The sequence below is a fragment of the Camellia sinensis genome, chromosome 4, assembly GCF_055761805.1.
Source record: "Camellia sinensis isolate YWXY chromosome 4, ASM5576180v1, whole genome shotgun sequence".
NCBI lineage: Eukaryota > Viridiplantae > Streptophyta > Magnoliopsida > Ericales > Theaceae > Camellia > Camellia sinensis.
In genome coordinates, this window is record NC_138964.1 from 182,770,509 (window position 1) to 182,842,597 (window position 72,089).

At 39.4% G+C, this 72,089-nt stretch overlaps 2 protein-coding genes across 3 annotated transcripts; one reads left to right on the forward strand and one right to left on the reverse strand.

The window, feature by feature from the left end:
• The first annotated feature begins 15,556 nt into the window (after positions 1-15,556).
• FBS4 (F-box family protein) lies at positions 15,557-19,403 on the forward strand. Its single transcript, XM_028255129.2, has 5 exons — positions 15,557-15,816; positions 16,112-16,629; positions 18,483-18,557; positions 18,680-18,789; positions 18,876-19,403. Exons 2-5 carry the CDS (start codon positions 16,243-16,245, stop codon positions 19,135-19,137), a joined length of 834 nt encoding a protein of 277 aa, XP_028110930.2. The 5' UTR covers positions 15,557-15,816; positions 16,112-16,242; the 3' UTR covers positions 19,138-19,403.
• Positions 19,404-20,019: 616 nt separating this feature from the next.
• On the reverse strand, positions 20,020-32,108 carry LOC114309403 (protein FREE1). Of its 2 annotated transcripts, XM_028255127.2 has the most exons (11): positions 30,949-32,108; positions 30,537-30,623; positions 30,319-30,450; positions 25,673-25,804; positions 25,459-25,524; positions 25,240-25,350; positions 23,933-24,025; positions 23,773-23,793; positions 21,682-21,715; positions 20,774-20,844; positions 20,020-20,397 (listed from the first exon to the last, which is right to left on the reverse strand). In XM_028255127.2, the coding sequence occupies exons 1-11, from the start codon at positions 31,735-31,737 to the stop codon at positions 20,320-20,322; spliced, it is 1,614 nt and encodes a 537-aa protein (XP_028110928.2). In that variant the 5' UTR covers positions 31,738-32,108; the 3' UTR covers positions 20,020-20,319. The 2 variants fall into 2 exon arrangements, with proteins under 2 accessions (XP_028110928.2, XP_028110929.2); XM_028255128.2 differs by lacking the exon at positions 23,773-23,793.
• Between the last annotated feature and the right edge of the window lie 39,981 nt (positions 32,109-72,089).

Below are 72,089 nucleotides of genomic sequence, written 5' to 3' on the forward strand. Positions count from 1 at the left end.
AAGTCCCCCAAAATATGGGGCCCTCATACACTTAGTACTGGGTGGGATAGCCCTGTTAGGTAGAAACCTGGTGGCAGCCATGAAAAAGAATAAAGAAAGAGAAGAAAACTTTAAAAGGTAAGGACCAGAGAGAGAAAGAGACAAGAAAGTGTATTGTGGCGGAAGTGGGGGACCAGTGGACCTAAGAGGCATTATTTATAGAGAAAACGGCAAAAAGGCGCCAACACCTCTAGGCCATCATGACTATTAGTCAAAAGACACATTTTCAGAGTCATTATGACTCTGCAAAAAATCGACGCAACTTTTGACCCAACTGACACAACCCCTGGGTTATTTGCTGACGTCATGTACGTGTGAAAAACAAGGAGCGTGTCCCCCACGCGCTCAGGGGGTAAATATAGAAGGTCAAAAATTAAACCCCAAATTAAGTATGGGCTTAAGTGCTGAGGTCGCCCTTCTGAGATGACTAGGAATGAAAAAAGTGCATAGGCTAAAGCCCAAGAAAAGTGGGCCAATAGTGGGCCGAAGCAGGACCGACCCGCCAAGGGTCCAAACAGACTTCACGAAGGAAAATGCCTAAGTCAAGTTGCAAAGGCAACACATACGACGGTCAAGTTGCAAAGGGAACACTTGCAGTGGTCAAGTTGCAAAGGGAACACTTGCGACGGTCAAGTTGTTGAGGCACTTTGCCTTAGCGCCGCCATTCCCCAATAATGTAGGTTCAGCCGCCACCTAAAGTTGTTGAGGGAAAAAGAAAGCCAAAGCAACTAAGTTGCAGAGGCGACGCTTGTAACGACCAAGTTGAGGAGGTACTTTGTCTCAACGTCGCCATTGCAAGTATTGTCGGTTCCACAACCATCTAGAGTTGCTGAGGAAATGAGAGACCCGAAGCAACTAAGTTGCAGAGGCATTACTTGCAGCGCCCAAGTTGCAGAGGTACTTTGTCGGCGGCGCCATCTCTAATATTGTCAGTTTTGTCATTTAAACTTGCCGCGGGAAATGATTGCCGTAGCAACTATAGTCACAACAACTAACTCGCGGAGGGAACACCCTGCCAAGGTAATAGCAGCCTTTGGGAGAAGCTTCCCCTCCACAAGCAGAGGCTAATATTTGGCGCTGATAGTAGGCCCCAAGGCATTACTAGCCTAGGGCTAATAGCAGGCTCCCAAAAGTCAATTTTAGCTCGGCATTAATAGCAGGCTCCCAAAAGTCACTAGTTTGGCGCTGATAGCAAGGCTCAAGGCTTATTGGTTGGAGTTGATAGCAGGCCCAGAGACACCAGTATACCACGGTGACCCCACGAAGATAGGAGCAGGGTAGCCCGAGTGTAAGGGACTCCCTTTCCATTACCTAGGTCATAAACCTATCTTAGTCTCACAGGCAGGACTAAGAAAACCCCATTGGACTTGGTACTAAGGCACAACAATGCTGATAGCAGGCTTGGCTGTGGCCTTCACCCTAGGAAGCTAGGGAGTTTGTGGTTAGGTAGCTAAGGGTGGAGGCTTCGCTGAGGTAAGCATGAACATAGTCGATAGCAGACTAATGGAGTCTTGAGAATGCATGTACTAGCCAAGTAGAACTGAGAAGACAAGTGCAGCAGCAAGGTTTACCGTTATAAATGCACTTGCTGAGGTTCAAGCTGAGAAGGCAAATACAGCGGCAAACACTCACGCTGCAACAACACTTGTTGAAGCTTAAAAAAAGGTAGTTATGGAGGCAAACAGATAGCACACAGTACATGTAAAGGGACACCTGGCACCTTTAGCCTGGTGGCTCAAGGAAGAATATTCTATGTGATCCTCTAGGACACATGTCCTCTCTGTATTTGGCCACTTGGTATCCTCTTGGTACCAAGAAAAAACTTGTAAATGGGACCCATTTCCCAAGGTTCAAAGAGAATGATTTTTGGGATTTGGGGAGATGTTGCCCATTTGTGCACTGCCATACATTTCTTCTTGAGCTACTCGCTTCACCCTCACCCAGATGGTCACTCTCCAACTTCCTAGACAGTTGTTATTGCTCATCCTCCAGCCATTCCACCATTGTTGAACTATTAGCATAGTTTTGCCTCTCTAATCAACTTCTTAACCTTGAACCCCCTACAGTATCTCCCATTATCCTATAATTTATTCAATCTTTTATCTCATATAATATCGTGGCGTAGGGAAGTATTTTGTGAGTGACATCACGTGGCTACGGTGGCGCCGAAATGTCAGCCAAGGTGCCATGTGGCCTGGTCATGCTTACCGAGATGATCTCAGCTAGACCGAGGTTATCTACAGAGATGTCGGAATCCCGAGGTATTCGGATAAGGAACAAGAGTCCTAGAATAAGAAAGGATCTCAGTTCGAATATGGGGCAAGTGCAGCGGCAAACACTCACACCGCAACTGCACTTACTAAGGCTTAAAAAAGGTAGTTGCGGAGGCAAACAGATGTAGAGGTACACCTGGCAGCTTCAGCCTAGTGGCTTAAAGCAGAATATTCCATGGGATCCTCTAGGACACATGTCCTCTCTATATTTGGCCACTTGGTATCCTCTTAGTACCAAGAAAAAGCTTATAAATACGACCTATTTCCCAAGGTTCAAAGAAAAGGATTTTTGGGATTTGGGGAGATACTGCCCATTTGTGCACTACCATACATTTCTTCTTGAGCTACCTGCTTCACCCTCACCCAGCTGGTCACTCTTCAACTTCCCAAACAGTTGCTACTGCTCATCCTCCAGCCATTCTACCATTGTTGGACCATTAGCATAGTTTTGCCTCTCTAATCAACTTCTTAACCTTGAACCCTCCTACAGTATCTCCCATAATCCTATAATGTATTCAATCTTTTATCTCATATAATATCGTAGCGTGGGGAAGTATTTTGTGAGTGACAACACGTGGCTAAGGTGGTGCTGAAATGTTAGCTGAGGTGCCACGTGGCCTGGTCATGCTTACCAAGATGATCTCGGCTAGGCCAAGGTTATCTGCGGAGATGCCGGAATCCCGAGGTATTCGGATAAGGGACAAGAGTCCTAGAACAAGAAAGGATCTCAGTCCGGATAAAGATAAGGCTCGTGAAAAGTTTATTCCTATCTAACTGAGAGTCTAGGATAAGCATTGAGCCTAAGTCCACTGAAGTGAGGCTTCTAAAGATATCAGGTCACTTCTGGTTATAAAAGCAAAGCATCTTCGTCGGTCTGAGATAAGTTCTTTCTTGTGAATTTAACTGCTATTTGCTATCTGTGAGAGATAAAATTTTACTGACTTAATCGTTGGAGTACCCCTAGGTGGACGAACCACCGTGGAACTTTCATTTTCTTGTTACAGGTTGTTGGGCTTAATCTATTCTGTTGGTGCTCTCCAGCTGAGTTTCCCTTCTTGGTTGTGTGATCAAAAATCAACACCCACACATGGTATAATTTATCCCTCAGAATCCTAATAATTCCGTCACATTTAATTTCATCAAAAATAATTTAACAATCAAACGTGACAATCAATACCACTTTCCTCACAACCTGACCTAGCTATGAGTCATAACAACACCTTTCTCATAACTTAAGCCACATTCCTGAAAGCATCTGTAGTGATGGAGTTAAATAGGAAAATAGTGTCATACATTAACTGCAAAAGTCAATTAATACAGATTTTTTGGTAAAATTGTTCTCCAATGGGTTAGAACATTTTTTACGGTGCATCAATTTTTTCATCAAATTTGAATAAAAGCTTCTTTTGATATCAAGTGCTTCAACAGAGGATTTTGAAGTTTCATCAGAACACTGGTCAACCGGGCGATGTTCGGCCAGTCGACCAGCTAGTGTAATTTATTTATTTTTTTGCCTTGAGGTGGTCAACCAAGCAGTCGACCAACCAGTGCAATTTTTTCACAACTTTTTGCTTTGAAGTGATCATTCGGGTGGACATTTGGCAATGACAATGAACAGTGATTTGATGAAAGACACATTTGTCCTCAATTTGATTAAAAAAAAAAAGTGAAATCCTTAATTTGATATTTATTTGATGTAACCGTTGGAGTAGGAAAAAAATATATATTTTTCATTAAATTTAAATTTAATGAAAGGTTTGAATAACCACTGGAGATAGTCTTACTTAAGGCCCCGTTTGTTTTCAGAGATAGGATGGAGGGGATTATTAGTGAGGGGACTGCTAGTGAAGGGATTAAGAAAAATTGTGTTTGTTTGATAACCAATGGACTAGTAAAAAATTGTGTTTGTTTTGAGAGATAGAGATGAGATTAACCATGTGAAATTTCACAAATACCCTTTGCATTATTATCAAATTTGGACTTGTACGAACTAAAGAATAAATAAATTTTTACTCATCAATGTTATTCTTCTACTTTTTTTTAAAATTTTCTTTTTTAAATATTAAAGAATCTAACTATCAAATTTTTTTTGTCAATGTTATTCTTTTTTATAATATTGTTGAATCTGACTACCAATAAATTTTTATTCAATGTTATTCTCTCTCTCTTTTTTTTCTTTTTTTTTTTGTAAATATTAAATAATCTAACTATCAATAAAATTTTACTCAATTATTTATGTTTAATATTACATCATCCATATTCATCCATTCTCACTGCTTGTGCATAATGTATATCTTGCCAAATTTGTTTTTGCAAGTCCAATGCGTCAAAACCAAAATAGTATTCATCTGATATCTTTAGACTAATTTTAAGATCTTGAATGTGATGACTTTGACATCATGAAATAAAAAAAAAAAAATCGATAAACTAATTATTGCAATTAGAAATCATATCACCAAACCAAAATACTGTCATTTTTTAACTTGTTCGTTTCTCAAATTCTAATCCTAATCCTGTCATTTTTTTAACTTGTTTGTTTCTCAAATTCAGTTCTCAAATTAGAAATCATGTCACCAAACCAAAATACCCAACTTGAAACTAAAAATCCCCAATCTAAGTATGAATCATAATTTCCTTTCATGCATCTAATTCATCAAAATCGCATCAACCCGAACACAGTACCAGCAAATGAATCCCAAAATGCCAAGGAAAATTGAAAGCAAAGGTGCCCAAGTTCACATTTGTAGTCACCAAGTTAATTTACATTTCATCAACAACAATTGAAAGTAGGCAATCTGTGAGTGACAATGAGCCAAACAAGACCATACCCAATAAAATTCTGAACAACACCAATGGAAAAAATAGCCCAAATGGTTTAACCATATATTCATACATGAAAAAAAAGTTCAACCATGAAAACATACTATGGAAATCCACCATGAAAGGGCAAGTCTACATATCCATGATTTCCATCCAAAATTATGCACCATGTGCATCCACGATAATACCTAAGCTATAATATTTATGTATCACATAATATATTACCGAAGTCATGTGGCAAACAAAAATACCATCATAAAATAGATATCATATTCAAATATGACCTTCCAATAACAAAGAAACCCACTCCATCTTGTCATTCTCATCTAAACTGAAGAGCAAGTCAACTTTGTCTCCATCTTTCACTATCATAGATGCTACCATCAACCTTTGGGTAGTACTCATTGGTAACTTCAGAAGTTCTTCATTAACCAATCTTCTTTGTTGGGATAGGTCATGTGAATATCCTATTCTATGAGCAATCTCCACCATCGTAGTATTAGTATTCTCAATAAATGATCCAAGATTTTTTGCCATCTCAGATAGTTCAGTGGGAATCCCCTCAGCAGGTCGAGCCCCTTTTTTTCCAGTTTTAGTAGAGTCAGCACGGTTGGAAATATTACCTGAAATAGACATTGAGTAGTCCATATCACCCATGTTCATAGTAAACTGTTCAACTGGAGACTGTTCTCCTTATTCTGTAGTTGCATTCGCATCTTCCTTATTCTGTAGTTGCATTCGCATCAGCAGGATCCTCAGTTAGTTCACCAGTCGCCTTATCCTTCCCAAATAGAATAAGCTAATCTTCATAGAACGAGAATGGCCTATTTCACATCGCTTTTGCATCTGGCACCCTCTACACAAGTGATTATCCAATTACTAAAAATAACATATTGATTTATAAGTAAAGAATAATGCAAACAACAATAAAAAAAAAAATGAAATATACCCTGACATAGTTCAGCAATACGTCGTCACTATCAACTGGCACCATCTTCTGTTCATCATCCCAACCAAAACCACTTATCTTTAACATATCTTGAAGAGTGTTATATTGTTTCCTCCACAACTTAATCTTTGAGTTGATGTGAGGAGTGGCTTGAAGATCAGTTCCAGGAAATGCACTTAAGATCTTCTTTTCACATTCATTGTAGATGCCTGCCCTAAACTGATTATTATCAAGCTTCCACCTAGGATTACTTGCGGTTACATCCTTCATGGTTGTAATCAGGAAGACTTCCTCACGGTTATTCCAAAACCTTCGAGGTTTCCCCTTTTTACGAGAACTAGTGGTACTTGTGTCATCCATACATATATTTATATATATATATATATATATGTATATCATGAGGTTAAATCAAAACACACATGTCAATCATAAATAACAAATGAACTTACACAATATTTGTTACAAATGCCACACAAAAACTAAACAAATATGGTTTGAATTACATGTCATTATAAACTCTCACTATTAAATAAAAATCGTCATACAGCACAAATTTATTAACATCTACTTGCTTGCCATTCATTAAACATTTGGGTTGCCAAGGCTGTTGTCCATTCACTCCATTGATCAGATGCTTCAATAACATCAATCATTTCATCTCCTAATTCAGTAGTTGGATGAGGAGGATTCATTTCCTCATTCTCATCATCAACGAGATCCATAGGCATTTCACATTGAATGAGATTGTGGAGAAGGCAACATGCAGTGATAATACGAAATTCAGTCTTGATTGGAAAGTAAGAATAGTTCCTCAATATTGCCCATCTCATTTTAAGTAGGCCAAAACACCTCTCAATGACATTATGAGTAGAAGAGTGCCTCATGTTAAAAACTCTTGTGGAGTTGTTGGGGCACCCCCTTCTCTCTATGTCGAAAGATGGTAACACTATCCTCTATATGGTGCAAGAAAACCCTCCCCATTTGTGTAACCCGCATCTACGAGATAGTAGTGGCCTGTAATTATGTAAGATGGTTTCACTATGTATGCACAAAAATAACTGTTTAATATAGATATAGTGTACTTATATATATAACAACATATATAATTATCATACCAATAGGCACTTTCAACCCATTGGGTCTACTGACAGCATCTCTAAGTACCCTAGAGTCAGAAGCAGATCCTTTCCATCCAGGTAAGACATATATGAATTGCATGTCTTGTGAGCACACACCCAATACATTTGTGGCAATTTCTCCCTTTCTCGTTCTATACCTTGGTTTGTCTATTACAGGGGCAAGAACCATAACATAGGTTCCATCTAAAGCACCAAGACAATTCTAAAAATAAAACAATATTATAAAATTAATATAGGCAATACAAAAATATAATTCGCTAATAAAGACAAGTTGTAAATATATTGTACCTGAAAACAATTCCACCTATCATCTGTACAATTAGCAGTTATTGGTTCAGGCTTCTTAAGGACGAGACAATAGAGGCGCAACACAGCCTTGAGAACATTATTGAAGTGCTTACTAACTGTTTGACCACTCCGCATGAAATTTAATTTAATTTTGCGGTTCTTAGTATGATGTGCAAGCACATTCAAAAACATTGCTACTTGCTCCACTATGACAACATATTTTGAATTAGATAATCCAACACATCGCACCAACCCACATAAAAGCATGAAAGTACGCCTATTCATCTGAAGTTGGTCATGATAATTTATGTCACTATCGTTGGCCAATCTATTCAAATGGTCAATTTGTTTTCTATAGGGGTGAGGTGATCTAGGTAGTTGCAACCTAATTTCTTTCTTATTGAATGCAGCATGTAAAATCACTATATACATAACACATGCACAATTAATGGATGAAACATGATGTTGGAGGGCTACAAATTCCTCTATAAGGTCATTTCTCCTTTTCTTAGTGGCATAATTATTACCCATCTACAAAAAATGAATAAACAATAAGCGGCTAAAGTTAGCACAAAAAGTAGAACAAATAATAGATAATAGAATGTATTTAATATGACAGAACAGATTGTAACGGCCAAAAAGCCATAGTAGAGTGAGTTTGAATTTATCATATTAAAGATGTACAGAAAAGTAAAAAAAATTATGTGATAATTTATAGTGACTTTTTTAACTTTTTAGCTAAGCTGTATAATTGACAAACTAAACTTACTATTTCATAAATTGGATGGGACCAGGTGTGTGGGTCGGAACATTTGGCAGTGTTTGGTGTGAAAATCTCTCTGCCTCAAATTCTTTTACTACATTGGAAATGATGCATCCAGCAAATAGAGATGGCAAGGCTAATAAAATCTCTGAAATGCTATGAGAGAGAAACTGCCCTTTTATTAGGTTCAGTGGAAAAGAGTGGACCATATCAAAAAATGGTAGAAATCCCCCTACCTTTTTTCACAAGTTTAGTTGCCTAACATAAGGTAGTGAAAGAATAGCAAAGCCAGAAACCAGAGTTGCCTTTCCCTTTTGATGGTTACGTATAAACATCAGACTGGAGTTCTAAAATCAGTATCATCAGGCCTTCTAGTTTAGTAAATCTGTTTTATGGGTATTTCAGTTGTTAGAAAATGTAAGCCCCAATTTTCCAAGCTTGACTATACATACAACACATCATATTCATTTCAAAATACAATCCCAAAAAAAAAAAATCTCTGAAAACTACAATCAACATATATGCAAAAATAAAAACAAAAAACATGGTCTGATTAGACCATTTTAATAGCATTAAAAAAGAAAGAAATTTCTAACACAGATCAAGTTGTTAGATTCTTGACATAATGGATTTTATCCCTACGTTCATCTATCACTTTACTTTATTTTATGAACCTTTACCGTTTATAATGTTTAAAAACAAAGAAATCCAGGACAAATTTGATGAATTGATTTCCATTATAGCATCTAAACTTGTAGGAAACCCGAAACTTGGAAATGAGAAACACCAAAACCCAAATGGATTTTTAAAAGTATAGCTTCAAATAAGATCCCAATCATGAATGAATTTCTAATACATATCTATCAACAAACAGAACAAGTGCATTTGATATTGACCAATGAAAGGGAGTCATTAACAACTAAAAACCCATAAATAATTTGACCCAAATTAATGGGTGAACTAGAAGAGATTCCAAACTTTTAGTGGGTATTTTGCAGATACAAAAGTTATATATACAGAGAATATATTAAATGAAACAGAAAGAATGAGGGCAAGTTCATAATTACAAGGATTAAGAAGCAGCCAATATATTTCTACCGGAAACATACATCTTCAGAGAGGCCATAAACTATTACAAGGATTATTTGATCATATACATGAAAGACCCAAAGAAACTCAAGACATCATCCATTACTGGCATATAAAAATTCTACATTTTAAACTTAAATAGAGTCTTGTTTCGACATAGGAAATAAACATTTAAAACTAAAGTTTCACATGGTTTCCAAAAAAAAAAAAAGAAGGGAATTTGGTGTTCCATACTCCCATTGACTTTGCTAGTAAAAACAGAACTTACAAACATCAAGTAGAATTAAGTAGGGGTGAGCATGGTCCGGATTGGACTGGATTGGGGTAAAACCAGGACCAATCCGTTATCTACGGTTCCTGAAAAATTGGAACCAATCCAATCCGTTTAAATCATGGAACCAATCCGAACCAATCCATTTAAATACGGATTGGATCGGTTTAGGACCACGGATTCACATAATTAAATAACAAAAATATACATATATATATATAACACTTTAATTTCATAAAAATATAAATATAGCGCTATATCAGTTCCATAATAGCAACATGTTTTCTATAATAGTGACATACTGTTCTTGAATTTAAACAACCATAAGAAAATACAAACAAAAGTAATAAAATAAGATATTATACGGTTTTAGGTTGGAGTTTAGATTTTATATAGAATAAGAGAAGATACTATGGGGGATGATGTATAATAAAAATATAGACTATTTGTATACGGTCCGGATCGGTTCCAATCCGGAACCGTGGGGTTCAATCCGGAACCAATCCGTGGACTACGGATTTTTAATTCTTCAATCCGGAACCGAACCGCGAATTCAAAAAACCAATCCAAACCTATCGGATTGGACTGGACTGGATCGGATTACGGATTTCACGGATTCCTTGCTCAGCCCTAGAATTAAGCACAGTCAAATCAAGGTTGAAGTTTCTAAGTTCCAATTCATTGGTATTTTAATTCAAATATTAGTTTCTTTCCTTTTCCTGCAATTTTTTCAGCAAATTAGCTCACCAAGCATTTAAAGTAATCCCAAACCCACCGCAAATGGCAGAATTCCTTACTAGGATGCTTTAATCAAATAATCTACAGGGCAAGAATTGTTTGCAAGCAAAGATAATCAACAGAAAGAGATCCTTCCTCCAACAAAGAGAAAATCAAGTAACAAACACCTCACAAAGATCAGATTAACGAAACAAAGATTAAAAAGAAAAAAGAAAATAAACCACAAAAAAGATTACAAATCATAAACCACGAAAAAAACAGGCTATAATTTGGGGTAGAGAATCTGATAGCGGGATTAACAAAAAAATAAAAAATTATCGACGTAGCAGATGCTCAGCTGAATTTAGAGAGCTTGCTGTACTGAGATCGAAAATCTGATGTGAGAGAGCTTGCTGTACGAGATTGAAAATCTGAAGAAGAAGAAGAGCTTCTCTTTGCCTCTCCCTTTTGCTGCTGCTGCTTCGATGAGTTAGGGCTAAGGCAACAATATGGGTAAAGAACTAATATCAACGGACTAATTTTGAATCAACAATGATTTAAATCATTAAAAAATACATTATTAATAGCACTAATATATTGAGAATGATAAAAAAAATAATAAAAAAATAAAAACAAGGCATAGAAAGTGAGCGGGACCCACTGTCACATTATTCATGCTCCCTTTAGTGATCCCTTTTTAGTGCTTCCAAGCATTTTTCAATTTTGAATACCAAGTTTTGGGACAGACTGTGAATCCCATCTGCAAGGCCTATATGAAGCCGTTCGGCTTATCAATCCGTCCCTCACCTCTGTAAACAAACAAGGTATTAAATGGGACCAACAGTTATCCTAATCTCAATTCCCTTCTTATACCCCAAAACAAACGAGGCCTAAGAGTTAGTTCAATGGTTTGTCAATTTAGCTTTTAAGGGGTCATTTGGCAATTACTTTTTTAGTTGACTTTTTAATTTTTTTGACTTTTCTAGCCTGGGACCTTTTGTTTGTTTGATTTTCTTGTGTTAGCTTTTTTGACTTTAGAATGACAATTTTTTTTTTTATCCTTTTGTGATTTTTTAGCCAAAAACAAAAACCAAACTGGGGCTATAAAATGTTTGCTAACTACCCAGAGCACCTTAACAAGTGGAGAGAGAGTTTGAGCCACTGCCATCTCTTTGCAAATGGCAAATAAAAAGATAAAAATATAGAGTAGTGGTACATAACTTTAAAATAGTAGTTTTAATAGGAGCTCTAATAAGGTAGAAAAGAGAGAGATAAAGAGAGGAGTGTAGGTCCCCACATCATATGAATACTTTTTACATCATTAAAATTCTATTAGACCTCTCAAATATTATGGTAAAAAAAAAGTGTAGAGAGAGAATGAGAGTGTATTTCTAGTGGGACAATAATATATTATTTTATCTACTTATGGGCATTTTCAATGGTTTATTATTATTTTTTTTTTCCCACTAAATTTGAATAAAAATTTGAGTAAAAATTTATTTTGATATCAAATGTTCTAATAGAGTTTCATCAAATCATCAGTTGACCAAGCAAATGTTCGGCCGGTCGACCAGTCAGTATAAATTTTTTACAATTTTTTGCCTTGAGGTGGTCATTTGGGGAATATCTGATGGTGAAAATCTAACGACAATGAACAGTAATTTTATGAAAGGAACATCCGTCCTCAATTTGATAAAAGATTTAAGAAATCCTAAATTTGACAATCTATTTGATGAACAACTGGAGCAGCAAAAAGTAAACTTTTTAATCAAATTTAAATTTGATGAACCATTAGAGATGGTCCGACAAACACTTTTAAATCATTGAAACACATACATACTCTTTAAATTAACAAACAATTGAGTCTTAATTATTATTATTTTTTTTATTTTTTTGATCCTATAACATATTTTAACAAACAATTTTAACTCTACTACTAGACATGCTCTTATAACCTGATCAAGGATCCTTTCGTTGGCTCCTTAGAGCATCTCCAACGGTGTACCAAATGTTTCACCAAATCTGAGTCAAAAATGGGTCATTTCCTTTATTTGATACTTCGCGCTCCAACAGTTCAACATCAAATCCGTTTCATTAAATTTGCGCTGGGCAACCGGTTGGTTGACCGGCCGGTCAACCGGTAACGGCAAAATATATATATATATATTTTTTTTTACCGGTTTGAACCTTTTTTTTTTGAACTTTTTGAACTTTTGGTGGTTGACCGGGTGGTCAACCGGCCGGTCAACCGGATGGTCGACCACCTAGGCAAATTTTTTTTTTTTTTTTTTTTTACTGGTTTGAACCTTTTTTTGAATTGTCTGAACTTTCTCCGGGGCGACCGGATGATCGACCCGTTCGTCTCATCCCAACGGTTAGGAACAGTGATTTGGTGAAATGCTTCGCCTGCACTCAGTTTGGTACCATTTTTGCTGAATTCTGGATTTGATATCGATTTGGTGAAACCGTTGGAGCTTAAAAAAGTGGCTTTTTCACCAAATTTTAAATTTGATGCCAGGTTTGGTTCACCGTTGGAGATGGTCTTACTTGGTGGGCCATTGAGCTCACTTTTGGGCTCAATTTTGATGATCCGAACCGTTCACATTTTAGAATTTGTCATGTATATCATACTTGTAAAAAATCAAATTGATCGAATATTGGAAAAAATAAAAATCGTTTATTAAAAAAAAAAAAACAGTTTTATTGTTTAATAAAACTTTTAGTTAACGTAGTTTTTGATATCCGATCGATTTGATTTTTTACAAATATGATATACATGACAAATCTTAAAAAATGAATAATTTAAATTATCAAAATTGAACAAAAAAATAAATCCAATAACCCACCAAGTAAGTAACCAAAGAAATGATCCAAAGAAAGGATCCTTGCTCCTTGTAACCCTTGTCTCACTACTTCCGACCACAATGCTTCTAGCCTAAAATGTTACTACTTTGGAAGCATTGCTATTAATCAACTGTTGGTTTGACGTGAGCTAGCTAATTGATTAAATAATAAATTAAATTAATAAACAATTAATTAAATTAACTATTGATTTAACCTGAATTACAGTGGAAATTGGTGCAGCAGGTAGTCAGTTTCAAATGTCAAGATGTGTTTCTTTTTAGGTCCAATTGTATAAAAATAGTAACACACCATGTGCATATACAAGATGAATCCAAATATTTTTTTGAATAAATTAATAACTAATGAAGCTCTAAAGAATAGAGTCTCATATAATGTGATTTTTTTTTTTTTTTTTTTTATTACTAAGCGTATAGAGCTCTATTTTTAGGGGTGTATCATTTTCTAAATTATAAATATATTTGTTTAAAATATAGATTATCTCTTATAATTTTAAAAATTACAAATACACTTTTATCATAATTTATCATTTAATAAAATGAACAAAAAAAATAAAATTTCTAAATATTCTCATATTCTACAATAATGAAATTATCAGAACTATTAATTGATTTAAGTTTCGTTTGGCATTGACTACGGTAGCCAATTTTTTTGTGTTGGGACTTTTATAGCCTCGTTTGTGGGGGTGTAAATCTGGCCCGGATCATGTCGGAACTCGCGGGCTCCCGCCAAAATTCGGGCTAGGCCAGTCCATGGGAAAAAAAATTAGGCCCAGGCCCAAGGGCATTCGGGCCTTGGCCGGGCTTGACCTTTTTTTAAAAAACAAAAAAGTTTGTTTTATCAAAATTTTATTACTTTCCACTAAAAAAGACACTAAGCCTCGGACCCAGTTTTAAGTGGGCCTTAAGCAGGGCGATAGACTGAGCCACGGATCGGGCCGAACAAGACTTCAAAGTGATGGCTCAAGGACTCGGACTAGGTTCGGGCCCGGGCCTTGACCTAAACGGGTTGGGCCCATCCTAGGCCGCAGTGAGTTTCGGGCCGCAGGCCATTTTTACTCCTACTGGTTTGGTTTCTTGTCTTTTGGCTTTTTTGATTTTTGTGAGGGAAAAAGTATAATGATTAAGAGTGTGCGCGGTGCGGTTCGAATGGTTTGAGAGCAAAATTACAAATCGAATGGTGGATTAGCAGATTGACAAATTGCGATTTAGGCGATTTTTGACAGATTGACGGATTAAAGAATATTATAACTAATTATTATACATTTACATAATATATAACACTAAGATATATAACACAAAATAATTTTACATAATATGTTTTATATATATATAACCACTAATTTGTAATAAATTTCATATTTTAAATCTCTCTCACACTTGTTTTTATATTGATATTTTATTGGAGGTTAAAAAATATATATGTATCAACTATAGTGAAACGGAACGATTCGATTCGATTCGATTGGCGAATTATAAATTTTAAAGTTTAAATCGCGGTTAGCGGTTAGAGCGGTGCGGATTGATACGGTTTTAACGGATTGGGCAGTATTTTGCATAGTCCTAGTAATGATTATGATTTGAATGTGATATTTTATCTTATTAGCTTATATAATCTATTTTGTCTGTTTGTACTTTTTTAGTCTCAAAATATTTACCAAACGAGGACTTAGGTGGTGTTTGGAAACTTGGGTTTGAGATTTTTATTTTATTTTATTTTTTCACTAAAAGGCAAACTTTTTGCAAAATCAAAAAAAGTACATCCAAACAAAATATCACATCCAATCTTATAATTATTTCACTTTTTCTCTCGCAAACATCACATCCAACCACAAAAAATCTAACTATCTTCTCAAACACCAAAAATTTTGTATCCAATAATATCCCACCACTAAAAAAACCTACATAAAAACTCACTTTCCAAACACCTACTTAATGATTGAGTAATAAAATGAATTATTTATTATACGATTATAAATTTTAAAAAATAAGATATAATTTTTAAAATTATACTAGGTAATTAATATTTTAAATAAACCTTAAAATATATTTATAATATACTTATATATATTTTGAGTGTTTTTCAAATCCAATATATCATAAGTGGATGACCGTCTCTCTCATCAAATCTATAAAATTTTAAAATCAAAGTAAAAAAATGAAACAAAAAAATCCAATCTAATGAGCCGCTCTATCCGGAGGCGTAAACAGAGTACCCTAACCCCACGAGTGTGTATACATAGGATTCCCAAAGTGGCCCCACCCCACCTAAATACGCTCCAATCCAAACATGTCACGTGTCCCTTCAGTTGTCAATAAGCATCCAAACACTACTTTGTTTTTATTTGTAACTGTCGATAGATAGACCGAAAATTTGGCGGGCAATCTCCATAAATTCAAAAGCTCATCAAACCCTAGGCCCCCCATTCTTTCCCTCCCTCCTCTCTCTCTCTCTCTCTCTCTCTCTCTCTCCCCCTAGATTTTCTCTCTCTACATTTTTGTACCTGCTCTCTCTCTCTCTCTGTCATTTCCTAGGGTTTTTGGGAACTCGCTGCTGCTATGGAGCTTGTACCTCTCTCTGTTTTCTCGGGGCTTTGTTGATTTCAGGTTTGAATTTCTTCATTTTCTACCCTGTTTTTTTGCACTGTTCTTGTCTCGATTCGACACGAGATCGATTATTTTGTTGTTTGATTTCAGTTCATATGTATTTGCTGCCCTAGGGTTTTCGATTCCTGATTACGAGATTTGATGAATTTTCACGGTGTTGTTTAGTAATGGCTCCAATCATTAAGTTTCGATGCCATTGCTATGAACTTTTTGAAGTTCTTGTGTTAGTTTCGCTGAAAAGATCTGATTTTTGTTGGATTTTATGTTGGGTTTTGTTTCAATTTGTGCGTTTCAGGTCCTAATAGTGGTTGTTTCTTTAAGTTATTTGGTTGGGAACTGAATATCTGTTGAGGAGAAGGTGAAAGGGGGGGAATTTGACCAAAGGGATAAATTTGAACGAAATTAGGGGATTTCGAAGGAAATAAAATGGGGAAAGTGTCTCCCAAAGAGAGGCAATCGAAGACTCCTAAACAGAAAAGGCGGATTCGAAACTCAAGCTACAAGTATCTGAAGCCAGGTGCTCTTGCTCAGCTTCGATACAATAAAGCATCCACCGCCAAATCCTGTACAGATCTTGGGAAGAAAAGGGTGGCAGTGTTGGATGCCACTAAGACAGGCAATGATGTAGTACTTCAAAATAATGGTATTCATGGGAGCCCTTCAATGTTATCACCTGAAAGGTTTGAGTTTAGTCCTGTGGTTGGAGCTGCAGATATTTTTAACAAGAATAATTTGCTGAGAACACCAAAAACCCCTTCTGCTGACGTATTTGAATTTGAGTCGAGGCTCGAGTCTCTTCCAATGGATTTGCTGGTATTTAACCTCCTTGTCTCCATTTGGTTGTTGATTTAAAATAAATATGTAAGTAGAATAAATAAATTTGATGGATATCAATATATGCTTGTTTCCTTTTTTATTGTTATGATTGGTGATAGATTTGGTTTTTAAACTTCTATATGTTTTGCTGGAACATGATGATAGCTGTATTTTGGCTGTGTTTCAAACTTTCACTATATATCTTTTCCCTGTCAAAGGTGGCTTTTTTGTTTTAGAAAAGATTCTGAATCATTATTGGTTGTTCTTTTTATTCGATAATTTGCGTTTAAAATATTTGGTTTGATTGTGCTTACCAAATAAAGCTGCATTCATATTTCATTTGTAGGGTCGCAATTTTTTATTTGATTGCACTAACTAAACAGAACTGCATAGGTGACCTGGGAGGCCTGTGTGGGGTCATACTTCTAAGAAATATTAGCAAAAAAAATCACAAACAATGAACTAGGAGCTATAAGAAATCTGTTGGAATATCTTAATTACTTGTTTGGAAAATGTTTACAGTATCTAAGTAATGGTTCATCTAAAATCAATTAGTAAATGTATTTTTAAGAGATCGTGTGTTGGTGATGTCATTTGATTTAGAAGATAATGATAGTGGCATGTTTGTCTCTATTAAAAAGGTTAGAGAGTTTTATGGTGGTGTTGATGGTAAATCTCAGATGTTTGTGGAGAATTCAAGGTAGTCTGATGCTGTTCTGCAATGTATTTTGGAGATTCCTGTTTGTTGCCTTAGGATTGCAGGCTGAATAATGTTGGTGACTACTCTGAAGAGGCCAACGCCATCCTCAGTAGAGGTTGGGCTTTAATGTGGTTGTGCTGAGGTGTAGTAGTGACTGGATAAGATGGGTTATGCATCTGTACTTTTCCAACCACTATTGTGCTTCTTGCAATTGCTGACATGTCCATTTACCCCCCGACTTTTGTCATCCATAGTCCTGTTTTGAGGATTTGAAGACCTGCTTTCTGAATTGCTGAATGTTGTTTTTTTTGAGATTTTTTGCTTTCTACATTTTTAATATTTAAAAAAAAAAAAAATGTGTGTGTCATTTCATTTCCTCTGAAAGTTAACCTTTTGGCCCCGTTTGTTTTTAGAAGTAGAATGGAGAGGATTCATAGTGAGGAAATTAATAGTGAGGGGATTAAGTAAAATTGTGTTTGTTTTGATGATAGTTGTTAGTGTAGAAATTGTTAAATTATTTTTATATAAAATAATAAAACAAATAAAAAAATATAAAAAATTAAACATTAATATTTTAAAAAAAAATTCTCAATATATAAAAAATAAAAAAATTTCTAATCTCCTCACTATTTTAATACTATCTCCACTTCTTCCATCTCAATCCCCCTTCCAACTTTCATCTATATCACCTCCTCCATCCTAATTCCCTCCCCAACTCTACAAACAAACACAACACTAAATAACTCCACCTCCATCATAATCCCCTCCCATCTATTTAACTCCAAAACAAACGGGGCCTTTGAATGATCTTCAATCACATCCTTTGTTGTGTTGCCAGTACCATATTTACAAAGCTTATGGGATGTTTCTGATTATAAGTGAAGCTACTTATTGATATAATTTATAAATGCTCAAGTTGTTTTCTCTTAAGGCAAAAGATGATAATTAACAGAAACATGATCGTAGTATTTTCAACATAATTTTGTTCTTCGCTAGCTACTGAGAGAATTTTTAAGTGCTTTATGTGTTTGTGCGTTTGTTTATTTTTTCTCCAGATGTGAAGCTGGATTTGTGAGGTGTTGCATTTATCTACTTTCTGTGCATTTAAACCTTTTGGGGTAACTGATTCATATTTGTTTTGTGATTTGAGGTCAAAATACTCTGCCACCTGCACCATGATCAACTCAGAGCAGTTTTCCATGTCTCTCAGAGGATTAGAAAGGCTGTGAGTCGTCTCTTTCTCTGTCTTGTTCTCTCTGTGCACTCTCTCACACATGTAATTCATGTATACATAATATTTGATTCCTTATGGTGAAAATGAATAATGATGTTGATGCTATTGATCAGGTTGTGATTGCTAGGCAGTTCCACTTCAATTACACCACTCCAGATAGGTCTCGACAAGAGATGTTAAGGACAATGACTCCACTCCCCACAGAACACTGGCCATTTGTAAGGTGACTATTCAATTGTATCATTGGTTTTATCATGAAATCCTTATTTTGCTACCATTGAGTTTTTGCATTATGCTATTTCCTTGCAGCAAGGGAAACGGAAAGGGTATTTGGATTTCTAGCCCACATACCCCTAAAGCACCGAGGCATGGTCCCCGCCCACCTCTTCGTCTCAAGTGCCCCGAGATGCGCCAAATTGCTGCTGTTCTTTTCCAGGAGTCAGCCTTCCCTTCTAGGTGTATTGTCCCCTCAGTTTTACCAAAGCCCCTATGCAAATCTTTGGCTTCCAATCGAGTTTTATTCTATGAAGATGAGCTATGCCAGGCTGTTGCTCAGAATAAACTTCGTTGATTTTTCGAGAGTGGTTTATTTCTTATCCTTCTATGCTTCTTTTTTCCTATATATGTATATAGCTTGTGTTCTATATATCTCTGGTAGTAGTTGGAGTAGACAGGATGCAATTGTAGTTTTGATGGGGGCAGTTATACTAGGTGTCTATGGAGATTTCAGGGTTTGCATTAGAAATTGGAAGATTGGGCTAGTGTTATTCAAATAATTTTATTCAAAGTCGTTACTTGTATATAGTTAGTTAAATATATTTGTCTAGTTTTAAGAAACGGTTGCCTGTTTGATGGGAAAATTAGTTCTAGTCTGTTTTGTTTATTTATTTCTATATCTGTTACAGCACTGTGGGCATTGTTTGTGATGTATCTTTCGGAAATGGTTTCTCCATAATGCTATCCCTATGTTTTTTCTTACTTCATTTTGTGAGCACCACGCTGAGCCCACTATGTTGATCCAAACTATCATCTCATAAATTTTGTAATGAATACCGCTTGTTTAAAAAATTAATTTCATCGAATATCTATGAATAAATTACATATATTTTATTAAATGAACAGTTTATGTTTAAAATTATAATGATCATTTATTTTAAAAAATAAAATAAAATTTATTAATGCGTATAATGATATCAAATGAAATTAAAGTATCTAATGCATTGTTTGATTGTCATATCTGTAGACCTCATTTTGTGTTTGTGCAAAAGTAACTTTATGACATATCTTGAAAAGTGGGTTATTTTTAGCAAAAAGAAATTTAAAATTTAATTTCAGTTAGCCAAACAAAATTTTCATTAAAATAAAAACAAAGACAACCAGAAAACTCCTGGCCATTTCAAGATGTCAACAGGTAATCAATAGAACTTTGGCATTCAAAGTTATACAGCACACCTGAAGAAGAAAAAATATTCAATGGAAACATTAACACAAGTCCACACACCAGAGAATTACGTAGCACATTATTGAAGAAATATAAATACAAAAAAAAAAATTGGCAACTACACACATTCTTCTTAATCAGTGAAACTCCAAAAAAAAGGTTTGAAAAATTATGACTGTTTGTATGAAGAGGTATTGTTCTTATTCTCTTTTTCTTGGTAAAAAAGAGGCTGAAGCCCAAAGAGGTATCGTTCTTTTAAGTATATAATAAGGTGTACAAGAATTTGATCATCATGAACATGGGAGTTGCTGATCAATTAGCACTGACAAGGAATGGATGCTGACAAACACTGCACTCTATTGTCTCAGAACCCGATGCTGGAACCCGGACCTGCAACAAATCCCCATGATACACTGGTTAAGATATATTTGTCAACGTAATTTGCGATCACAGATTGGATGTCTAATTGTCCATGTGGAATCAGGATTGCCCTATTAATAATTACCCTACTTTTCAAAAGCATTGTGTGAAGGTGCAAAATCCAAAAATACTTTGTATGGGTTTTCAAAATCTGCTTTCTGAAAAACCAAAAACTAGTCTGGTGAGAAAAATATAAACTGATTCTCCTTTTTTGGGTCGAATATAATTTTTCAAAACTTAAAGATACATATTTTTGGTGTTTGTTTGTTTTTGTTAAAACTCATTTCTAGTTTTTGAAAAGAAACAAAAAAATTAAGCAATTTTGAAGTGGTGAGGGATGGCAAACCTGCAAGTGGACTGTGCAAGTCGGACAAGCAACTTCCTTCATCCGCATTCCAGATCCATTGGATGTTAAACCTGTAAAAATTAGTGTTTGGTTTGAGTTTTTTGGATTAAGTTTTTTGAAAACTGAGTTTTTTGATTTTCGTATTTTTTTTGTTTTTAGTGAATATTTTTAAAATTTTAAACATTTTTTTTTTACTTTTTTAGATGCACTTCCTTGAATGTATTTAAAAAGTAAAGAATTTATGAAAAAATATTTTAAAAAATTAATAAATACATAAAAATACAAAAAATGTACTAAATTCTCTTATTTTTTTTGTATTTTTAGTATTTAGTGAATTTTTAAAAGGTTTTTTTTCACAAATTTTTTATTTTTTAGGTATATTTATGTTAGGTATGTCTAAAAATTTTTAAAAATTGCTGAAAATATTAAAAAAATTCAGTTAAAAAAAAAAACACAAAAAACAAGAAAGTAAAATTTTTTGGAATGTGTTTTTGGAAAACTCTAACCAAATGAAAGTAGGGTGGTCCTAGCAATTTGCATGGGAAGCATTCAGATAAATAGGTTTCTTCAGGAGATCCAAGGTTGATACCAAAAGGATCAAATGGCAATACAGTCTACGACCTAGGTTCGTCTGATAGATCACATGACACCCTTGTGCAACTGCAATGGGGAAGCCAACAAAATGGTACCACATGGAATGGAATGCAACTCGTACCTGAATCGGTCCGGGTCTGTTTTCTTTCCTTTTCCTTACCCCCCCCCCCCCCCACCCTCTCTCTCTCTCTCTCTCTCTCTCTCTACACACACACACATATATATATATATATATATATTTCAGAAGTAAAATGACGATAAGATTGTGATGTCTCTAAAATTGAAAGGGCAAATGTTTCAGTAATGATGAGTACCTGTGGTGGTCTTGCGATTCTTGTCCATCTCCTCCTGTTAGAAATCATCAACCACATCAGGAAATTAGTGTATATTATTCATTAACATGGATAGCATGACCTACAACTACAACTACAACTACTACTACTATTACAAAAACAATAAAAAACAATGCAAAGCACACCTTTGCAACAGACATCAATTTACCTTGAAGGCCCCAACAATAAGATAATAAAAGAAGAAGGTTGTATAACAGTTGTTTCAACTCAACAAAGACAAATCTTAAGTCATGGTACTCCTGGGCACCAATCGTGTATTACTAGTAATCACTTGTTTCCATAAGAAGATTCAGAAAAGTCTACCAACAGTTTTAGCCTTAGTTGCACGAAGCGGAAGCGGGAGCGGGGGGAGCGGGAGCGGGAGCGGGAGCGGGAAAACGTGGCCATTTAGAGGAGTCGTAAATTAGGAGCGCTTATGTATTATTTTTATTAATTATATTTTATTTATTATAATGAATAATAAATTATGTTAAAATAAATAATAAATAAAAATTAGATGTTTTATTTTATAAATTTTTTAAGATTTTTTTATTATATATGATTTAAATAGATTTCTTTTAAACAATTAGATGATTTATTATATGTTAAAAAGTTAAGAAATAATTGTTAAAAAAATAAATAATAAATAAAAATTATATTATATTATATATGATAAAATAAATAATTTTTTATTTAACAAATAAAAATTATATTGTTTATGATAAATTATATTATAATTTATAATTTATAAATTATATTATATATGTATTATATGATAAATTATATTTTTATAAAACAATGAAAACGGAGAGGGAAAGAGAAAGAGAGAGAGAGAGAACATAATAGATCGAGAGAGGGAGAAGCAAGAGGCGCAACAGAGATGAAGAAAGAGAGAAGCAGAGACGAAGAGAAGATCGAGGGTGAGAGAAGAGAGAGAGAGAGAGACGAAGACCTAGGGCTTCAAAGAGAGGGACGAAGACTAGGGCTTCGACGGGGAAGTCAAACGGCGAGATCGAAGTCGTCGAATAGAGGATCGAAGCTAGCGATCAGGTACTCTCCTTGCTCTCTCAACAGTGCTCCCTTCTCGCATCAGATTCGCGTTTCCCTCTCCTCAGATTCGCGATTCTGCTGCGATTCTTCCTCAGAAGGGCAAAATCGCGCTTTTTCCTCGGAGTCGTTGCCATCTGAAACGATTCCTGCTACTAAGGTTTTAGCTGATAGAGGATCTGGGCCTGAAGGATTTCAAGAAGGGTATTGGCTGCATAATAAAGTTGCTCCTACTTATATCACACTAAGCTTGGCAGATGCATTGAGAGGGGGTCAATAAAAATTGGCTGGTACAGAAATGGATAGAAGTTTAGTATGCTGGGGATCAAGTTTATTTCTAAACCAAGATTTTCCCGCATATAATCCTCCCAAACAACCTCCATTTAACAACACGTTAATTAACATTGTACCAAGTTCTGAAGGAAGACAAACAAGGCAGAGCATCAATGTACAAAAAAGAGGTTCACTATTGGAACAGTACAGAGATTGGGTAGATCCTTTCAAGACCTTTATTGACAATAAGAAAGAAATGTTTAAGGTTCAATTAGTTTGGTAAGATTTTGAGTCATTACCCCCAGAGAGCTTTCAAAATAAACTTTCAGGTTAAAATGGCATCACAATATAATATAATATAATTATAATTACAAGTTACATAACTAGATTTGTCTATTTAAAAAATCTAGATTTGTTATTGTGGCAAGAAATAGCTAAGACACAGGCACTATCTCACAAACAACATTATAGTGTGCAATCTGTGCACTTGTGTGTGCCAGGTAACGGCACACATAGGTCATATTGCTAAAAGTGTTAAAATCAAACCATGAATTTTGCAAATTGCTTGACTGCCAATTATGCAGTGTAGTTGACTCTTCAAGCTTTCTTTTATTGAACTCAAAGAATTATGTTATTCAACTTATAAATATTTACAAATGATGCAAGTCATTATTTGTTGAACCTTAACATCAATGGAAACAAAAACACAAGCATCAGGTTGTAGAAACATGTATTCAGCTTTGAAATTAATACCTTAATGAAGAAATTAGTTCTCTACAATGTTGATGTAGAAGTGTACGCATATATATAAAACAAAAGAAAAGGATAAGAATGTTGGAGAGGTCACTTGAAATTACATAAACCTAGTAATGCAGCTTAAAACGTGATGCCTAGGTTATAAAACTGCATTTACCTTGAGTTTTTTTGCAAGATCCTCGTGGCTCTGCAAAGCAGCAATTTTTCCAGATGTTTCCTTTGCATTACCCAGCCATTGAGTAACTTCTGCCTGCAAAAAGAACAAACCATGGAGAAAGGCATAAATCCCAGACCAATCATGAAGGGAAAAAAGCCAAACTTTCAAGATCTTGCAAGAATATCAAGTTGTATGTTTCATGTTAAAAAATACTGAAACCAAATTAAAAAATAAATAAAAATAAATAGATCTGCAGTAAAACCATGAATAAAGAGACTCGCAGTAACCTACTAGATTGAAGGTATTGATATATTTGCTAAAATTAATCACAACTAGAGGAATCTTCCATGATGTCTCAAGTTGTTCTCAGTACTATTTCTCAAGCATACACTTATCCATCATGGCCTCGTATTATCTCATCCACAGTTGTAGACCTGACCACAGGCTTTGTGCATGTGTGTGGGTCGGGGGTGTTGTGGTTTGGAGGAGAACGGAATATCTGCAAAAGTAAGCTTCTCATTTGCTAATTAAACAAACATAAAAGAAAATATGGGGGAACGTAGATCCATATCTGATATGCACATTTCTTCCTGTCTTCCAGTCAATGATATGGCATCCTCAGATCCTGTTTTATATTTAAGGCTGCGTAACTACAGTGCTGTGGGGATCATGGTGTATTGGAGGTGATGAGACTGGAGAGCTGGTGAAAGAGTTTACGAGGTAAAGAGAGCCACAAAAAGTGATGGTACTAGGTCTAAAATTGGGGTTGACTGATGACAGCTTTTGAGGTAGAAGGTTGTTGGCCTTGGGTTGGGGTTGTAGAGGCTGTCTTACTATTTCCTTTCTTTTAATACCATTTCCTTCTCCCACTGTCTGGAACAACCAAACAAGTGGAGGGAAGGGGGAAAATGAACAGGAAGGTTTCTTGTGCAAAATTTGTGGGCAGAAAGAGTGTCAAACACATATGAAAGTGAACTGAAAGGAGCTATTAGGGAAAGGAGAGAAGCTTAAATTTAATGTAGTGTGTGTGATGAAGCTTTTGAAAAGATGAAGGCCTAAGGTCCTAGGATGTTTCCTAGGCTCTTTTTATATTCTTCCTTCTCCTCCACTCTCTTTCCTTAAATTTTTCCACGTTTTAACCAACAACCAGACCTTAATAATAATTGTTTCCTGCATCAAAAGGTTGCATATATACCTTTGTGAGCTTGACTATATTATATAGAGAGAGGGAGATAACTTTTGTCCCTATAACATACTTGAGAATAGTAAAAACACTTCAAAAGAAAGCTAGTGTAGTGAGTGCATACCATGCATCGGTCGCAAACTCGAACTGGTATGGCATGCTCATCTTCTGTGAGGGCGATTCTACCTTGGGTACACTTGTCACAGAAAATATCCCCACAGTTCCTACAGTGATGCTGAAAATGGAAAGGAACAAAAGAATAGAATGATCATCAAAGGAGGCATGAGTTTCACTCCAATCACTGTTACTAATGGCCAATCAAAAAATTCATATAAATTCTAACCCTTCGCACAAAAGCTCCAAAATCCATCCTACAAGATGTGCACTTGGTAACAGCTTCATCAGGAACCTATAGGACAAAAACAGAGAATTTTTTTTTAATAGAATTAATTGGTCACTATTGAATATTTTTACAAATGAAAAACTTAATCAGCAATGCACAGCTATAACAATGAATAACACGTGCTAAATCAACACAATGGCATAACAAATTTTACCCAGTGATCTTTCTCCTCGTTGCTGGGCTTCATCAAGTTCATCCAATCAGCAAAGCCTTTCTTCTTATCAGATAGTTGCTCAGAGGCCTTGGGAGTATCAGAAGGTTTATTTCTCCCAGCCATCTCCTTGATCTGCTTCCCAATGAGAATCATAAGGGAGTTGTTCAAATACAAAGTAAATAGAATAATGTTTTACCTTTAGATATCTAATAGAACAGGTGCCAATCAAATTCTGTGCCAGATAAACAATCATGTCATAAATTTGTCACTAGAAAGAACCATGTAAAGGTCATTTGGGGAAATCACGGCAAATTTTTTCACATTTAGAGTTTCAGGAAATTTTGGGGAAATTCTTTGTTCTTGGAATTAGTTGTTTTATATGGTTTTAATAGTGCAATGGGCCATTAAATCTGTTACGTATATTGGTATGCCTAAACATGTAAATTGTAATATAGGCTATACAAGTTTTATTTTGAATAACTTTTACACTAGTAGAACATGAAAAAGTCAATGTAAATCCACTTCTACAAAACATCTGACAAAGCAAAAAGGATAATTACATGACCAAAAGCTATTTTGCAAATTATTTAATCAAACACTACACTCCTACTTCAACCTATAATCAACAACTGCACCAAACAAGTCAACAGCTTCTACTCAAAGCTATAATCTATATTTTGTTAAGTTATAGTCTATAATTTCTTCTAACAGTTGCAAGAACAAACTGACCCAAAGACATGCAAATAGTTGGTTAGCTAGGGAGTTCCCCTGGCAACACAGTTATTATGCCGTCCCCAATGATCTAAAATTTTTAAAGTTGCCCTTCTCATTTGTTCCTAAATTGACATGTGTATCTCTGAAAAGCTTCAACCTTAACTGTGAGACAACAAAATCAATTTTGTCACCCCAGCATTTCATAAGTGGATTCAAAATAAGCACAAATATGAACTTTGTTAAAACCTATCACCTACTTCACCCACTAAACCTAACCCACTACACCACTACCACCTCACCTATTCCACTAAACCTAACCCACTACACCACTACCACCTCCACTTCACCTACTCCACCTACCACCTCCACTTTACCTACTCCATCTACCACCTACTACCACCTACTCTTCTATATATAGGAATCATTGTAACATTCAATAAATCAATCAATCAATAATACATCAATTTTTACATGGTATCAGAGCAGGTTTAGAACCTAATATTTTCGCTTCCCCGGCGGGCGGCAACCTCACCTTAGCCGCCCGCCGGACCTCAACCTAGTCCGCTAAAATTGTCTACACATACCTTGAAATTTCTTCGAGTCCACCACTTTCAATTTTTTCTACACCGATGCTCCTCCTTCCGCCACCAGCTACACCGTCCTCCACATCATCAGCGATCTCGTCTCCCTCCTCCTCGTTGTGCAAAAGCGTCTCGAAAACCACCGCTTTGGGCACAAGTAGTCGTCACAGATTCTTCTGAATTCATCGATGGTGTCCCGGGTCGCCGCTTTTTAGGTGAGGACTGAAAATTCAGTGCTCCTCCGCTGCCGCCGGACTTGCCCATGAGAATTTCTTGCCCTGGAGTAACCTTCTTCCAACCTCTTTGACCACAGACCAAAAAAAAAATTATATCTTCTGGAACAAGCTTCCCTTGGTTCACAGCATTCGCAATCTGTTTATAGATGGAGGAGTGAGGGTGGAGCTCTTGCAAAATTGCTAAACCAGCAAAACCCATGAAAGGGGAGTACATCACCAGCAGCTTATCTGATGCCTTGTTGGACCTCATCAATTCTGATAATATCGCAGCCATGGAAGTGAAAGCGGAGGCGCCATAGATCAAGCAAGTGGTGGGAAACCAAGACTTGCCAGCCAAAATGGCGTAAAGATTGGTGAGACAGAGGGGCCACTGGAAGAGCAGCTCGAGCCAAACAAGACCCACAAAAAACAAAATTGGGCTTATCGGTGAACAAGTAATCGCCATATTCGCTGGTGTACCAGAGCTTGAGATCGACGAGAACCTTAGGGAAGAGATCTACAGAAAGGCAAGTCTGTCCGTCAATGAGTGGCGCAGCAAGAGCGATCACAGTGAATAAGAGGAAGAGTATTGGGTCTACAAGCTTAACCAAAGCACCCATTACAGATCTCTCAATCTCTCTCTCTCTCTCATCTCCGGCCTCCTCAACCTGAACCTCTCCAACAATGGGTTCAACGAAACCTTCCCTCCTCTGCTGGTTCAACGAAACAAGTTTGATGTTGGTACATGGGGAAGTGGACTCACGTGGGTGGTAATTTGGCCCACGGTTTTGCTCAAAACCAGCATATAGTTTCAAAGACGCACAGAGATGCTCCACTTTTGCTGCCCAGACAACAATCTTCTTTTCTTTTTCCTTTTATTTATTTATTTATTTTTTTATCTCCTTTTTTGAAACTATAATTATCTCTTCCACCAAAACATCTTTCACGTAAATATCCATCATCTCTTCTTTTCTTTCTTTTTCTTTTCTTTTTATTTATTTATTTATTTATTTTTATTTTTATTTTATTATTATTTATATTATTATTATTATTATTATTATTATTATATATATATATTTCTTTTCTTTTCTTTTCTTTTCTATCTCTATCTATATCTATGTCCATTCCAACCACTTTTGATTTTTCACCATTTTCTTTTATTTCATTCCACCAAAAAAAAACAAAAAAAACAAAAAAAAAAACCAAAACACCAACAATCCATTCACACCCCACTCGTTTTCCTTCCCACAAACTTGTCATTTCTTCTTGCCGGGATCAACCCCAATCCCAATTTTACAAAAAAAAAAAAAAAAAAAAACCCAAAACAAACAAAAAACACAACAACAAAACAATCACATCCACAGTGGGATTTTTCTTCTCTACTCTGCAGCCGGTCTCTTCTTCTTGCCTCCGTCTTGGACGGCCCTTGACGGTGCTGCCTCCGTGTTTCCTAGACCACCAAGCACGTTGCCTCCTCCCTGCTCCTCCACTACAGCATATGGTGGACCTCCAAATCGGAACATCACGGTGGCCTTCCGCTTCAGCTCCTTGTTTTCTGCCTTTAGCACACTTATCTCTGCTCGCGCATCCTTATACATGCGTTGGAGCGGAGCCAGCTGGGAGTTTAACTGTTGCACCTCATTTGTCCTGCTCTGCAGCCGGTGCGACAAGTTTGTGACCGCAGTCATGGTTTCCACACATGACTTCAGAGTATACTGATTGGCCTCAACATCAATTTGCACCGCCATTTTTTGCTCCACCGACCGCATCGGAAAGTTCAACGGAGCAAACACAGAGGTGTTTGGTTGAGGTTCACTGGCCACCACACCAGTTCTCTCTCTTGTTGACTCATTGAGGTCGGGAAAGAGAGTGAGCAGACCGCGGGAAGACAAAGCCATTTTTCTGGGCAACAGAGTGTTACAGAGTATCTTTCTCAGCAAAACGAAGAATTTTTCAGAGGTTTCTCTCAGTTTTTTCTGTCTCAGCTTCTGCCTCAGCCTCAGCCTCCGTCTCCGTCTTGGTTAAATAGCCGAGGCAGCCACGCGTATCGCGCGCCACTTGACGCCAGACGACAAACGGGCGCGCCAGCCAAGGCACTCACGTGCCTCGCCATCATATCTGGCACGCCTTTTTATGGATTGGGCACGCCTTTTGATGGCACGCCTTTTGAAAGATTGGGCACACCTTTTGAGGGTGCGACTTTTTATGGGTCCGACAAGACTCAGTAAACTGTCCCGACATTGATTCCGGTTAGCTCCTTCATGGGTCCGACAAGACTCTGTAAACTGTCCCGACATTGATTCCGGTTAGCTCCTTCAAGGGTCCGACAAGACTCAGTAAACTGTCCCGACATTGATTCCGGTTAGTTTCTACAAGGGTCCAGCAAGACTCCGTAAACTGTCACAACATTGTCTGCTACAACGGTCCGACATGACCCCATAAACTGTCTTCTACATCGGTCTGACACCGTCATCCGGTGTCCTCTACACCGTTATGACACCACCATACAGTGTCCTCTACAAGATTATGACACCCCCATACAGTGTCCTCTACAACGTTATGACACCACCATACAGTGTCCTCTACAACGTTATGACACCACCATCCAGTGTCTTCACCAATGGTCTGACACGACCATACAGTGTCTCCTATCCTTTTTTATTTTTATGTATTTTCTTGTTTTGTTACTCTCTCCAAACTCAAGTTGGTTAGTTCCTATCCCCCTTGAGTTTACGGGGGGCTGTTAAAACCTATCACCTACTTCACCCACTAAACCTAACCCACTACACCACTACCACCTCACCTACTCCACTAAACCTAACCCACTACACCACTACCACCTCCACTTCACCTACTCCACCTACCACCTCCACTTTACCTACTCCATCTACCACCTACTACCACCTACTCTTCTATATATAGGAATCATTGTAACATTCAATAAATCAATCAATCAATAATACATCAATTTTTACAAACTTTAAAATTGAAAACTAGTTCTCACGGAAAGAATTATGGCATTTGCATTAATAGCATCAACCTTCCAATACACAGCATATAAAAAATGATCATAAACTACATTAAGTCCAACGAAAATGTAAACCTCAAACTGGAACAATAATATAAGATCCCCAACCTGAAAAGTTGCTGCTGTCACCGTGTCTAGAATGTTGTTTGTGGTATAGCTGTTTGATTTAAGCCTGACACGTCTCGGTTCAATGTCAATGGAGCTTTTGGCCCAAAAGGCAAATATATACGAATCCAGTACCTAAAAGAGAGGGGGGGAAATCCTCAATGCTAATTCTAGAAGTAATTCGCTTGCAAGTTACAAATAAGACAAAGCAGAGAGTGTACTTCACATCGTGTCACGGTCTCAAGTGGATATATTCTTAGTGTCCGACTAGTTGCTGTATCAAGTATTCGAATCCCATCCAAGCCAATCTGGAATAAAAATTAGAGACCCATCATGATTTTTCAAAATTTGTCAAATGAAGTATTTTTTATTTATTTTTTTAAACTAATTTCTGCGAGCAAACAACAATTGCCAAAATCAAATCAGTTCAACAATCATGTCATCAAATTTAATGGAAACAATACCATCTGATGAAGAATAGATTCAAGACAATTTAGCTAGTAATTGTAAATGTAAAACAGAATCACTCTGATATTTTCAACCTAGCACAATTATAACTTAGCAGTCAAACAGAAACAATTTGAATTAAGAAGTAAAAATAACAATCAAAGACAAGTCCTTTTACTCTCAAACCTGGCAAAGAACATCCATGTCGCTCTGACCAGCACCTTCCGACAAGATCTTGACGCGGAACTTCTGCACACCGCTACCCCCGTCCTGCTGCATCTCTGTCTTCGGAATTGCCTTCACCACCTTCCCCGTGTGTCTGGATCCATTTTGCTCCTTCCCATTTGCAAAACCAACTGGCCTCCCATAATCATCAAAAATCACACCAGAAGAAGAATCAGAACCACTGCCTCCACCACCATAAGGCACAACTTTGCTCCCATTGTATGCATATACACCATCCCCACCGTCTCCATACCCGGATCCAACCTTCGGCCTTTGCTTCCCCACATCCCCATACAAACCATAATTCGAACCAGACTCATATAAATTTTCGTAATTCGACACAGCCGATGAATAAGAAGTCGAATTGGGATTGGAATTATGGGTCGGATTCAAATGATCATAATTGAAAGCCTCTTGGTTCTGATCATAACCATAATAGTGCTGCGTCGGTTGGGGATTGAGGTGAGGGAAATTGTAGGGCTGAGAAGAGAGATTGGGTGATTGAGAATTAGGGTTTGGTGGGTAGAGGAGAGGCGGATTGAGGGCATGATCGGTGGTGTATTGTGAATATGGAGGGTATGTGGAAGAATTAGAAGAAGAGTAATCGGAGGACGAAACTGGAGGAGCAGATGCGAAGGTAGAAGAAGAAGAAGGAAAGGGGTTGAGCTGTGGAAGATCGTTAGGATTAGGGTTTTGAATGTGTGATTGGTAGTATTGGTAATATGAAGAGCCTGTATCGCTTTGTTGCATATCTGAATTCTGTGTTGTGATCGATCTTAGTATTGATTTTTCTCTTTATTGATTGAAGGATTGTGAGAATTAGGGTTTGAGATTTGACGATCGGAGAAGACGAATGTGGAAGAGAGGGATTTGGAAGCTTCGAATTTGAGGAAGAAGATCGTAGATTTCTGAGCGTGAGAGAGAGAATAAAGAGAGAGGTGAAAAGAGATTTTGCTTGTAAACCGACGCCCGCCAAAGTCAGTTAGGTTTCGGATCCTGAATTCGGGTCGGATCTTTTACTAGCTCATTTTCTGGGGGGCCACGTGTCGAAAATTGTTTGGTTGACTCTGAAAATTTCTTATAAAGAAATGGGATCGCGAAACCCCGCGTAATAAGACTCTTCAGGCTTTTCCTTTGCTAAATTAGCAATAGCTGAGGCTCCGTTTGGGAAGAAAAAAGGCAGGTTTTTTTGATTAAAATAGTTACAAAAAATGAAATAGTTATTTTAGTCACAAAAAATAAAATATCAAATCTAACCCGTAATCATTACAATCCCCTCTCCAAAAAAAAGTCAAAAAAGTCAAAAAGTCAAAAAACCCTTCTCAAACCAGGCTAAAATAGTCCAGACTAAAAAAGCCAAAAAGCCAAAAAACTAACCCACTTCCCAAACGGAGGCTTAATAATTAGATTTAATTTTTATCAAATTTTATTAAAAATAAGTTTTGATAAAATTATCATTAAAAAAAAATTTCATGAAAATTTTTTATATATGTCGCTAAAAATTAAAAATTAGTGATTTTTTTATCATTATTTTTATAAATTGTCACTAAAACTTACAAGTAGTGACTCTTTTATTACAAATTTTTTTTATAAGACCTATTAAACAATAAATTCACTTATTAGGATCTACACATAAGTACCCCTTTTTCTTTCCCATTTTGGTCCATTACATCACATTTCTAAGTTGTTGTTTTTTAAAAAAAAAAAAAAAAATACTCCTAAAATTAATTATTATTCAAAAATAAATAGAAAATGTTACATTAATAGTTATATAACTTTAAATATATTATTATATTTAATTTATATCTTTGACCTAAACTTAAATTCAAATAAAATAATATTTCATTTATGTCATATGACACTTAGGCCAAGTTTGCCATGTGGCAAAAAAGTCAAAAAATTTAAAAGTTACTCAAAAAGTTAAAAGATTATCACTATTCATCAAAAGTCAAAAATTATGGCTGCACAACTCTCAATTCTAATTTTTTTTTACACACTAATTTATACAATTTTTTAATACACACTTTTTCATAAAAAGTCAAAAAATTAACCCAAACAATCATATTTTTTTTTCTCAACTTTTTAGTCTAAAAATTCAAAAAATGCACTTTTTAAGACATCCCAGACAACCCTCTAGCGTTGGATTTTCTATTTAAATTTGAATACAAGTTAACTTTATTAAGTAAATTGAGAGACATTTAGGCCAAGTTTTGGGGTATGTAAAAAAAGTCAAAAAGCAAAAAAGTTATTCAAAAAGTTAAAAAGTTAACACTATTCACCAAAAGTCAACAATTACGGCTGCACAATTCCCAATTCTAATTTTTCTCTACAAATCAATTTTTACAATTTTTTATTACACATTTTTTCATGAAAAGTCAAAAAGTTAACCCAAACATCCATATTTTTTCCCTTAACTTTTTAGTCTAAAAAGACAAAAAGTACACTTATTTAGGATACCCCAAACAACCCCTTAAAATATGAGGATGAAAGTGAGGGGAAAATTTTTTATAGATTAAAGTAAAAAATGATAAAACATAAAAGAAAGGGCAAAATATAATTTAACCTCCCACTCTTGAGATTTTATTAAAATACGAATCGCCTCCCTGTGGTTTTGAAAATTACATTTCACTTTCTGAGGTTTCTAATTTCATAACAAATTGTCTCTTTTATCAATAAATCATTAAGTCAATTAACAGTTTTTAATGATGTTAAAAATATGTTTTAATAAATAATTTAAGTAATTTTATTATTGTATAGGAAAATAATTATGAATTTTATTTTTTTCAGTTAATTTTATTAAATAAAAAATTCTAATAAGGGGGTATTTGTAATTTTTGAAACTACAGGGACTAATCTGTATTTTAAACAAATCTCATGAGGTGTATTTGTAATTTACCCTAAAAATTTTGCATACCAACTTGTTAACATATAATATTGGGCAAATTACCTACACCTCCCTTGAGGTTTAACGAAATTACAGATTTTTACCTGAGGTTTCAAAAATCAGATTTCGTCCCATTGCAATTAACATTATTAACAGATATCGTAAATTGATTAAAATGCATTTTTTTATAAATAAGGGCAAATTACCTACACCTCCTTGAGGTTTAGCTAAATTATAGATTCTCTCCTAAGGTTTAGTTAAATTATCATTTTTAAATAAGTTATGAAATGTAAAATTAAAATGAAAAAATACTTATCACATTACAAAAAATTAATGTTTTAGAGACTAAAATTTAGGAACAAAATTATTTTTAGAGGACCAGATATTTTTGTTGCGAAAAGTGTCGCTATTATATTTTTAGCAACAAAAATTAAACATTAATGATTAATTATTATCTTTTTGGTATCAAATTTTTTATCTCAAAAAATAAACCATTTTGAGACCAAATTATTTTGTCCCTAAAATTCTATTTATTATTGACATTTTCGAATTTTTATCGCTAAAGGTCTTATTTTTGACTTTTTAGGTGATCTTTTAGTAACTATCCTCATGAAGATAGAAAGTAATCCCTAAACGTCTTTTGCAAGAAAATTTTCACTTTTAGAGATCAAAAAAATTGATCTCTCAAACTCTTATATATTGTGGTGTCAGGTGGTAAAAATATCATAAAATTAAAAAATAAATAAGTTAAAAATACAAGAAATGGCTTGTCAAAAAATTCTTAGAATATGTTTGGTTTGATTTTTAGAAATTTATTTTTAAAAAAATTAAAAATTAATTTGGTTAATAAATAAAAATAAAAAATAAATATTATTTTTATATAACTTCATCTTTTAAGTGGTTAGAAATAATTTTTACAAACTAAATATATTTTTTCATATTTATTTTTTTCAAATTATGAAATTTTTTTTAAACAACAAATCAAACATGATTCCAAAACCTTAAATTTTTTTCCCATTTAACGTAATTCTTTTATAAATTTTGTTGATTTATTAAAGGGATTTCAACAGGGGTAATATCGTCCATTAATTTATATTTTGGTGAAGTCAGCTAATCATTCTTGACGTTCAGTTAACGGTAGGGGTTAAATTGTTATGCGAATATAAACCTCGGAGGGTGGGATATAATTTCTGAAACCTCAAAAGAAAATCTGTAATTTAATTAAATCTCGAGAGAAGTGTAGGTAATTTGCCCTTTAATATTTTTGTGGCGGTCAAACATTGTACATTCACAAAATTGTTATAATACATACCCTATAAAAAGGTAATATTATATGCTCTATCAAAAATGTTTGAGAGATCTAAACTAAGAACTCTAAAGGAGCTCTAATGGGTGGGATCCATCATTGATGTAATGTTTTGGCCTCTTTTTTTTTTTCATTACCACATAAGTAGACCTCTACTTTTACAGTTCTCCATCACAACCCATACTCTAATTATAATTTTTATTGTAATTTTGGTTATAGCCCATTGTCATATTGTTGGCTTTTTCAGCTTTCGAAGGTTACTTTCGTACTTATGAGCATGCCAGCAAGGATCAATCAGTCCTTACAGAATTGTAATTGCCAAACAATTATTCAGACGATTGGGTTATGGTTCTTTCGGCCTCAATAAAGAGGACTTTTACTGGTGGCTTACTGGTAATTTGACTTCAAAAAACTTGAGCATAAGAACAGTTAAATAAACCGAAGTATTTCATTAGTATGAAAAAACTTACAATGATCTTAGTTCCGTAAAGAATTACAGCGGCAATATACTTGAAAACTACTCTTACAAATGAAGTGCAGCGCAGGAACTTAAAGTACAGAAATATAAAGGACAGGAAATAACACTGGAATATGTAAAGTAATTCTTTAGATCTTTTTCTCTCTCCCTTCTCTGAAGTCCTTCCTGCTATTTATACTTTCCGAAGATAACCATCGAATTGTACTTCAAACCGCCGAACTGCTCCTCCGTAATCGCTGATCATGTTACCTTATAAGTAGCTCCACTACGCCTTCACTTGCAGTTAGGCTTCCCCCTTATATTCGAATTTGAATGTGAGTAACCGTTGAAGCCACGTCACTGTACGTCTCTTTGTTGATCTGCTACTACTCAGATCTTATAACAACCAATATTAATTGTCACGTGTATGATCAGGATCGAAGACCTACCTGGTCTCCCCATATTACCCTCACTTTGCCACGCGTCGAATTGTCACTGGCTTAGTACAAAATGTGTATCCAACATTACCCCCCGCACTAATATACCCAAGACTTGGTGATATTAGTGGATCAGAGTCCCTTTTCCCACGTCTTAGAACGTGCATGGGTTTTGCATCTTCCCAGAAATGCAACTATCTCACACCATCTGTATTAATACTCTCGTCTTGATCCTTTAAGTACTTTCACTGTCTTATTATTCGAACAGACTGATACATTTCATGGCCAAATTAATTCTTTCCTCCAATGATGAAGCATACGAAGAGTCATATGTCAATGCTATTCCTCGTCGAAAGCATGCATTTATTAGCCACCTTTACCCACCTTTCTATATTCAGGTCATGGACGCCTTTGCAAACTACCGACCTTTGGATTACGAACACATTACTCTTAATCCTTCGATTCAGAAGGCTACAAACAAAGACATAAGAATTTTCCCCTCTGACCTACCTTTACAGTTCGAACAATCTGCTCTCAAACCTCTGATTCGTAAAATTGCAAACATGGATTTGAGCAACTCTTCTTCGCAAATTTCTGTATGGGATAAAGCTGCAACTTCTTCCTCTTCTGGAGGTTCTGACTGGACAAGCTGGTCAGTACCTGAGACTTATGATTTAAAGGAGCGAATCAACCACCATTTTGTTGAGTTCACTGACCCTTTAGAGTTTCCTTCCTATGCTCGAAGTTCAGTTGTTTATCTTAATGTGCCCATTGACCATCGGCGTAGTCTGGAGGAGAATCTTCTTGTAGCATGGTATACATCTTCCATGCCTACAAAGATAGTGCACTCTGCTCCTCGCCCAGAAGAAGCACAAGGGTATAACCCATCATTCTTAGCCCAGAAGGCGAAGATCTGTTCTTCTGACTGGCTTGATTATATTAATGCCTTTGTTCCTTCTGCTCCCGTATCATCCTCGAAAACAGAAGCGTCTACACCTTCTTCTTCGTCTCCCGAAATTGATTCTCCCCTACCAATTCTTTCCTGGACAGAAAAACTGAAGATTGCCCTATCCACGGAGAATGTCTTTCCACCTTATAAACCTCTGCCTTCTCCTACCCCAGCTGAGCAGAAACAGGCTCAACTTCTGCTTGCAGCCTTCTCTCACTTGCCCTTTAATGTTCTCGAGGACGAAGTCCCTCTTAAGAACCTTCGATGGGCTTGTGACATCATGACTAGGGGCCATGTCCTTAATCCCCTTGCTCAGGCAGAACTTCATATGTTTATGGACCAACTTCCATTACTTCTTCACTGGCATCGCAATTCTGTGGCTACTACACAATCTTTAGACCAACTTTCGTCCCTTCGAATTCATGCTCAGTACGAAGCAGAGAACTTTATTGAAGAATTCAATGATTTCAAGAATAAAGACTTTGCGTATTTGGATGACTTAGACATTGATGAATTGGAACAAGGGTTAAAAGAGGTGGTCTTCGAAATAAAGGCTGAAGAATTCTACTATGAAGTGAGAGCACATCAACTTATGCAGCCAATGCTAGAAAATTTAGAAGATAGAATAAGGAAAGAACAAAAGTTCATTGATCATTGTTGGACTAAATTTCATGATCTTGTTATTTATTCCATTCCTTATTTTTATGAGCTCGAGTTTATACCGAGATAGGGTCAACTGATGTAATCGCTCTGATCTTAATATAAACAAAATTTGTCTTTGTTTGACCCTGTCTTCACTTGTATTTTTACTTGTGTTTTAAAAGTCAACTCAGAGCTTCGAACTTCGAACAATTTCATCCTTTGAATCTGGACTTAATTGTTTTAAATAAAACACTAAATGAGCCAATTGTAAACCTTTCCAATTTGTGGAATAGAGTTTTGGCTGATTTGCAATTGGAAACAGTGCTTCGAATCTAGCAATCTTACATTTAAAACCTGTTTTGACCATAGTCAACATCTAGTCATTGTTACTATTGCTTTTGACGTTTCGAACACCAAATCCCATCCTTAAAGAAACTCAAGTTTTGCTTCGAAGGACATTACCTTTGTTAAAGAAACTCAAGTTTTGCTTCGAAGGACATTACCTTTGTTAAAAACTCTAAAAACAGGTCTTTAAGCTCTTTTAAAATAAATACTCAAGTATTTTTATATTTTGGGTAGGGCAACATACTTCGAAGCTGGTTTCTCTGTTTTCGAAGCCGTTTGACTCGGCTTCGAAGCAAAATATCTTACTTCGAAACTAGCCTTAACAACTGGGGTTTGTTTTTCCCTCCAAAAGCATCAATGTTGAAAGAAGCTTTTGTACTCGTACTTTTAATACTTAACAGCTCATCTAATATATTTTCAAATACGAGGGCTTTAAAAACCCTTTTGTTTTGTGTTCTGAAATCACCTGCTCTTCTAATCGCACAAACCCCTCTTATTACCGATCGTCGGCTTCTCTGTACTTCCTTTCCCGAAGAAAAACATACCGTCAATGGCTTCTCCTTCAGTATCAGTCGTAGAGCGTATGAGCCCATCTGTGGCCCTGAAGAGGATTATTGATGCGGAATGCGAAAAGTACAAAGCTGGGGAGAAGAGCGCTATTGATGGACGCATCTTTGTCCCTCGTCGTCATGTGCAGTCAGACTATGTGCTCGGGCCCATATTCAAAGAGGTCCTCACTGAAGTCCCATCCTTGTATCCCCGACTGGAAAACCAATGTCTTCTCTATGAAGGTGGTCTTGACTGGAGGAACTGGAGGGTAAATCGCCCCCACCGATGCTGGCCCACGGTGAGACCAGAGTGGCAAGAGTGGTATGATCGGGTTATTCCTGCTAGGACCCTGGACCTTCAAGAACTCTGCCTTCTCGATGCTCTCAGACTATCTAGGGTAACTATTTCAGAAGACCATTTCCTTGTTCCCGCTGCCCTATGTTTTTGGAATCCTGTCTTTAACTTTTTCCAATTTAGATGTGGGATGATGGCCCCTACTGTTCTTGATATTTGCCATTTACTGGGACTATCTCCTATTGGCACTCCTTTTGGACCAGATTATCCTGATTTAGCAGTCCCTTTCTCTCTCCCCTCCCTTAACTCATCTTATAGTGATTTCGCTAGGGCTGAGAATAAAAGACAGGGCCCTGTGACTGATAGGGAATTTTTTTCTTTCTTATTGTATTGGCTTTGTAAATTCCTTTTTTGCACTTCCTCTCAGAGAATTATGCCTGAATTTTCCCCTCTTGCCAAAGCCTTTGTTTTACAGAAAAAGGTGGCCTTAGCCCTACATGTTCTAGGGCACGTCTATAGAGTCTGCTCCCTTTTTTTGTGAGAAACCCTTAGATGCTAATCAAGGGGGGCCATTCTGGATCCTTCAGTTTTGGCTTTTCGCCTATTTTACTAAATTACAATCCAAATGCCTTAAATTTTCCAAGCCAAACCCTCTTACTCATGGCATAAGGATAGCCAATGCTTCACTTTACCCTTCTACCTTTGCTTTTTACTTCTCTTTCTTTCACCAGCTTCCAGCCTCCCTTCCTACTTACCGCTTTCGTCCCTTCGAACCTTCCATTGGTCCATCTTGGTTGAGGAATTTTCTAAGTGACCAGTCCTGTACTTCACTTATTCACAAGGATATATGGGCTTCCATTCTGATTCCCAGAGAGTTATTCATCGGGACTTTGAACCCGAAGGCTTACAAATGCATTGCTGAACCTTACTGTCTAGCTCAGTTTGCTAGACAATTTGGCCTCACACAAAGAGTCCCAATACCTCTCTGTAGCAATACAAATCTCAGCCTTACCAGAAGGGATTTGAAAGTTAGGAAATCCAGGCTAAAAGAGGCAACTTTGAAATTTGTAGATGACTTAGCCACCTTTGAATACACCCCTTTCATTCCTCAAGGTACCGTGTTGAAGAGGTACCAAAGCTGGTGGGTGACTAACATGGAGATTTATTTGGCCATTCCACATTTAAGCCTACTAACAGTGTTAGATGTGATCAAGCCCAAAGAAACTAGGGAGGTCACTTCTTGCACTGTTTCAGAATTAGCACATGCTGCTCCTGCTGCTTCAATTCCTCCCAGAGTCACCCGGGCTGCCTCGAAGAAAGGTATACTCTTGTCTCTTCTCCTTTTGTCTTTCATAATGCATTTTGCCTTATCTTTAATTCTTCTTTTGTGGAGGTGGTCAATCACAAAAGAAGAGGAGCCTCTTTGAACTCGAGAAGGGAACATCCAATATTCAAGGGAAAGAAAAGGAAGAATCAGATGAAGAGGAAGAGTTATTTTTGAAAAGAAAGAAGAAGGCGATCGTCTCTTCATCCGACTCGGTAACTGCCAGAGAGTCAGAAGATGAATTCATCTCTTTGGAATATGGATCGCAGCTTGAAGAACTTGAGGGAAAAGTTAAGAAAGAAATTGAGAAAAAACAGACCCTGCCAATACAAAGGAAAAGGAAAAGAAAGGTGACTGTCTCTCCTTCCGATATGGTCGAAGACTCTGATTCTGAGACAATCGCCACAGCCATAGAGAAGAGAAAAAAGATGTCTGCTTCCGCTCCTATCTCAGTCGAAGATACCATCCATGAAGCAGCCGTCAAGACAATAGAGCAAGAACATCCTAAAGCCATGATTGTCATTGAGAGAGCTGAGAAGAGACGGCAGCAACAGTTTCTGAGAGATGAACCTGCTGCTGCTGACATACTACAAAAGGAAACTGTAAGAAGGCAACAGACTGCCAGAGATTACACCCTTCGCAGTTCCCCCATTATCGCCGATACTTCTGGAGCAGGTAATTTTATGCTTCTGCGATTTTTTTTTTTTTCTGTTAGCCTTTGGTATCGAGGTTTAACATTGCCTTACATTTCTTCCTCTTGCAGCGGTAACTCCTGAGTTCATCTTTCCGATGAGACCTCTCTCAGTCTCATTCGAAGTGGATCAGATGCAGGATGTAGGGACTACTCAGACCATACTTCCATTTTTAGGGTCTACATTTTCTACATTTTTCCTGAAGCCAAGTATTCCTGCACCTTTTCCTCTTGGTTTGGCCCCCTATCTTTCTTACTTGACTTTTGACTTTCCCCAATTTACTTCCTTACCGAGTCTTGCTCCTCTCTCTCCTTCCAAGAAGACTCCAAGTGCTACCTTGTCTTTGATGAGTGCTGACAGTTCTCCAATTCGTGACTTACCACCTTTATCTAGCTCCAGCCCTCCCTCTCTTGATTCATTGGTGACCAGGACCATGGAGACCATCAAAGATGCTCCACCCATTTCTCCTATTGCTATGCAATCTTCTGTGTCTCCCATGGCAACTCTCTCTGCTCCCCTCATGTCTACTGATGAGATTGATACTTTTGAAGCAAAATTAGCTAGTCTTTTTGACATCACTTCTACTTCTCCGACATTCGATGAGGAGACTGAGCCATTAGTTTTAGCTGATTCTTTGCTGGAAATTTTTTAGAGCTCTCCTTCCTCCGGCAGCCAACCTTCTGTGCCTTCGATAGACTTGGACACCTGTCTAGACCTGCTAATTTCTTTTTCGAGGATTCCCTTCGAGGCTCTACAAAGGCCTATAATAAAAAACGGGTTTCTTCAATGCTGCAAACTTGCTGAGCAGTCTGGTATGGATGTCTCTAACCACCTATCCCAGGCAGCAGCTACCATCGATTTTTACATCAGCATCTGTCATGCTGCCAAGGCCGCAGATGAGAAATTGGTCAGAGATCAAAGTTTTGTTTCTCAAGTGCATACTGAAGTATCGGCGCTTAAGGAACAACACTCCTCTGCCTCTCACTTCCGAACTCAACTGCTGGAGAGGAAAGCTCAACTCGAAGAGGAGCTTTCTGCAGTGAATCAAGCCTTACTCCGAACTGACCTCAAACTGCAAATCACCAATCAAGGACTGACTGATCAAAAGAAAGATATGACTGCAGCTATTCAACTGTTTTCGTCGTTTACCAATAGGAAATCTGTTGTACAAAAACAGCTAAAACATTGTAATGATTTTTGGGCCAACTTGTGGCACAATGTACTTGACTCTTTATAAAACATTTCCTTGTTTACTATTTTACGTTCTTGTACTCACTGTTTATTTTATTCCCTGTGTTTCCCAAATAGTTGGAAAATAAGGTTTTAAATATCTGCCATTAATCTTTTTGGGATGCACATAACCACTCAGATCTTTCAAATGGTATGCCCCAAAAGGCAAAACTCTATGAATTTGATATGGTCCTTCCCAGTTATGTGACCATTTGCCAAATCTATGGCTTCTAATCCCTATTGGGAGTATTGTCTTCCACACCAAATCATCTTCATCGAAGCCAATGTGTTTGACTTTCTTGTTATAATTTTTGGCTGCTTTCTTCTTCTGAAAGAGAATGCTATTTAATGCCAAAATTCTAGCTTCATCTATATCTTCTAATTCCAAGCACATACTTTGATAGTACTGCTCAGGATCCAACTGATCTTGGCATCTTACCCTTAAGGATTTAACATTGATCTCCACTGGTAACACTGCATCATGCCCATAAACTAAGGCATAAGGAGTGACTCCTGTGCTTGACCTTGGGGAAGTTCTATAAGCCCACAATACATCTAACAATAAATTGTGCCAATCTCTCGGATTATCTTCCACAACCTTTTGTATTCCCTTTTTTAAGGACTTGTTAGATGACTCAGCTTGACCATTGGCTTGTGCGTAATATGGAGTGGAATTCACAAGGCTAATCCCGAACTCAGCCACAAAAGACTTTACCATTTTCCCATCAAAAACAGTCCCATTATCGACCGTTATCGTTTGTGGGATGCCAAATCTATGGATCAAATCTTTAATGAACCCAATAACCTCCGTCTGATCTACAACTTTATATGGTTTGGCTTCGACCCATTTGGTGAAATAATCAGTAGCCACCAAAATAAAACAATGATGCTTCGAAGAAGGAGGGTGTATTTTTCCCATCATATCCATGGCCCATTGTAACAAGCCCGCGGGGGACCTCGCTACAGCTCGGACTCGACTTTCGTAGTCACGGTTCTAAGTCTGAACCAAAGAGTCCAAATCCGGCAAATCGTTTTTGAGAAAAACAGATTTTTGAAAGAAGTGCCAAACATGGACTGCTTTGCCAGATACAGAGTCGCCACCTAAATATTTTATTTTGGGAAATTTAGGAAACCCTGACTCGGTGCCAAAAGGCCACGTGTCCGTCATCACCAAAGTTGCCTCGGCTCGGGAACTTGGGTACGATTGGGGAAGGTCACTTCGTGAGCACCCCCGCTCGCCCGGTCATAGACCGGCCTCTACTAACCATGATATCAATTTTTGAAAACATTGTGAGTTCTTATACCGGTTATTAGCCTAGGTTACTATGTGATGCGCACAGCATATAAGTATAGACCGGGTCGCCCGAATTGGAACAAAACATTTCATGCTTGTTTTTGAAAATGGTTTGCTACCCGCAGGTAGGCTTGAAACATTTTGATGATTCATTCCAATTCAGATAACCCAACCTTCACCCACAGGCATTCAGGCAGATATATCAGATAAGCACATAGCCTCATGGTAAGCATGCTATCATGGCATTCACTCACACGCATGCAAGGATGCTAAAGCATAAAGCTTACCGAGTACTCCAAGCCAAAAACAGAAACTACATTAGAAATCATGCATGATCCTAAGTATACAAAAATGCTTAATGCAACACATGCAAAATGCAACTATAGTAGGCGCGGCTATTCTAAGATGGCATATGAAATGCTACAATTAACATGTATTCAACTTTGAAATTGAAAGTACAATGCAGTTAGTATGATGCGCCGAGCCCGGTGCATGCAATACAGATGAATGAATGCAAACATGCTGTCATACTGTATGCCAATTTAAATATGCCCTAATCTAACCATCGTAAGCGGATAAATAAAAGGGAGAAAGACGTGGGGTTGGAAGACATACATCACACTCACGCACACTTATTACAGTTGTGCCCTCACTCGGAGGGTCCGAATAAATAATACAGTCCAAATATTACAGTCCCCAAAATAAAAGAATATTACAGTCCAAAATATTACAGAATTCTAATTAATTAATGAATTAACTAGAAAGCAAATAAACTGGCGTGCAAGCCAGGGACTGTCTTGCTTCTGGTGGATGATGCATGTCCGGGTTGTCTTGCGCGGAAATCCACCGGAATGCCCCAATTAGCCTCTGTTTACACCTGTTATTTTTTGAAAAGCGTGCCAAGTCCCGGAAAGTTGCTGATTCCTGATTTTGCTGCAACAGAGAGCAAGAAAGGGGCATAGCAATGTATTTGCACAAATATATGCATGTCTCGATCCTCGTGCCACCAATCACGCATACCGAGGCATGATGGCAGAGGAGTCGAAATGCACAACTCAATATAGGATGAATGCACATGAAACTACAGCTAAAACCTAACTCCATCATGGATAATCCGGAGTGTCGGTGACTGGGGGAATTGAGACACATTCCGTCACTCGGAGTACGAAATGTACCTCGTTTCCCGTGCCCGGGCTAACTCCTATTCCGGACACGATGCAATATGCATGATATGCATGAAATGCAACTAAGATATAACCCTAACATACACAATGCTATGGAATGACATGCCTCGAAATGCATGTACACGGGCACGCGAATCGAGAAAATGACGGAATGCTGAAAATGAGATGCCTCGAAGTGCGTGCACACGGGCACGCAAACCGAGGCGATGACAGATACAATGAAAATGAGATGCCTCGAAGTACGTGCACACGGGCACGCAAACCGAGGTGATGATATGTGTCTCGAAATACGTGCACGCGGGCACACAAACTGAGGCGATGATATGTGTCTCGAAATACGTGCACGCGGGCACGCAAACCGAGGCGATGATAGGATTTGATGAAATGATATGGAAATGACAAATGGGCTTATACCAACATGAGTGAGCCTCAGCCACACTCACATGGGATGCCGTCGGATAAAAATGGAGTGCCTCGAAATGCGTGCACACGGGCACGCAAACCGAGGCAATGATAAAATGCAATGAAATGGCATGGAAATGACAAGTGGGCTTATACCAACATGAGTGAGCCTCAGCCACACTCACATCGGATGCCAGCGGATAAAAATGAAGTGCCTCGAAATGCGTGCACACGGGCACGCAAACCGAGGCAGTGATAAAATGCAATGAAATGGCATGGAAATGACAAGTGGGCTTATACCAATATAAGTGAGCCTCGGCCACACTCACATCGGATGCCATCGGATAAAAATGGAGTGCCTCGAAATGCGTGCACACGGGCACGCAAACCGAGGCAATGATAAAATGCAATGAAATGGCATGGAAATGACAAGTGGGCTTATACCAACATGAGTGAGCCTCAGCCACACTCACATCGGATGCCAGCGGATAAAAATGAAGTGCCTCGAAATGCGTGCACACGGGCACGCAAACCGAGGCAGTGATAAAATGCAATGAAATGGCATGGAAATGACAAGTGGGCTTATACCAACATGAGTGAGCCTCAGCCACACTCACATCGGATGCCAGCGGATAAAAATGAAGTGCCTCGAAATGCGTGCACACGGGCACGCAAACCGAGGCAGTGATAAAATGCAATGAAATGGCATGGAAATGACAAGTGGGCTTATACCAACATGAGTGAGCCTCAGCCACACTCACATCGGATGCCAGCGGATAAAAATGAAGTGCCTCGAAATGCGTGCACACGGGCACGCAAACCGAGGCAGTGATAAAATGCAATGAAATGGCATGGAAATGACAAGTGGGCTTATACCAACATGAGTGAGCCTCAGCCACACTCACATCGGATGCCAGCGGATAAAAATGAAGTGCCTCGAAATGCGTGCACACGGGCACGCAAACCGAGGCAGTGATAAAATGCAATGAAATGGCATGGAAATGACAAGTGGGCTTATACCAACATGAGTGAGCCTCAGCCACACTCACATCGGATGCCAGCGGATAAAAATGAAGTGCCTCGAAATGCGTACACACGGACACGCAAACCGAGGCAGTGATAAAATGCAATGAAATGGCATGGAAATGACAAGTGGGCTTATACCAACATGAGTGAGCCTCAGCCACACTCACATCGGATGCCAGCGGATAAAAATGAAGTGCCTCGAAATGCGTGCACACGGGCACGCAAACCGAGGCATTCATAAAATGCAATGAAATGGCATGGAAATGACAAGTGGGCTTATACCAACATGAGTGAGCCTCAGCCACACTCACATCGGATGCCAGCGGATAAAAATGAAGTGCCTCGAAATGCGTGCACACGGGCACGCAAACCGAGGCGGTGATAAAATGCAATGAAACATGGCAAAAATGATATGCAAGCATGCCAATGGAATTTCAGCAACAAAATATGGGGGAAAACAGTCCCGAAATGAAGCGAAATGACATGAAATACAAGGAAATGTCCCGAAATGCAACATTAGGCACCCGAAATGGCCTATAGCTATGCTAAACATGCACAATATGGACATGCAATGCAAAGACAGAAGCTAGACAGTCCCAAAAGATGCACTTTCACAGTTATAAACATGGTCAAACTGCAAGTATAGGTAGGGGAAAAAATAGCATGCAAGAATAGGGGCCAAAAGAGGGGTAATGAAGCAAGTGGTATAAGCAAAACCCAAACTGAAAAATTTCCTTCTACAACACTGAAGATGGACCAAAAATATGAACATTTACAGTATATGGCAGCCTCAAAATCAGTATAAAAACATGCTAAAAATATGATGCAAAATGAGGCTCAAAAGGTGCTAAAACATGAAGTATACAAAATAATCACCAAACAGAAAAAAATTGTGAATGAAACATGAAGTATAGGCCAAAATAAGGCCACTTTCAGTTCGGACCAAGGTCCAAAAACAGAAGCAAAGAGGGCTACCAATTTATGCAAAAATGGAGCCAAACAAGGGATATAACTACAAGTGATACATGGAGATACCAAACAATGTTGAGCCCTTCTCCAATGTTGAAGAGGGGCTCAAAATAAGCCTTATATCAGTTTATAACATGCTCAAAAACAGATTGCTCATGGGCCAAAAATAGCATGCAAAATCATGACATACAAGATGATCAATGAAGCAAGTATATTATGGAGGGCTCAAACAGGGTTGAGCCCTTAATGAGAAGTGAAGATGAGCTCAAAATATGGCCCTTTTCAGTTAGGGTCGGAGCTTGAAACCAAAAAGAAGTGGGGCTTAGAAATAGATCAAGGAAAAGGGTCAAAAGGATCAAAGTGTAACTTACCCTTGAAGATCCAAGCTTTTGTTGCTTCTTGGGTTGATTTGCAGCTTCTTTAGCCTTCAAGAATCTTTCCTTGTTGCTGGAAATGAGATGGTGGTGGTAAAGCTTGGTGGTGTAGAAGGAATGAAGGTTATGGACTTAGGGTTTTTTGAAGAATTGAGGAGGAAGAAGATGGAGTTGGCTATGGAAGCTTGAAGAGCAATTTTTCTAACCCTTACAAAGGAGGCCACCAGCTGGTTATATGGACAAAAAGAGGGTGTAAAGGTGGGGCAAAAAGGAGGGTAAAACTCCCCCACAAAATATCCCCCGGACACAGAAAATATCTGGGGGATATTGCCCCACAGCTGTAAAGTGCACAGTGCAAGGAACACGGCCGGCCTATCACTTTTTCTGCAGGTGGCCGGCCAGCCACCCCTACTAGCCGGCCAGCCACCCCCCCTAGCCGGCCAGCTAGGGGTCAAAAGGGTCAAGTTGAATTAATGGCCGGCCACCACTTTTTAGTGGCCTCCCATGTGTGTACATCACAAATATGTGGTTCAAAGTTTAAGAAAAAAGGTCCAAGGGGTTCAACATTAGCCCGGAAGAAAGGGGTCAAAAGGGTCAGGTGACCTTAATGGCCGGCCACCAACTTTTAGTGGCCTCTCAGGTGTGTAGATCACAGATATGTGGTTGAAAGTTGGCAACACTAACCCTAGGGTGTTCAACATTAGCCCGGAAGTGCGAAAAACGGGCGCCGGGAGGCTCCGGAGGAGAGATAACTGGTTGCTGCAACAATTACTAGCCTCCCACCCTTCAGTGACCTTCCTGGTGATAAAACAGAGGTACCTGCCAAAAATGAACGAAAACCGATGCAAAACGAATGTTCGGGGGCCAAAACACGCAGTTTGGGGCCCCGGAAACTGCCCGTTAAACACCGAAAGTGGCGTTCGGCCACGAAGTGGGTTTCTCAGACCCCAGTGTCCCTCAAAAGGGAGAAAATAAGAAGTATGCCAAAAACCGGGGCAAACGGAGATGGTTAGGCGGTCCCGAACCGAGGCACACGGCCTGACGGCTCTGAAAACCGGAAACCGGACTCCGAAATGGGAAAAATGGCCTACGGCCACCAAATGTAGCCTATGGACATTGAGAGATGGTCTGCTGGACCTCTCCCTCCCCTCAGGAAAAGAAGCAGAGAAAACCGAGTCTGGTTCGCAAACCGAGACAGGGCACAGAAGAGGGTTCGGAAGTCCGGAGGCAGGGCTCACGGCCGCGACTCCGAGACTTCTGAACAAGCACATCATGCAACATCACCAAGCGCTCAATCGGTGACGTCTGAGTCTTAAGGTCGGTCAAAAATGGGGTGTCTACAGTTGCCCCTCTTTGACAGAACTCGGAAGTCACAAGTGACGGGAGTGAATGTCAAAGCGCAGAGACGACCCATTTTTGACAAGGCCGAAGACTTAGACAAACATACAAGATAAACAGAAATGCGCCCGCAGGCATGCCCGCAGGCAGGGGGCAAAATGCAAAGTGATACGCAGAAATATTTTGAAGATTGGACTTATACGCTACGCGAAGCCGGTTTTTGAAAGTTGGACTTATACGCTACGCGAAGCCGATTTTTGAAAGTTGGACTTATACGCTACACGAAGCCGGTTTTGAAAATTGGACTTATACGCTACGCGAAGCCGGTTTTGAAAGTTGGACTTATACGCTACGCGAAGCCGGTTTTGAAAATTGAGGATTCATGCATGCAATGCACTGTAATGTAATAACTAAAATGCAATGTAATAGCTAAGAGGTAAAGGTACCTTACAGGGGCAATTGGCAATGACTTACCTCATGCTGCTGGGGATCTTTCGCTCCTTCTTGGTTGAACTGCAGGTACCACTTTTCTTCCTGACCAAGGTCGCAGCTTTCCCTATTCTCCAACGGGGTGACAGACTAGGTTGGTTCAGTATCCAGAATTGAGGTGCATACATGCTATCTCAACCTATGGGGCTTCCATACAGATTTCAAGCCGAGGACGCGCCTCAGGGTATTTAAACCAGACTCTAGTCTCGGAAATTCCGAACCTTTGCGTTCTAGGCATAAACCATTCGAACTCTAGTTTCCACCGTCGCAGTTGGTCTCCTAGGAACTCACTGCAAACACAAACAGGTGGCTATACCGGATCACCGGAAGTCGTTCGGGCACGACAAACACCAAAGGAATTGCACCTTTAGAGGATTTAAGGTCTCCTAGACCGGGGAGTGCACAAGACAGTGTGATGCAGAGTGAATGCACAAAACAGTGCTAAACAGATGCACAAAATAGTGCGATGCAGAGTGAATGCACAAAACAGTGCTAAACAGATGCACAAAATAGTGCGATGCAGAGTGAATGCACAAAACAGTGCGATACCAATAAGGTGCGCAAGATAGCGCGATACAATGCACTAACAAGTACAGGTGAGATGCGCAAGATAGCGCGATGGAATGCATGCAAAATGCGAGTAATGGGCACAAAATAATGCGATGCGCAAAATAGCGCGAGTGAAATGTAATGCACTAACAAGTGCAGGTGGGACGCGCAAGATAGCGCGAATGATACAATGCACAAAACAATGCGATTGATTTGAAATGCACAAGATAGTGCGAATGATAAACTGCACAAAACAGTGCGATTGAGGTGCGCAAAATAGGGCGAATGTAAACTGCACAAAATAGTGCGATTGCGGTGCGCAAAATAGCGCGAATGATAAACTGCACAAAACAGTGCGATGCCCAAAATGGCGCGAGTGATTTTGAAATGCACTAAACAGTGCGACACGCTAAACAGCGCGATTGATTTGAAATGCACTAGACAGTGCGATACGCTAAACAGCGCGATTGATTTGAAATGCACTAAACAGTGCGATACGCTAAACAGCGCGATTGAAATGCACTAAACAGTGCGATGCGCTAAACAGCGCGATTGATTTTGAAATGCACTAGACAGTGCGATACGCTAAACAGCGCAATTGATTTGAAATGCACAAGACAGTGCGATACGCTAAACAGCGCGATTGATTTGAAATGCACAAGACAGTGCGAGTGAGATACAACCACAAGATGCACAAGACAGTGCTAGTGAGATACAAAGTGTAAGTGCACAAGATAGTGCGAGTGAATGCATGTTCTATGCAAATGAGGTGCATTTTCTATGCAAGTATGGAAGAGTACATTTTCTATGCAAGAGATACGAGCATTTTCTATGCAAGAAACAGGAGCATATTCTATGCAATATTGAAAGCAAATTCTATGCAGGATCGAAAGCAAGCATATTCTATGCATGAATCATAACGATGTGCGGCACACATGCGACAACAGTGTATATGAAAATGCACATTCTATGTAGTAGAGGAGCATCAAATATGTACTCTGGTGCCTCTGATTTACCTCTTAGAGGACTTTGCAACACACTCAGCTCAAAAAGGGCACACCCTGTTCATATTGGCGAGAGGTAACATCTGCTGCTGCTGCTTTAATTGTCGTTCTGGCTTGAAGCATGCTTAAGCTTGGAGTAGAGGCACACTCATTCTTCGGGGCATTGGCAAGGCCTGAAGAGGTACATATGGAATACAATCTCAGAATTTTCTAAAGGTGAAACACACTCAGATGCTCAAAATTTTCCCTATTTTCTTTTGCTTTGCAGTCCGGAACTTATATAGCTTCAGATAGGTCTTTGTTTTACCATTCACACTTATCGGGGGTGGACCCTGCGGTTTTATGAAAGAACGAATCTTGTTTTGCACAGATGTGGAGAACGGCATGGCACTCGGAGCGCAAAACGATTTTATTTTTGAATTGATAAATAAACTCTTGACCGGGTATCGAGCCTACGACTAAACACAGCAAGACAACTCAACACGGAAATAAAAGGCACACAACCTAGACACATCGGGTAACACTCGAAACGACTCAAAACAAGAATCGAGATAAAACAAAAAGACAAGACACTCAAATGTGCACAGGGAGCCTGTTTCACCGGGTAGTGTTTCCCACACTTTTCTTATTTGTGGTTCTCACATCACTCGGCCCTCAAGCTCTGTTTTTTCTGAAAAAAGCCCCTTTCTCACTTTTTCTCTCATCGTACATCTCTCTATTCTTCAATCTCTCGTTTTTCATCCCTCCCCTGGGTGGTTGATGGATAAACAGCAAATTGTGGGCTCGTGCCCTTAGCATTCCGCTAGATTCTTCTTCTTGTTCACAAGAGTGAGTTTCTCCCACAGAGGGGTTATGATCAGATCTGTCCAGATAAGGGAGTGGAATGTCTTGTCCCATTCCAGTTCGTGCTTCGCACTTAGCTTGATACCTCGTTGCTTGGAGGATGAGAGAGCTTTCAGCCCTTTGTTGTTAATCTTCAGTTGTGCCCTCTTCTGGCAGGTAGAATGCCCTTCTTGGCAAGAATGCTGACAATGGGAAAGACAGGAAGCCTGACTCAACTGAGCCCCTAGTTCATCATTTTGACCATTTTTTGTTTTAGTTTTCTCCTAAAAAAATTTGACCAAAATGAGAGTTAGATTAATCATGCTTGTTCAATTTTCTGATTTAAAATCATGCAAGTTAGGCTATGAGCACTGAAAATTTTCCTCTTTTGGGTCCAAGAAATGGTCCAGTTTTGAAAATGGAATACTTTTCGAGAAGATTAGTCAACCTCAGTAAAAATTCTCAAAAACTATTTTCGTAAACGACCACTGCTCAACGAGCATGGGACCTACTCTTGAGATGCGCAACCTCGGATCCATGGCAATGGAAAATTGCCCCTTGTCTGAAGGACACTGCATGGCAACGGAATGTTGCCCCTTGTTTGAAATGGCACCGCGGCGTTCTGAATGGCAACGGAAAGTTGCCCCTTGTTTGGATAGCACCGCAGCGCATTGAATGGCAACGGAAAGTTGCCCTTTGTTTGAATAACACCGCGGTGCATTGAATGGCAACGGAAAGTTGCCCCTTGTCTGAATGGCACCGTAGTGTATTGTAGTCAGTCCTCCGAGCGACGAACGCAACCAGACTCTCAGATATAGAGAAGGCCAAGATTATCAGAACCATTACATGGACATGATTGAGTTTGAAGTGTTTTACGGCTGGACTTCAGAATGAAGTTGCCTACGTATCCCAAAGATGGGAATCAAGCCTCACGTAGTTCGGGGTTAAGGTACACTCGGGTATTAACCTCTCCTTTTTAGGCTCTAACTTTTGCCAAGGCGCCCGTTACGGGTTTTCGACCTTGCGAGCTTTGTTCTTCTTTTCTTTTCAATTCTCTTCATTACTTTTTCCTTTTTTTGATTTTTTTTTTTTTTTTTTTTTTTTCTTTCTTTTCTTTGCATCTTTCTTTTTTGTTCTTTTTTTTCTTTTTGCATTTTTTGCTTCTTCTTTTCTTGTATTTTTCTCTTGCTCTAACTTTTGCCTGGGTCGCCCTTCCGGGTTTTCAGCCCAGCGAGCCTCTCAAGGGTAAAAGTATAACAAGTCCATGCCAAATGGTTTTGAGATCCTGGAGTCATCTGAATCCAGGAGAATGGCTGCTGTTTTGCTTTGTAAGCTTCTTCTGATGAGATCTGATCTTCTTGACCTGACTTTGGTGCCTCTTGTTCGAGGGCTGCTTCAAATCTAGCCACACAGGCCTCACATCGTAGTTGACCGTCGAACCTTCTGATTTCAAGTTCAAGGTTTGGAAGCGAAGGGGTTGAGTCTCGAGGCTGAGAGTGATCCTAGGCTGTACAATCTCAAGAGCGATTCCACACAGGTCTTCGCAAGACCGCGCAAAACATTTTGTTTTTGAAAGTTTTTAAGAAAGCGACAAATCGCTCGCGCTGAAGGTAGTGTGAAACCAGTCTGGATCAAGCCAGGGTCCTTCTCAGTACTCACGCTAACAAGCATGATTTCATTCATTAAGGGCTTAGCATGCCTCTCTTTCTCTCAAATGATCAAAGTTTTGCAAATCCCGAGGAATTCCTTCCTCTTCGTTTTCACCGCAGTGTTCAAAAAGTTTTGAAAAACTTAGGTTAAATGAAATGATTTTGGGGTGCAGAAGAGAGCAGGTGAAATGTACTGCCATTTCATTCAGATTCCGTCACAACTAGCACACGGCAGAAGCGAACATAGAAGTGCAAAAATTACTGCTGTTTCATTCAAATCTGTTGGTACAATTGGCTCCCTGGCAGAAACAGACTCAAAACAAAACGAAAAGACAAACACAAAACAAAATGGTGACGCCCGAGGTAACACCCCCCCCGGAATCACCCAACTCCTGTACAATAGGACTGACTCGATACGACAAGACAGATCCAAAATAAAAAGAGACTGACTCAAAACAAAAAGACAGATTCAAAACAAAACAACAAGACTGACCCAATACCCGAGTCGGAAACCGGCATTCGCAAATGCTCAAAACAGTGCATGCCATCCACCATATCTGGAGTAAACTGAGCGCTGCCCGCAGGTGGTTCATCCCTCCAATCACATCACATTATCCCCTACAGGTTCACTGATCAAGTGCCGATAGACTTTGCAGGACCTGGTGCAGGGATAACCCCATTGTCAAATAGATCCTGTACTTCATGGCGAAGACGGAAGCAGGCGTTGGTAGTATGGCCAGTTTGTTGATGGTACGCGCAGTACTGGGTAGTATCATGTGTAGCCGGAAGAGGGTTCGGGAGAGGCCGAGGCTCAAGGGGTTTGAGATGGCCTTGTCCAACAAGGATTTGGAGAGCTTTGGACAAAGGCATATAGAGGGCATGGAAGACCCTCCGACCTCGGGGTTGGTATTTCAAGGTTTGTGGATTTTTACTGGGCGCACCAGCAAAGGGATTGGCAGGCGCTGACTGGGTTTGCTGATCTCTTCCGAGTGGAGGATTAGGGCTGAAAGGAACATTCCTCGTACAAAGGCCCTTCTCTTGGCTTGCCCCTTGATTCAGACTGCTCTCATTCTGAGTGGCGAAAGTGTCATCCACAGCTTTTGCAACAACTGCGAGGACTTGCTCTTTGTTCAGTCCCTCAGCTTTCAAAGCCTCAATATCCCACCGAAGGTGTTCATGGGGACCAATGCCTGCCCCTACCTTGCTCTTACCAGTTGCTTCCACTTTGTCAAGAGATTGGCTTTCCTCAAATGCAGCCTGTCCCAACATCGGGGAGTCTTTTGACATGAAGTTCCCGGTATGTGGTGTGGTCGATGATGGAGCCAATGTCCCGGAGGCCAGATCTGTCACGGTTTTTTGAAGGTCTTTAATCATTCCCATCAACTCAGAAATAGTGGGTTCACGGGTTTGAGATGGTTGAGGTTCAGGTGCATCCATCATGCATAGGTCCATGCTTTCTGGGATAAACACCTCAGGCTTGGGTAGATGGGCCGGGGTGATGTATATGCTGGGGTCAAAGGTGGATGGCAGTATGTGGATGTGATTGAGGTAGGCAGGAGATGTTTGGTCATTGGGGTCCGAAGGTGGAGCTATCGTCCGGTTGTCGATGAGATTTTGGACCTCATGACGAAGGCAGTAGCAACGGTCAGTGCCATGACCGCGCTGCTGATGGTACACACAGTACTTGGCGGGGTTATGTCTGGCTGGGAGTGGGTTGGGAAGAGGTTGAGGATCGAGGGGTTTGAGATGCCCTTTTTCCATCAAGGCTTTCAGTGTGCTAGTCAGGCTCATATAGAGGGGGGTGAAAGTTCTACCCTGAGTTTGGACTGGGCCAGCTGTTTGTAGGCTCGGTTTGGCAAAAGGGTCGGCTGTGGTGACCGTATTGATTTCAGTGGGTTTGGGAATGCTACTACCAGCGTTGGTACTCCTTGAAATTACCTTCCTTGTCAGTTCCCTTGTCCTGGGAATGATCCCGCTGTTGAACGCATTCTCGACTTGAACCCCCAGTTCATGCAAATTTTTGAAAGTGAATAGTGGAACGACTATCAACTTTTGCAACATATCATGCTCGAGGTTTCGGACCATCATCTGCACTTGATCCTTCTCAGAAGGGCGACGATCTGTCATTTGTGCTGCCTTGGCTCTCCACCTTGCAATGAATTCCACAAAAGGCTCTGTTGGGTTTTGGCGAGTTGCTTCAAGCTCTTGGATGGTCATTTCAACTTGGGTATTGTAGGAATACTGATCGACAAAGGCCTCAGCCAGTTCTTCCCAGTTTTGATTCACTGTATCCTCCAGTTTGGTATACCAAGTAGCTGCTACACCCGACAGGGTTCTTCCATACAGAGAGAGTTTCTGTGGCTTAGTCAGACCCATCGGCTTCAGGACATCCAAAAAAAGTCGGATATGTACCATTGGATCTCCAGACCCGTCGAAACGGTCGATGTATGGCATTTTGAATCTGTCTGGGAGCCGGATGGCATCCTCGGTGTGCCCATCCTCAATGCCAGGAATGGAATTAAGGCCCTGTGCCCTTTTGAATTGCTTCTCCAGGTTTGCAATTTTCACTGCAGTCGGATTGAACTCATCAACATGAAAGGGTTGAGTTTTTTCATTAGGCTGCACCAGGGGTCTGAGCACCTGAGCTTGAGCCAAGCCTTCTCGAGGATTCAGACACTGCAAGTCTTCAACTGGCGGAATTGGATCAAAGTTCGGCTGGGGTCCCAAAGCTGGATGTGAGGTAGATGCCCCAGATGGGCGCTGCGTTTCAATACTGGTTTCAGCCTGCATGGTAGTTCCCTGATTTAGCGCTGCTGTCACGGTCGCAAATTCTTCCGAACCTTGTGCCATCATGGTCTGCTGAGTCCGAACAAAGATGATGTGACTGGCGACTGACGGATTAGATGAACAGATGAGCCCTGACCGGCTTTTCTTTACCTTGCCTCAGCGAAAGAACACTGATTGCCCTTGAACTGAATCTCTGACCTAGCAAAGTCTATCAGCACAAGTTTGATGAACCTCAGGGGATATCGGAGCCTTCTGAAGCTATGGTTCCCAGACTACCTTGCAAAAGAGAAAACAGACAGCATCTCAGCCTGATTCCACCTGAATAGATATGAGCCTATTTGAATGAGTGTGCTCTCTACTGAATTCTGCCCCAAACTTCGGCCTCAAAATCTGAGTCTGATACCCACGGGTAAAGCTGACTCCCAAATACTGATAGTAATGCCCGCAGGCATGATGCCAAAATTCGCAAACTGGTGCCCGCAGGCCTGACGCCCAAACTCATACACTGATACATGCATTCCTGTAGAGACGCACTCTAAAGCACATAACAGATAAGTGAGAGCCAAAACACCCCTATGTTAGGGTAAGGTTTCCCTGTCCTATTTTGTCAGGAGCTAGGGTTTCATTACGCACACAGCGGCTTCAAACAACCTATAAACGGGTAAGCAACCTGTCCTAATTTGGAATGGTCACTATGGATCCGAATATGCACTAGGTCGAATGGTCAAAGAGGGTGCCCCGGTAAAACCGGGGTTTGTGTTCCCATACTGGCAGAGCCCACAACCGGTCAACCTTATGGTCATGCCTTGACAAGACAAGCCTCTGGCAAACCGTTCAGGAATAGCAGATGGCAAACACGGTGTCCTAGGCGCACCAATGCAAATGCAAATGCAAAGAAACACACAAGTGTAGTCAAAAACAGATATCACGAGTTCGAGTCAAGTTCTCTAAATCCCCAGCAGAGTCGCCAGAAACTGTAACAAGCCCGCGGGGGACCTCGCTACAGCTCGGACTCGACTTTCGTAGTCACGGTTCTAAGTCTGAACCAAAGAGTCCAAATCCGGCAAATCGTTTTTGAGAAAAACAGATTTTTGAAAGAAGTGCCAAACATGGACTGCTTTGCCAGATACAGAGTCGCCACCTAAATATTTTATTTTGGGAAATTTAGGAAACCCTGACTCGGTGCCAAAAGGCCACGTGTCCGTCATCACCAAAGTTGCCTCGGCTCGGGAACTTGGGTACGATTGGGGAAGGTCACTTCGTGAGCACCCCCGCTCGCCCGGTCATAGACCGGCCTCTACTAACCATGATATCAATTTTTGAAAACATTGTGAGTTCTTATACCGGTTATTAGCCTAGGTTACTATGTGATGCGCACAGCATATAAGTATAGACCGGGTCGCCCGAATTGGAACAAAACATTTCATGCTTGTTTTTGAAAATGGTTTGCTACCCGCAGGTAGGCTTGAAACATTTTGATGATTCATTCCAATTCAGATAACCCAACCTTCACCCACAGGCATTCAGGCAGATATATCAGATAAGCACATAGCCTCATGGTAAGCATGCTATCATGGCATTCACTCACACGCATGCAAGGATGCTAAAGCATAAAGCTTACCGAGTACTCCAAGCCAAAAACAGAAACTACATTAGAAATCATGCATGATCCTAAGTATACAAAAATGCTTAATGCAACACATGCAAAATGCAACTATAGTAGGCGCGGCTATTCTAAGATGGCATATGAAATGCTACAATTAACATGTATTCAACTTTGAAATTGAAAGTACAATGCAGTTAGTATGATGCGCCGAGCCCGGTGCATGCAATACAGATGAATGAATGCAAACATGCTGTCATACTGTATGCCAATTTAAATATGCCCTAATCTAACCATCATAAGCGGATAAATAAAAGGGAGAAAGACGTGGGGTTGGAAGACATACATCACACTCACGCACACTTATTACAGTTGTGCCCTCACTCGGAGGGTCCGAATAAATAATACAGTCCAAATATTACAGTCCCCAAAATAAAAGAATATTACAGTCCAAAATATTACAGAATTCTAATTAATTAATGAATTAACTAGAAAGCAAATAAACTGGCGTGCAAGCCAGGGACTGTCTTGCTTCTGGTGGATGATGCATGTCCGGGTTGTCTTGCGCGGAAATCCACCGGAATGCCCCAATTAGCCTCTGTTTACACCTGTTATTTTTTGAAAAGCGTGCCAAGTCCCGGAAAGTTGCTGATTCCTGATTTTGCTGCAACAGAGAGCAAGAAAGGGGCATAGCAATGTATTTGCACAAATATATGCATGTCTCGATCCTCGTGCCACCAATCACGCATACCGAGGCATGATGGCAGAGGAGTCGAAATGCACAACTCAATATAGGATGAATGCACATGAAACTACAGCTAAAACCTAACTCCATCATGGATAATCCGGAGTGTCGGTGACTGGGGGAATTGAGACACATTCCGTCACTCGGAGTACGAAATGTACCTCGTTTCCCGTGCCCGGGCTAACTCCTATTCCGGACACGATGCAATATGCATGATATGCATGAAATGCAACTAAGATATAACCCTAACATACACAATGCTATGGAATGACATGCCTCGAAATACATGTACACGGGCACGCGAATCGAGAAAATGACGGAATGCTGAAAATGAGATGCCTCGAAGTGCGTGCACACGGGCACGCAAACCGAGGCGATGACAGATACAATGAAAATGAGATGCCTCGAAGTACGTGCACACGGGCACGCAAACCGAGGTGATGATATGTGTCTCGAAATACGTGCACGCGGGCACACAAACTGAGGCGATGATATGTGTCTCGAAATACGTGCACGCGGGCACGCAAACCGAGGCGATGATAGGATTTGATGAAATGATATGGAAATGACAAATGGGCTTATACCAACATGAGTGAGCCTCAGCCACACTCACATGGGATGCCGTCGGATAAAAATGGAGTGCCTCGAAATGCGTGCACACGGGCACGCAAACCGAGGCAATGATAAAATGCAATGAAATGGCATGGAAATGACAAGTGGGCTTATACCAACATGAGTGAGCCTCAGCCACACTCACATCGGATGCCAGCGGATAAAAATGAAGTGCCTCGAAATGCGTGCACACGGGCACGCAAACCGAGGCAGTGATAAAATGCAATGAAATGGCATGGAAATGACAAGTGGGCTTATACCAATATAAGTGAGCCTCGGCCACACTCACATCGGATGCCATCGGATAAAAATGGAGTGCCTCGAAATGCGTGCACACGGGCACGCAAACCGAGGCAATGATAAAATGCAATGAAATGGCATGGAAATGACAAGTGGGCTTATACCAACATGAGTGAGCCTCAGCCACACTCACATCGGATGCCAGCGGATAAAAATGAAGTGCCTCGAAATGCGTGCACACGGGCACGCAAACCGAGGCAGTGATAAAATGCAATGAAATGGCATGGAAATGACAAGTGGGCTTATACCAACATGAGTGAGCCTCAGCCACACTCACATCGGATGCCAGCGGATAAAAATGAAGTGCCTCGAAATGCGTGCACACGGGCACGCAAACCGAGGCAGTGATAAAATGCAATGAAATGGCATGGAAATGACAAGTGGGCTTATACCAACATGAGTGAGCCTCAGCCACACTCACATCGGATGCCAGCGGATAAAAATGAAGTGCCTCGAAATGCGTGCACACGGGCACGCAAACCGAGGCAGTGATAAAATGCAATGAAATGGCATGGAAATGACAAGTGGGCTTATACCAACATGAGTGAGCCTCAGCCACACTCACATCGGATGCCAGCGGATAAAAATGAAGTGCCTCGAAATGCGTACACACGGACACGCAAACCGAGGCAGTGATAAAATGCAATGAAATGGCATGGAAATGACAAGTGGGCTTATACCAACATGAGTGAGCCTCAGCCACACTCACATCGGATGCCAGCGGATAAAAATGAAGTGCCTCGAAATGCGTGCACACGGGCACGCAAACCGAGGCATTCATAAAATGCAATGAAATGGCATGGAAATGACAAGTGGGCTTATACCAACATGAGTGAGCCTCAGCCACACTCACATCGGATGCCAGCGGATAAAAATGAAGTGCCTCGAAATGCGTGCACACGGGCACGCAAACCGAGGCGGTGATAAAATGCAATGAAACATGGCAAAAATGATATGCAAGCATGCCAATGGAATTTCAGCAACAAAATATGGGGGAAAACAGTCCCGAAATGAAGCGAAATGACATGAAATACAAGGAAATGTCCCGAAATGCAACATTAGGCACCCGAAATGGCCTATAGCTATGCTAAACATGCACAATATGGACATGCAATGCAAAGACAGAAGCTAGACAGTCCCAAAAGATGCACTTTCACAGTTATAAACATGGTCAAACTGCAAGTATAGGTAGGGGAAAAAATAGCATGCAAGAATAGGGGCCAAAAGAGGGGTAATGAAGCAAGTGGTATAAGCAAAACCCAAACTGAAAAATTTCCTTCTACAACACTGAAGATGGACCAAAAATATGAACATTTACAGTATATGGCAGCCTCAAAATCAGTATAAAAACATGCTAAAAATATGATGCAAAATGAGGCTCAAAAGGTGCTAAAACATGAAGTATACAAAATAATCACCAAACAGAAAAAAATTGTGAATGAAACATGAAGTATAGGCCAAAATAAGGCCACTTTCAGTTCGGACCAAGGTCCAAAAACAGAAGCAAAGAGGGCTACCAATTTATGCAAAAATGGAGCCAAACAAGGGATATAACTACAAGTGATACATGGAGATACCAAACAATGTTGAGCCCTTCTCCAATGTTGAAGAGGGGCTCAAAATAAGCCTTATATCAGTTTATAACATGCTCAAAAACAGATTGCTCATGGGCCAAAAATAGCATGCAAAATCATGACATACAAGATGATCAATGAAGCAAGTATATTATGGAGGGCTCAAACAGGGTTGAGCCCTTAATGAGAAGTGAAGATGAGCTCAAAATATGGCCCTTTTCAGTTAGGGTCGGAGCTTGAAACCAAAAAGAAGTGGGGCTTAGAAATAGATCAAGGAAAAGGGTCAAAAGGATCAAAGTGTAACTTACCCTTGAAGATCCAAGCTTTTGTTGCTTCTTGGGTTGATTTGCAGCTTCTTTAGCCTTCAAGAATCTTTCCTTGTTGCTGGAAATGAGATGGTGGTGGTAAAGCTTGGTGGTGTAGAAGGAATGAAGGTTATGGACTTAGGGTTTTTTGAAGAATTGAGGAGGAAGAAGATGGAGTTGGCTATGGAAGCTTGAAGAGCAATTTTTCTAACCCTTACAAAGGAGGCCACCAGCTGGTTATATGGACAAAAAGAGGGTGTAAAGGTGGGGCAAAAAGGAGGGTAAAACTCCCCCACAAAATATCCCCCGGACACAGAAAATATCTGGGGGATATTGCCCCACAGCTGTAAAGTGCACAGTGCAAGGAACACGGCCGGCCTATCACTTTTTCTGCAGGTGGCCGGCCAGCCACCCCTACTAGCCGGCCAGCCACCCCCCCTAGCCGGCCAGCTAGGGGTCAAAAGGGTCAAGTTGAATTAATGGCCGGCCACCACTTTTTAGTGGCCTCCCATGTGTGTACATCACAAATATGTGGTTCAAAGTTTAAGAAAAAAGGTCCAAGGGGTTCAACATTAGCCCGGAAGAAAGGGGTCAAAAGGGTCAGGTGACCTTAATGGCCGGCCACCAACTTTTAGTGGCCTCTCAGGTGTGTAGATCACAGATATGTGGTTGAAAGTTGGCAACACTAACCCTAGGGTGTTCAACATTAGCCCGGAAGTGCGAAAAACGGGCGCCGGGAGGCTCCGGAGGAGAGATAACTGGTTGCTGCAACAATTACTAGCCTCCCACCCTTCAGTGACCTTCCTGGTGATAAAACAGAGGTACCTGCCAAAAATGAACGAAAACCGATGCAAAACGAATGTTCGGGGGCCAAAACACGCAGTTTGGGGCCCCGGAAACTGCCCGTTAAACACCGAAAGTGGCGTTCGGCCACGAAGTGGGTTTCTCAGACCCCAGTGTCCCTCAAAAGGGAGAAAATAAGAAGTATGCCAAAAACCGGGGCAAACGGAGATGGTTAGGCGGTCCCGAACCGAGGCACACGGCCTGACGGCTCTGAAAACCGGAAACCGGACTCCGAAATGGGAAAAATGGCCTACGGCCACCAAATGTAGCCTATGGACATTGAGAGATGGTCTGCTGGACCTCTCCCTCCCCTCAGGAAAAGAAGCAGAGAAAACCGAGTCTGGTTCGCAAACCGAGACAGGGCACAGAAGAGGGTTCGGAAGTCCGGAGGCAGGGCTCACGGCCGCGACTCCGAGACTTCTGAACAAGCACATCATGCAACATCACCAAGCGCTCAATCGGTGACGTCTGAGTCTTAAGGTCGGTCAAAAATGGGGTGTCTACACCCATCCTCTAAATGGCCAAGGCTTTACTACTGCATGTAGATCAGTTATGGGCACATGCCTTATTGTACCATGCTTTTGACATGCCTGGCAGCCCTTTGCATATTCTATGCAATCTTTAAGGATAGTCGGCCAATAATAGGAATGTCTTCGAAGCAGCCATCTCATTTTTACACCAGGCTGATGTGCACCACAGATACCTTCGTGAACTTCAGCCATAGCTATTAATGCTTCTTTTGGCCCTAAACATTCTAACAATAGACCATCTCCCCCTCTTTTGTAGAGATCATTGTTGTATATTATATATTGCACAGATTGCAATTTAACTCTTCTGCTGGCTTTCGAGGATGGGCCAGCCAAGTATTGTATTATTGGATGTCTCCAATCCTGTTCCTGTAGATCATTATAGTTGATTTCCAGGACCATGTTCCTCTTACTTAAAGGAGGTATAGGTTTTTGGTATGTCGTTTGGCTTACATCCCAATGGGTACCATCTTTACTCTTGAAATTCGAAGCTTTCTGCGCCACATCGTTAGCTCTATTATTCAAGAATCTCGGGACATAAGTTACATTTACTATTTCAAATTGAGAGAGCAAATGTAATGCGACGACATAATATGGCAGCATACTTATACTTTGACACTTGAAAATCCCTTTTACTTGATTAACGACCAATTGGGAATCTCCAAATATGTCAACTGCATGTACTTGTAATCCAATAAGAATTTCCAATCCTACTATCAAAGCTTCATATTCAGCTTGATTATTAGAACAAGCAGTTTCATCTATTCTGAAACCATGTGTGGTTTCAATTCCTTGTGGTGACTTGATTACTATACCAATTCCAATTAGGCCATTGGCTTTCGATCCATCGAACCACATTTGCCATGGCTCGACACTAGCCATACTGAGTTCCATTATTTCTTGACTCTCTGTTTGAGATGGATGGTCTGCCAAAAAATTGGCTAAAACTTGTCATTTCACTGCCCTTTGGGGCACATATTCTAAGTGAAATTCTGATAGGGCTAATACCCATTTGCCAATTCTTCCCCTCAACATAGGTCTAGATAACATGTATTTAACCAAATCTGTGGTTGCAATTACCAAGACAGTTGTAGGCAAAAGGTAATATCTTAATTTCATTACAGCAAAATACAATGCAAGGCAAAGCTTTTCTACAGCTGAATATTTACATTCGCAAGAATTTAAAAACCTACTAAGGTAATAAACAGCTTGCTCCTTGCCTTCCTCATTGTCTTGGGCCAAGAAAGCTCCCAATGAATCTTCTGCTGCGGCTATGTACAATTTCAAAGGCTTAACGCCATTTGGTGGCATCAGTACTGGAGGGTTGGCCAAGTAGGCTTTGATTCCATCGAAAGCACTTTGATGCTCCGTTGTCCACACAAATTCTTCTTCATCCTTCAGCCTTAATAAAGAAGAAAAAATTTTAGTTTTCCCTACAGTGTTAGAAATGAATCTTCGAAGAAAATTAACCTGACCAAGGAACTTTTGTAATTCTTTCTTACTCGATGGAGGTCTGGCTTCAATGATGGCTTTGGCTTTATTCTGGTCGATCTGTATTCCTTTCTTGTGTACTACATAGCCCAAGAAGTTTCCAGATGATACGCCAAAAGCACACTTAAGAGGATTAAGCTTCAATTTGAACCTTCTCATTCTTTCAAAGGCTGCCTCTAGGTGAAACAAATGTTCCTCCATGGATTGGGATTTAACCACAATGTCGTCAATATAACATTCTAAGTACCCACCAATAAGGTCATGAAAGCTAGTGTTCATAGCCCTCTGATATGTGGTCCCAGCATTCTTCAGGCCAAACAGCATTTTAACCCATTCGAAGGTCCTAATATTCCCAGAGCATCTAAATGCTGTCTTGTGAACATCTTCCTCCGCAATGCAGATTTGGTTATAGCCTGAGTGTCCATCCATCATTGATAAAATGTGATGTCCTGCTGAGCTATCCACCAACAGATCTACTATAGGCATAGGATATTCATCTTTTGGAGTTGCCAGATTTAGGTTTCTAAAATCAATGCATACTCTCATTTTGCCATTTTTCTTGACTACAGGTACAATATTAGATAGCCACTCAACATACCTGGCTGTTCTGATAAAGCCTGCCTTGAGTAATCTAAGAATTTCTTCCTTGACTTTCTGGATCACCTCTGAACCCATTCTTCTTGATTTTTGTTTGTATGGTTTGAAGTTAGGCTTCATAGGAAGCCTATGTTCCACTAATGACCTATCCAATCCTGGTAGTTCATTGTATGACCACGCAAAACAATCTTTATATCTTCTCAGAATAACCAATAACTGGTCTCTATCAAGAGAACTCAACCAAGCACTTATATAAATGGGTTATTGTACAGAATCTTCCCCTAAATTTATTTCTTCTAAGGGGTCTTGTATCTGAGTACCTACTGGAACCCCTTCTTTGATCTTCTCTGACTTCGCAGGAATCTCCTTGCTGTGTTCTGCTTCCAGGCTCTTTGATTCCTCCTCTTTATTCTCCTCCTCATGGACAAAATCTGTCCAAAAGGTTTCTTCTTCCTGTATTTCTTGGACTTTTGTTTCTATGTCCAATGCACAGTATTTATCAAGAGTCAAAACTCCGGCTTGTTGCTGCTCACGCTTGCAGCCAATCATCATGACTTCTTTCTCCTGCTCTCGAACTTTCTGGACTATTGACTTTATATCCAATATTGAAAATTTGATTAAAGCCAAAGACCTGGCTTCTGGTGCTTCATCTTGCTGCCTATAACCAGGCATCATTGTCATCTTTAACCTCTAGCTCTTCACCAGCACTCTCCTGGACTAAATGCTTCAGGTGTGCTACTTCCTTATCAGCCGTTTCTTCGGCTGAACCATCGAATTCCATCAGTATACTGAGCGGTGCCACGCCATCAATATACAACTTGGCTTCTGCGAAATCAGCACAGGCTATGAAAGGTTGAGGATCTGCATTAATTTCCTCCGTCTTCCCATTGCCTAAAGCTATTATCATTTTTTGATGCAAAGAGGAAGGCACACATTTATTAGTGTGGATCCAATCTCTACCAAGTAAAGCATTGTACTTCGCATTGCTATCGATGACGAAAAACGCTGTCATGCAGTCCTTGGTTCCCACACTCAGGTTGATGGGTAGGATTCCCTGGGCCATCTGCTTGTCTCCAGCAAAACCAGCGATGGTTGTACTGGTTGGGATCAACCTGGGATTCCTCTTTCCTAATTTCTTCAAAGAGGATTTCGGTAATAAGTTCACCGCCGCTCCATTATCCACCAAGACTCGGTTTAACTGAACCCCATCAGAGAAGGACTTAATGTACAAAGGCTTAACATGCTGCGTCATGGAATTCGAGGGATATTCGAATGGATACGAGAGGTTAATGCTTACCACTTCCTCGTTCTCATATTCAGCGTCCATTGGGGTAACCATTTCGAAATTATCTTGCACCATACTCGCTTGTGAATCTTCACTAGAGATCGGAATTGGATCAGCTTCCTGCCCCTCTTGATTCTCATCTCCAGCTTGGAATTCCTGTGGTAGTATGTGTACCATGTTCACTGATACCGGGGGAAACGAGCCAAACTGGATGGCTGGCTGTACCTGTTTCCCCTCTTGGTCACCTTGGTCAATTTCCTTAGAAACATCCTGCATGATGCATTCTGGTATTTCATTGCTAACGGGTCCCTTCGAATGATTTTCCTCAGCTGGCTTTCCAACCAGAAATGTTTGCTTAGCCATAAAGGCTTCGAACATTTCTTCTTCCACCATTTCTTTCTTCTGGCTTACGCCAATATCTTCTTCCGTTTCGCTACCACTCTCCATCAGAGCTTTCTCCATCCCTGCTAGACTTTCCTTCTCTCTGGCCTTTAGTTCAGAATGAACCTTGGCCAACTGTTCTCTGCTGCGATCCACCTTGTTTTGTGTAACTGGTTTTGAATTACGGTCTGACTTTTGATTCTTCTCTTCTCCAGTCTGGATCATCGAAGAACTCTCTCCACTTTCTTTCAGGTCTCTCTGGTATTGGGTGTACCTACGCTGAATTTTTCTCCTTTGTGATCTGGAAATAACGGGGACTATATCTGGTTCCCTCGTTCTTGGGTGTTTCAGTAATACCCAGTTGTTGGGGGCCACCAAAGGAGGCTTAACCATCCTACTTTGATTTCCAAAATTCCTTTGGGAAGGCATTTCCCTAGGTTTGTTTTGCATCACAAACTAATCTGGGACTCCAGGTACCCACGAACTTATTGACCCAGACGTTGAACCGCCCCTTTCTTCTTTCGAGGTCACCTTCGAGGCTGGCTATGAAGACAATCGTTTGGCCCTGTCTCCAAGCTTTGAGCCTGATTCAGGTTCTCGATAATGGTGATCATTTTCTGTCCTTCGTGAAGCTGACCCCAGGGGCCAATTCCTGGCTTTGATCCCAAAACCTGAACTCTTCTCCAGCCTTCTTTCAGAATGACTACTTTTCAACCTATAATAGTTAGGTGATCTGGACTCATATAAGGGCCTCTTGCCTTTAGCATGCATTCTATCAACTGCAGGTTCAACCACTAATGGCTGCCGCCTAACATTAGCCGGATACGGCCTTTTATTATAAGCATTGGTTGGTTTGGGACGCCTCTGCACATCCCTGTAATACTGCTTCCCATCGACTGGAAGGCCTTTCAACCACTTATAACTCAGTCTGCACCTGGGACACATTCGTTGCATTACTGCTACCTCTAGGGAGTCATCATTCAGTGCCTCTTCATTAGAGTCTTCCCTCTGATGTGGGAAATCTCGTCCCATGGCTGGTGGACTTCTAAGGTCTTTTTTGGTTGCTGTCTGGTTAGCCACATGCATCTGTACATTGACTTCCTCCAATTCTTTCAGAGATAGGTTCTGAAAATCTGACATAATGACATTGGCTGCCACCTCTTCAATTTCTGGAAATGGATTGCTATCGATCCCCATGGCTTTTTCAGCTTTGGCTGGGAACTTCAAACTCCCTTTCCGAATTTGTTCTTGGACCCTGTCTCGAAAAACAACACAGTTTTTAGTCGAGTGAGACCAAGAATTATGCCATTTGCAATATATTTTTCCTTTAAGTTCATCAAGAGATGGAATTTTAACACCTTTTGGTAACTTAAGGAAGTTGGCCGCAAGCAAATGATCAAAAATGTCATCTGCCTTAGTTAAATCGAAAGAATATTTCCTGTGGAGATCTTTCTTTTTAAACTGCTAGTCAATTGTTGTATCTTTATGAATTAATACTTCACAGATCATAGGCTCTTTTCCCACAATCTCTGCTGCATTAATCTCATAATTAGGATCTTTGTAGTATGTCCTATATGATGCATTATTTCGATCCTGTTCCTCTTCTAGTAATGCTTCATATCTAGATACTTTATAAGTCAATTCCACTAAATCTCTAAACTCTGTTGAATCAAACTTCTTTCGAAGCCTGAACTCTAGGCCATTTTGGGCCAATCTTACAAATTCAGTTTCTGGCAAAATTACTCTACATTTATTTCGAGCCCTCTTAAATCTGGAAATAAACTGAGTAGCCTTCTCTTCAGGCCTTTGACTCAATCTGGCCAAGTCTGCCATGGAAACTTCTGGCTCTGATTGGAAGAATTGGGCATAAAATGCCTCTTCCATTTGTTGCCAAGTCTGGATGGAGCCAGGTGGAAGGTTAATATACCATACAAATGCTCCTCCGGTTAGAGAATTTGGGAATAGTCTCAACTTTATATAGTCATGATTGGTAAATTCACCACATTGAGCGGCAAACCTAGCAATATGTTCTACTGTTGATTGGTTTCCGTTCCCATGAAAGAGGACAAAATCTGGTATCCTGAAACCTCTTGGATATTCATGTACCCTATCGACCCATTCTGGGTATGGTTTTCTATACACAGGGGTCTGGACCCCCCGAGCCATTGGTCCACACAACTCCCTAACTATCTCAGTGATCTGGTCCCTAGGGACCATATTTTGCGCCTGCTAAACCACCATTGGGGGAACAAACACAGGATTTGGTGGACAACCTTGTGCTTGTGGTCCTCTTGGTCCATAAGGTGGTACATTTGGGGCTGGTTGTCCCTGTGGTAGAGGGTGCTGTTGGGGGTGTAGGTAACCTCTTTGAGCCTGTCCTGCGAAAGGACCCACGAAAGGTGCTAGAACAGGTATTGTATCTCTTCCACTTGTAGGAAAACCTTCTAACCCCCCGGGTATAAATTCGAATAAGGGATTATTGTACCTCCTGGTGCCAGGTATGGCTTCGAATGTGGGATTTGGAATCATTCTTATGCCATTTTCTTGTACCGGGCCAGATCCACCAATTTGCATCGCTTCACTGTTGAACATTGAGGCATTCTGGCCTGCTACAGGCCTTGAAATGGGTTCGTACCAAGACTGAGGTGGTAATCTTTCATGAATCTGATTACTGGTTTGACCATTAGAATGTCCATTAGCTTGCATAGGCTGTTTGTCTCTAGCCAATCTTTGCTGAGGGACATTCACCTCCTCTATGTGTCTTACATTCGTTGGTTGGTGGTTATTCATTCGATCCAAAAAGGATACTGCCCACCTTTCCATTGTGTTTATTAATTGTTGTCCCATGGCATCTACCAAGCTGCCCCACGGATTGACTGGCTGAGTAGATAGGACACTGGATGGTCCAATTCCTTGGTCTCGTCCACTATTACGAACAAATGGTATTTGCTCTGAAGTATTGGTCTGTTCGACCATGGGTTCCGATAGGATAGGAGTTTCCACAGGATGTGTTATCACATTATCCTCTGGATTGGATGTCTCCACCTCTCCTTCCACGCCTTCTTCCAAACGTTCATTTTCTCCTTGTCTCCTACGTCTAGCCATTTTTTAAAGTGTCCCACTGGGCGTGCCAAAAATATATGTTGGCTTTTTTAGCTTTCGAAGGTTACTTTCGTACTTATGAGCGTGCCAGCAAGGATCAATCAGTCCTTACAGAATTGTAATTGCCAAACAATTATTCAGACGATTGGGTTATGGTTCTTTCGGCCTCAATAAAGAGGACTTTTACTGGTGGCTTACTGGTAATTTGACTTCAGAAAACTTGAGCATAAGAACAGTTAAATAAACCGAAGTATTTCATTAGTATGAAAAAACTTACAATGATCTTAGTTCCGTAGAGAATTACAGTGGCAATATACTCGAAAACTACTCCTACAAATGAAGTGCAGCGCAGAAACTTAAAGTACAAAAATATAAAGGACAGGAAATAATACTGGAATATGTAAAGTAATTCTTTAGATCTTTTTCTCTCTCCCTTCTCTGAAGTCCTTCTTGCTATTTATACTTTCCGAAGATAACCATCGAATTGTACTTCAAACCGTCGAACTGCTCCTCCATAATCGCTGATTATGCTACCTTATAAGTAGCTCCACTACGCTTTCACTTGCAGTTAGGCTTCCCCCTTATATTCGAATTTGAATGTGAGCAACCGTTGAAGCCACGTCACTGTACGTCTCTTTGTTGATCCGCTACTACTCAAATCTTATAACAACCAATATTAATTGCCACGTGTATGATCAGGATCGAAGACCTACCTGGTCTCCCCATATTACCCTCACTTTGCCACGCGTCGAATTGTCACTGGCTTAGTACAAAATGTGTAGCCAACACATATTGATTATGATTTATTATAATTGTTATTTTAATTATGATAGAAGAGGTATTTGAATATGTCATGTTTAGTTATAATCTATTATGATTCATTTAGTTATGATTAAAAAAAATTAACTACGATATAAAGTGGTACCATATTTTGAGGTGTAATAATTATAATACAAAAAAATGCTAAATTTTTCAAAAGGGATCAATATTTTAGGATGGGAAGAGTACTACAGCTACACCCTTTTTTTTTAACCGTGTGTCGTAGAACTTCTTATAATTTAAACACAAATAAAAAATAAAAATAAAACTAACCTATGGTCTCGTTTGGCATGAGCTATTTTTGTTAAATTAATTAATAAAGATAAAACTGACTAATTTAGCTAATAAAATAAAACGTCACGTTTAAATCATAATTATTTCTTTTTTTCTTTTACAATTATCAAATAAACTAAAAAAACAAAATTTATCGCAAACATAAGTTTTTCAATGTGGCTAAAATAATTAAAAAAATTAAAAAGCCATACTAAATTAACTCATCGTTTGTGTACTGCACCTTGCCTCACTGTACACACCCTAATCTCATAAATTATATCATAGGATAATGGGAAAGACTATGTGCACATCCCTTAAAGGGTGTGTACTATTGACATGTTTGATTGGAAGGATTAGAGTATGAAATTGAAATTATTAATCCGCAGGCCCAATTATCCTATATTTGTTTTGACATTTTGTTTTAGGATTATCAATCTAATGGATAATTAATCCAACAAATTTGTAGGATTATTAGTAATGGGGTAAGGGTGTGATTGTGAATACCACATTAATTTGATTGGATTATTAATACCTCACTATTAGTCTTGTGGAATCAAACATGGCCTATATGTACTATATGCATCTTATAACTAAAGAACAAAATGGCGTAACTTCATACTTTATGAGTCATAACTTAAAAAAAGAATAAGTTATAACTAAACATTACATGAGGCTAATCAAATATCTCAAAATAATGTCATAACTAAAAATAAATAAAATTCATCATAACTAAATAATAAAATGATGTAACTAAAAGTGCATATAATAGGAAGTATGCATTGTAAAATTTTCTGAGAATAATAGACGAGATAAATGATTAAATAAAAAGTGTGAAATATTATATTTAATTAGAATGAAATAAAAATATATAATTATTTTAGTTCGGAAATTCCTCATTCTTCTAATATTTATTTATTTTTATTTTGTTGGGTAAGTTATTATTCTAATACTACACTACCTATTTCATTGTCCTCAAACATGACCACCACCACCACTTATGACAATAGAAAGAATGAAATCAATTTTTTAAATTTTTTTTAATAAAAAAATACAGTTTGACACTCTAATTTTTGTTCAAATAATTTTTTTTAAACACCCGCTAAATAAAATTTTTAATTTAAAAAATTAAATATTTAACTTTTGGTAATTAATTTTTTAATTTTTAATTTTAGAATAATATTAGAGACTAAAAAGATTCTATCAAAAATTTTACAAAATATCTCATATGGGTGTAAAACCCATATAATATAGAACAATATGAGAGACGCCTACACAATATGGAATCCACACTATTCTATCAAAAGTTCTACCCAAGTTCTATCCAGGATGTGGAATCCACACAAAATGGTTCCCATATGGCCCCACACCGAAACATTTGATAATTTTTTTTATAAAACTTTTAAAATCTCTAATTATGGAAGTATTATAGTCACAAGGTCCATTTCTGCTTAGATTTTTTTTTGACTCTTTGAAATTTCGTAATTTTTCTACAGAAGACCAGCCTTGAAGATTCACTCCATCAAGTATTCATATGTCAACATCAATTATTGGCATCAAGATACTCAGAAGAAAAAGACAAAATCTGTAGAAGATAAGACCTCTCTTCAACGATCAGCGAAATTCCCGCTAAGACACAACAACAGCTACTG

What these genes read in the sequence shown, in the direction of transcription:
- LOC114309403 (XM_028255127.2), bottom strand. Translation starts at nt 31,737, where the DNA reads ATGCAACAAAGCGATACAGGCTCTTCATATTACCAATACTACCAATCA. An exon ending in TGACAGCAGCAACTTTTCAG is followed by an intron (nt 25,805 to 30,318) that starts GTTGGGGATCTT and finishes ATTGGGAAGCAG; the next exon opens with ATCAAGGAGATGGCTGGGAG. An exon ending in ATCTTGCAAAAAAACTCAAG is followed by an intron (nt 23,794 to 23,932) that starts GTAAATGCAGTT and finishes TCAACATTGTAG; the next exon opens with AGAACTAATTTCTTCATTAA.
- FBS4 (XM_028255129.2), top strand. Translation starts at nt 16,243, where the DNA reads ATGGGGAAAGTGTCTCCCAAAGAGAGGCAATCGAAGACTCCTAAACAG. An exon ending in CTCAGAGGATTAGAAAGGCT is followed by an intron (nt 18,558 to 18,679) that starts GTGAGTCGTCTC and finishes GCTATTGATCAG; the next exon opens with GTTGTGATTGCTAGGCAGTT. An exon ending in GAACACTGGCCATTTGTAAG is followed by an intron (nt 18,790 to 18,875) that starts GTGACTATTCAA and finishes ATTTCCTTGCAG; the next exon opens with CAAGGGAAACGGAAAGGGTA.